Below are 72,089 nucleotides of genomic sequence, written 5' to 3'. Positions count from 1 at the left end.
TCCCTTCACCCCTCTCCAATCCACCTCCCTTCACCCCTCTCCATTCCACCTCCCTTCACCCCTGGGTTGATAATGAACAGGTGTCTTTATCACCCTGACTTTGTTTTCCTTCCCTGTTACATAAAAAGTGATCAACTCCATAAACCTGAACCCAACAGGTCTGCTCCACGCTACAAACATCTGCAATAAACAATCTCAGTAACGCCACACCACCCCCGGGCTATATATACTATATAATCTCTTGTGTCAGTGCCTCTGCTCCTATTAGTTTCCGACCTTTCACCTTCTGGATTTGCTGTGTGTGACACCAGGGAGACAAAGCACATGGAGTATCCCAATAATAACCTATAGTTAAAATTAACCCTTAGTAAATACCCATCATGCCTCGGCTCTGAATAGAGCACAGTCAATATTTACCAGACAGAACCCTGAAGCCTCTAAAATTATATATATCAGGATCTTATTCCTCCCTCTTGACATCTCTGCACCCTCCTGCCACTTTAACTTTTTTTCATTTGTAACTAGTTCTGTCTGTGTCATCCTGGAAGCTTGGGATTAGCCTGAAGATCCAATATAATAATGTACATAATACGCCAATCGCTACCTTGGAGTGTGAAATATGCCTGAGCTAAGCCACTGGGGTCACCTATTCACCCATAATAGGGTCTCTCTGGATCTGAGGGCTCTCACCGGCTGAAAAAAGGAAATCAATCCAATACTATCCAGTTAAGATAAACTGATTTAATTGAGCAGCAGATCAATTAAACATTCACATAGAAAACAAACATATGTATATATGGACCATATATAAAAAAGCCACATAACATAGGGCCTAATATAGACAAAGGTCATGATCAGAGATGGAAATCCACACTGGTACTAAGCAGTGAGGTTAAATAAAATAAATATTCAGCCATGAGAATTAGTATGAAACCTATGAAAAAAAAACCATAAAATTAAAAAAATAACAATGCCAGATGCCATATCACCACCGAAAATAATCAGGATGTCGTCAATGTAGCGTCCAAACCATCTAATGCACTACAAGAATGGGGTACTTTCTGAACATAAATGCAATGTTTCTCCCTTGAAAAGTCTTGGGGACAATCTCTGTCTGAAGATAGTAAGACCTTTAAAAAGTGGAAATCAAAGGTCTCAATGAGAAATGAAAGGTATAAATACACCTTCAATAACTGCCGACAGTTATCTCTCCTGTCCTCCTTGTACACATGAACCTTTAGCATGGTGGGTTCAGACGACTTTGGTATAAAGTATATGAGGGCCTTAACATGTCTCTAGGGCAGGGGTCTCAAACTCGCGGCCCGCGGGCCAACTGCGGCCCGCGGGACACAAGTTTGCGGCCCCCACCACTTTACTGCCCGGCGGCCCCCCTCCGCCGCCTGGCCCATTGATCGATCTTGTGACCGCAAGCAGTGTTTTGCTTGCGGTCACAAGAGTCTGTGTTGGACGGCCCCGGGCTGATGCTGCCTCCCTGGGGGTGTCCCCGGGATTCCCGGACAGCACGCGCACCAGGGAGCTGTGTGCGCAGCAGCTGTTGCTTCCGGGTCAGGGAGCGCTGACCCGGAAGTAACAGCCTGGCGCACATAGCTCCCTGGTGCGCGTGCTGTCCGGGAATCCCGGGGACACCCCCAGGGAGGCAGCATCAGCCGGGGGTCCGTCCATAAGAAGGGAGCTGCGACGGGGGATCGATGTGTTAGGTGAGTTGTTTTTTTTATTTTGTTCTTTATCTACTTTGCGAGGGACAAGATATGGGGACAACATCTACAAAGAGGGGGGGCATTTATTTGGGGGGAAAGATAAGGGAGGCATCTATATGGGGGAAAAGTTAAGAAGGGGGCAACATAAAAGAGACATCTATATGGGGGGGAGATAAGGGGGCAACATAAAGGAGGCATCAATGTGGGGGGGAGATAAGGGGGCAACATAAAGGAGGCATCTATATGGGGGGAGATAAGGGGGCAACATAAAAGAGGCATCTATATGGGGGGAGATAAGGGAGGCAACATAAAGGAGGCATCTATGTGGGGGGGAGATAAGGGGGGCAACATAAAGGAGGCATCTATATGGGGGGAGATAAGGGGGCAACATAAAAGAGGCATCTATGTGGGGGGAGATAAGGGGGCAACATAAAGGAGGCATCTATGTGGGGGGGGGAGATAAGGGGGCAACATAAAGGAGGCATCTATATGGGGGGAGATAAGGTGGGCAACATAAAGGAGGCATCTATATGGGGGGGAGATAAGGGGGCAACATAAAGGAGGCATCTATGTGGGGGGGAGATAAGGGGGCAACATAAAGGAGGCATCTATATGGGGGGAGATAAGGGAGGCAACATAAAGGAGGCATCTATATGGGGGGAGATAAGGGGGCAACATAAAGGAGGCATCTATGTGGGGGGGGGGGAGATAAGGGGGCAACATAAAGGAGGCATCTATATGGGGGGAGATAAGGGAGGCAACATAAAGGAGGCATCTATATGGGGGGAGATAAGGGGGCAACATAAAGGAGGCATCTATGTGGGGGGGGGGAGATAAGGGGGCAACATAAAGGAGGCATCTATATGGGGGGAGATAAGGTGGGCAACATAAAGGAGGCATCTATAAGGGGGGGAGATAAGGGGGGCAACATAAAGGAGGCATCTATGTGGGGGGGGGGGAGATAAGGGGGCAACATAAAGGAGGCATCTATATGGGGGGAGATAAGGTGGGCAACATAAAGGAGGCATCTATATGGGGGGGAGATAAGGGGGCAACATAAAGGAGGCATCTATATGGGGGGGAGATAAGGGGGGCAACATAAAGGAGGCATCTATATGGGGGGGAGATAAGGTGGGCAACATAAAGGAGGCATCTATATGGGGGGGAGATAAGGGGGGCAGCATAAAGGAGGCATCTATATGGGGGGGGAGATAAGGGGGGCAACATAAAGGAGGCATCTATATGGGGGGAGATAAGGGGGGCAACATAAAGGAGGCATCTATATGGGGGGGATAAGGGGGACAACATAAAGGAGGCATCTATATGGGGGGATAAGGGGGCAACATAAAGGAGGCTTCTATATGGGGGAGATAAGGGGGCAACATAAAAGAGGCATCTATATGGGGGGGAAGATAAGGAGGGGACTACATGGGGGGCATCTACTATAGGGGAACTACACAGAGAGGGGCTCCCAAGGAGATGCACATGGGGCCATCTATATGGAAGACTGAGCAAGGGGCCATCTTTACACAGAGGGAGGCATATACTATAAGGGGGGTCACATAGAGTCAGCCTACCCACTAAACGAGGGTGTAAATGGGACAATACAGATGTGCAGTTAGTAGAGAGATGAGGATGGTGCCAGTGTGAGGAGCCTAATATGTTTCTCTGGTAGATTCCGTGGATTCGCGGCTCAAAGAAGTTCTCACAATGGCCGAGGACAGAAGGAGAAGATGATAAAAAGGGAAGAACTCCGATCAATGAAGACGTCCCCTGTGAGTCACCTGATGTAACTTTCATGTTCAGAAAGTTAAATGTTAAGGAACTGTCAATACAGACATTTGAATATGAATAATAATTACATTTGATGACATTGGAATGTTTTTGTAAGAGCTTTTCTTGTGGAAACCCTGATGCGGCCCAGCCTCACCCAGACTCTACCTCCAGCGGCCCCCGGGTAAATTGAGTTTGAGACCCCTGCTCTAGGGAGTAACCACTATATCTTCATAAATGGGTAGTGACAGACTCTGAAGGTCCTCATACGCCTTAGACTACAGTTGGCGGAACCTGCTGCCTTTGGCCCATTTGGCCAACAGTATAAGGTGTGTGGTGGTCTTCTCACTCTCCACAACAGATAATGTGGCTCGAGAGAAAGTTTGGCATGTTGAATTTACACCATCCAACCTTATTGTTCTGGGAGGGATAAGCTGTCACCATGGCAGTCTGGCTGGAGCTTACCCCTCCCCATAGACGACACGTGAATGTTCAGCCTGGTAGATTCGAGACAACTGTTGGCCAACAGTTACTAAAAATGTATTGCCATGTATTGCTCTGTAATGGACATCAATATCGTGATGTCTAACGTCATCCTATGGAACAGTTTCTCCCATCTGACCTAATATAAGAGTTATAATACTTTCGTGCAAATAATAGGAATCCTCCTGACCAAAGGCTGGAGATGTGAAACAACCCTGGATCGGTGAGAGACCCAATGCCAGAGACGATTGGCCAGAGGGACGGTGGGGACACATTGCTGTGGGTATTAGGCAGTCCATGTAAAATTGGGGTAAGAGAATGATCAATAAAAAGATCATCTACTTCACTTTGCGGTAACACTCCAGGATAGAGGCCCATGAAGTGACCTCGGAGATGACTGCACTTGTGATGTAGGATCACACGGTAGCCTACAAGGCAAGTTGGTATTCTGTAGCATGACCGACACGTGAAGCATATAAGCCAGCATGTAAAACTACAGTTCAGCCCCCCCCCCCCTTTCTTGCCTGCTTGGCGCATAACTCTATTGGAATCAGCTGCACATTGTTTCGCAGCCACCTGTTACCGTTTAGTTATGGTGACAAGAAAAGGAAATGGTAATACCAGAAGTAGGTGCACGTGGCTTGTTACATAATTGTCTCAGGTCCTGTTCTGCTAGGAGCTGAATATGATCAAGACTGGGAGTTTAATAGACGGAAACATCTTGTTGTGGCATAAATTAAAGGGACTTTCTTGTCAAAATTGATTGATGACCAAAAGCTGGTTAGTGGGGTAATAACACATGGCCTCACATGGCTGTTTAGCCATCTCGGTGAAAAGTAGATGATCTTCCAATTGACCATCCTGTTGGATGTTACAGAGTGATCTTCACACATTTTCCATTCCAGAGCATTAGAGTTTTGTCACTACTAGAGATGAGCGAACCTGGAGCATGCTGGAGTCCATCTGAACCCGATCGTTCGGCATTTGATTAGCGGTGGCTGCTGAAGTTGGATAAAGCCCTAAGGCTATGTGGAAAACATGGATATAGTCATTGGCTGTATCCATGTTTTCCAGACAACCTTAGAGCTTTATCCAACTTCAGCAGCCCCAGCTAATCAAATACCGAACGATTGGGTTCGGATGGACTTGAGCATGCTCGAGGTTCGCTCATCTCTAGTCACTTCCCTACATGGGGTTCAGTTGTTATGACCATTTGTTATTTTCAAGTTGAAGGTGCCCCATGGGGTCCAGGTTCCCAACATTCCATTAAATTTTCTCATGTTTACCAAAAAGAACTTTTTAAGCTCCATTGGGTGGCATGGACGATACATTGACGACATCCTGATTATTTAGGATGGTGCGGTGGCATCTATAACACTTTTCTTTTGAGCACATCAATAGCAATGATTGTAATTTGTTGCTTCTTATTCTGATAGTGATGCATATTTCCATTACCTTACTCTCGGGGGAGATAATGATTCTGCTTTTGTGGTGATATCTTTATCTCAGAAACCTCTTTCTAGAAAAAAACAACTTAATCCCACCATTAAACCAATACCTGTTTGGTGATATGTGAGAGCAACGTCTGTAATTTCTGGTCCTGCAGATCTGGCCCAAGGCTTATATAAGGTTTTATGGTAGACTTTCATTACTGAGGTCACCTACCTTGGATGGTGGACAGGGCTGTTACAAAACTAACAGAAGGGAATCCTTGAGTTTTCATGTTCCCCAGAAGGTTGGGTTTTCGATGTGGAATATAGCTGCATAGTATGTCAGCCAAGTGGGTGTTTTTGTAAGCACCTCCCAGTCTTTAATTGAGTAATTACACTTGGTAATATTCTTTCGCTGGCTTTTCCCAATGGGTTCTTCTCCATCTGGCGGTAGTCCATGCCCAGCTTATAAATATACAACTATGAAGAACAATTTTGGTTCATTTTTCCATAATGTCATCATTCAAGTGATCCCACAGGTTTTTGTTTATTTTTTTGTAGACCAAAGCATGGTGGTGATGAGCACCACAAGAGTTATGGATTCTAGAAGGATTTATCATATGTTTATTAGCTACAGTTGAGATTTTACCTTCTTATTTTAGACACCTTGTTTTAATTGAAATTTTGAGATCACATATTTTAGTCGGGAATGTTGATTTTTCAAATTTTTTCAGAATATTTTATATGTTCTTATTCATAGATGCATAGCTGGATGTAGAGTGATTGTGGGCCTATAGGGAAAACCTTGCAGGATGTCAGGTACTCTTCCCGTACAATTATATGTCCTCCCTCAATATCAACAGTCTAATAGGTGGAACAGTAAGTGATGAAGATGAGCAAAGGCCGTGGATGAAAGCAGTAGCCCCCTTACCTATGTCAGGCAAAGTCTATCCATGTCGCAAGAGCCCCACTCATGTCACTGCAACGTCTGCTTTGCTCCGTAAACTGGGAAGGGCTTCTGCTTAGCTCTATAACCTGGGAGGGGCTTCTGCTTTGCTTTATGATGTGGGAGGGGCCTCTGCTTTGCTCTATTATGTGGGAGGGGCTTCTGCTTTGCTCTATGACATGGGAGGGGCTTCTTCTTTGCTCTATGACCCGAATCAGGCTTCTATGCTTTGCTCTATGACCCGGATGAAGCTTCTTCTTTACTGTATGACCTGGATCAGGCTTCTGCTTTACTCTATGACCTGGGCAGGGTTTTGCTTTGCTTTATGACCTGTGTGCTGCATTTGCTTTGCACTATACACAGAGTGGGGCTTCGCTTTGCTCCATGATCTGGACAAGGCTTTTCTTCTGCTCTATGACTTTGATTGGACGTCTACCTTGTTCTGTGACCTGGGCTGCCAATCAACGGGTCAGTCAGACTTCACCCCATAAGTGAAACTATAATGGTGACAATAATGGTACTGAACATGTTAATGTAACTAATAGGTGTACTAATCTGCAGGAACAAATGATGTTGTTAGATCTGCACAATATAGAGTCTGAATCTGCACCTATATCAGATGATGTAGGTACACCGTACAGAACGACTAATCCTGATTTCTATCCAGTGTCGTCTCGTCCTGCAGCACTGGATTTCAGGATTTATTTGAGAAGAAATTTACAGAAATTTACAGAAATTTACATAACAAACAGTCTGTCAAGCCACATGGTTGGGACAACTTATCCAAGAGTAAAAGGATGGCAGTAGAACAGCTTAGAACTAATTCAGACCTTGTAATCCGTAATGCGCATAAAGGGTAGTTAGTTGAATGCTGGTCTTTATGAAAAAATGAACAAGGATTTGCTCAATGACACCACCAGCTATAAAAAAAACTCGCTAACAATCCAACTAAATTATGCCAAAAAGCATTAGACAAAGTTCTGATTGAAGGTCTACATAGTGGTGTTTTGAACCAAAGGGTTTTGACTATTTGAGAGTTTGGGAAACAGTCACCCCCATATTCCATTCCCTACCCAAGGTACATTAGGGTGTTTTTCCGCCTCCCCCCTCCTTGGGTGAGAGGTTGGGAGAGTGGCTAGACCATTTTCTACAGCCCCTTACACATACCCGACGTACATACGTGACACCAAACATGTACTAGAAATATTAGATCATATGACAGTAGATACGGAATACACCATTGCGACGTGATGTCATGGCGCTGTATTCGTCCATTCCTATTTATTTAGGCATTAACACTTTGAAGGACTTCCTTAAAACACACAGCACCTACAGTACGGATCTACAGGACTATCCGATACAGGCCACAGACTACCTTTTGAAAAACAACTTTTTCATGTTTGATGGAGAGTACTACCTGGAGACACAGGGAGCGTCCATGGGGGCAAAGTTCCCCCCATCTTCAGCTAATATATACATGTCTGCATGGGAAATGAAATAAATTTTTTCTCCCCAAAATCCATTTTTACAGGAGATCGCCTGGATAGGCAGATTTATTGATGATCTGCTGATCATCCGGAAGGGAACAATCAATTCATAGAATACATCAACTTAAAGGGAACCTGTCACCCCCCGTGCCGAAGTGACAGGCTCCCGACCCCCCGTTAGAGCCCCCTATACTCACGTGATCCCGCCTGGTCCCGCTTCTGGAGATGGTCGGGTCACAGAGATATCAGCCGCTGCAGCCCGGCGCGCGTGTTCCTCAGATGAGTCCAACGCTCTTAGAGAATGACGGAGCGCTGGACTCTCCTGTCATTCTCTATGAGTGTTGGACTCATCTGAGGAGCGCGCGCACCGGGCTTCGGGCGCCGATATCTCCGTGACCCGACCATCTCCAAAAGCTCCTGTTCTCCTGTTCTCAGACAAGATCCTGTTCTTTATAGAATTATGGGTGGTGGGATCAGGGTGGTTTCACGGCGAGGTCAGACTCTGGCCTCCAAACTGTCCCCAAGCCTTTTCAGCAGTAAACGCACACACGAATGTGAGGGGGCTTGGCTACGATGTAAAGGATGCTATAAATGTGGACACAACAAATGTATCACCTGTAAACATCTCAGAACAGGCTCCAAGTTCCATTCTACTGTAACTGGCAAAGAATATTATATAAATTGGTATATCAATTGCAATACCTCACATGTGGTCTATTTGGCCACATGTGAAACATGCCAGATACAGTACGTGGGCTGTACGATACGGCCCCCTCAAGGAACGTATCAGAGGACAAATATCAGAGGTACATAATTCGGCTGTTAATGTTTCCATGCTGACACGACACTTTCGTAACATCCATACAGGGTCAACAGAATCCTTGCGAATCACAGGCATTGAAAGGGTTACTCACCCGGAGAGAGGAGGTGATCATAGGCGCAGGCTCATGAACAGAGAATCATACTGGATGTTCATCCTTGCCAGCAGGATACCAAATGGATTAAGGGTACTATTACACGGAACGATAATTGTCCCAATTCGGCCGATTATCGCTCCGCGTAATAAAGACAACAATCAGCCGATGATCGTTGTCATTGGCTGATCGTTGATATAGGTTAGAACCTATAATTGTCGGGCGTCGACCGCACACGGCTACGTGTAATAGAGGTGCGTGCCCGGCGACTGGCGATCTACATTACCTATCCATGCTCCAGGGCTGCTGCTGCGCTCTGCTTCTCCCCAGGCCCCCGCGCGCTCTGACAGCTGACAGGTCGCTCAGCCAATAACACACTCGCAGCCAATCCACGCTCGCAGGAGGAGCCCTGGAGCGAGGATAAGTAAAGTATATAGTTAAAGCAAGGGCTGCAAGGACATCGGTAACGATGTCCTTGCAGCCCTTGTTAAACGATTATCGGGCCGTGTAATAGGCCCAGTAAACGAGCGCCAATCTAACAGATCGGCGCTCGTTTACAGGTATTATCGGGCCCCCATCGGCCTGTGTAATACCACCCTAAATCTGCGCCAGGATCTCATATTAACATACTAGGCACCACTGACTATAATATGGTTAGCAATATAACATTGTTGTGTATTATAATTTAGTAATTCAGTATAGCCTAGAAGTCATCATGTACGAGTTATACTCGAATGAATTAACTATGTATATAAACATCTATGTTCCAATTGATGTATGTATTTTCTGGGTTTTAAATGCCATTCTGGGTTTTATGTGTCGCCCCAGGAGGGAGAGTTAGACACCATGTGACCTGATGGGTGAAACTTTTGAAATGAATTTTGTATTTGTCTTGTATACTACGTATAAGGCCTAACGCCCGAAACATGTCGGTCTTTGGACTATGAAGTGTTGGTTTTAACCTCAATAAAGCATTATAAAGACATGGATTTTGGAGCTGGACACTCTTCTTTTCCTAGGTGACACTACACCTCTATGGCACCTATAGCCACATAAACCTGGTCACCATTGTATTTTGGGTCACGTCCTACGCAGGTGATGAGGATGAAGCCGCAGGTGGAGCAGTGATAGAGATGCCAGATGTCTGCAACGCTCCACAAACCTCTCGAGTTTCAGAATGTCTGAGAATCTGCTGCGACATTTCCCTATCCGGCCATGTTCTTGGGTCTCCCATTATAGAGAAATCAATAATATCTCCTGTGCGAAGGCCAGGAGGTTCTCAGTACATGACTTGTGCTGAAATAAGAAAGTGAAAATGTCCTGTCATTACACCCCCACCCTCCGCCCTAAATGTACTGCGAACCTCAAACCGTCCTCATCTCTATGACTGGCCACTATGTGCCTCCTGCGCAGTTCATAGAGGTTGTGATACTGAGACCTTCTCACCCCCCGGAGGGCTCCTCAGTGCTGGTGGCAGCTGCCAGGATATAATGGATTACAGGAGACCTGGGGACACGACAGTCCAGGGGAGGAGGGGGAGGACGGGGCTGGCAAGACTGACAGCCGCTACATCTGTGTGACAGTATAAAATATGCGCACACAAGTGCTGTGGGTGTCAGCATTACACTACTGCGGCCTTAACCCTGTGCTGTCTGGGCTGGAGAGGAAGAGGACGTTCAGAGGGCAACAAGGGCACTACCCTCAGTGTCAGCTTTTATGGTCAGCTCGGTCCTCTCTCCTGTAGAGTGTCAGCCCTTATGGTCAGCTCGGTCCTCTCTCCAGTAGAGTGTAAGCTCTTATGGTCAGCTCGGTCCTCTCTCCTGTAGAGTGTAAGCTCTTATGGTCAGCTCGGTCCTCTCTCCAGTAGAGTGTAAGCTCTTATGGTCAGCTCGGTCCTCTCTCCTGTAGAGTGTAAGCTCTTATGGTCATCTCGGTCCTCTCTCCAGTAGAGTGTAAGCTCTTATGGTCAGCTCGGTCCTCTCTCCAGTAGAGTGTAAGCTCTTATGGTCAGCTCGGTCCTCTTTCCTGTAGAGTGTGGGCTCTTATGGTCAGCTCGGTCCTCTCTCCAGTAGAGTGTAAGCTCTTATGGTCAGCTCGGTCCTCTCTCCTGTAGAGTGTCAGCTCTTATGGTCATCTCGGTCCTCTCTCCAGTAGAGTGTAAGCTCTTATGGTCAGCTCGGTCCTCTCTCCTGTAGAGTGCCAGCTCTTATGGTCATCTCGGTCCTCTCTCCAGTAGAGTGTAAGCTCTTATGGTCAGCTCGGTCCTCTCTCCTGTAGAGTGTAAGCTCTTATGGTCAGCTCGGTCCTCTCTTCTGTAGAGTATAAGCTCTTATGGCCAGCAGGATACAGGATAATCTCTCCTGTAGAGTGTCAGCTCTTATGGTTAGCAGGGTCCTCTCTCCTGTAAAGTGTCAGCCTATCACACCAAACGATTATCAGATGAAATGAGCAGCAGTCGGCCAATATGGCGGATAATAGTTTGGTGTAATAGGGCCTTTAGTCCCCTTCATCTATGTCCCCCCCCCCCCAAATTCCTGATCTCTCCTCCCCTTCCCAATAAACCTTCCCCTCATTTATCCCTCATCTCCTTGATTTAGGCCCTTCCTTCCTGCCATCTCTTCTTTCTTTCATTCCTGATTGCTCTTCCCTCTACATTTATGCCCCTCCTCCTCCTTCATCCCCGCTGTCTCCTCCCCTAATCTATCTCCCCTCCTCTTCCTGCACCTCCCCTACATCCCTTCCCTTATTGCTGCTCACTCCACCTCCCTTACCCATGCCTCTTCCTCCTTGCTTTATTTCTCTCCTTCCTCTTCATCAAGCACTTTCCCTAATTTATCTCTAACTTTTCATCCATGGCCCCTCCCCTTTCCTCCATTTCTGTCTCCTCCCTTCTGTCATTCTTGCTGTCCACCCCTATTAATCTTTCTCCCTCCATCCCCTTAACCCACACCTCCTCCTCCTTTATTTATCTCCTTCCTTTCAGTCTCCTCACTTTTATCCATGGCCCTCTCCTTTCCTTCCTATCTCCTCTTTTTTTTATCCATGGCCCCTCCCCTTTACTTCCTGTTTCCTCCCTTCCTTTCATGGCCCCTCCCCCACCCTTCATTCCTACTTGCCCCCTCCCCTTTCATTTATGCCCCTCCTTCTTTCATTTCAGCTGCCCCCTCCCTCTTAATCTATCTCTGCTCCTCCCCCTTTATTACTGTATACATTTTTCCTTCAGTTCAGGTCCTGTTCCTGCAGAAGCCGAAGAATAAATAAATATGGTGACCCAAGGCTTCCCACACCTCCTTATGTCCCCCAGTGACTAGGTGGGGTATATTGAGGGTATACATCTCCCAAGGACTAAGTGGGTATATATGGGGTATACATTTTCCAGTGACTAGGTAGGGTATATGTCTCCCAGTAACTAGGTGGAGTATATGGGGGGGGGGGGGTATACATCTCCCAGTGACTAGGTGGGATATATGATGGGGGATATACACCTTCCAGTGACTAGGTAAGATATATGGGGCAGGGGGGGGTATACATCTCCCAGTGACTAAGTGGGGTATATGGGGGGTATACATCTCTCAGAGACTAGGTAGGGTATATGTCTCCCAGTAACTAGGTGGGGTATATATGGGGTACACATCTCCCAGTGACTAGGTGGAATATATGAGGGGGGGGGATATATGTTTCCCAGTGACTAGGTGGGATATATGAGGGGGGGGATATACATCTCCCAGTGACTAGGTGGGGTATTTGGGGGGGTACACATCTCCCAGTGACTAGGTGGGGTATATTGGGGGTATACATCTCCCAGTGACTAGGTAGGGTATGTGGGGGGGGGGGGGGGTTACATCTCCCAGTGACTAGGTGGGGTATAAGGGGGGTATATGTCTCCCAGTGACTAGGTGGGTTTATTGGGGGGGGGGGGGATTAAATTTCCCAGTGACTAGGTGGGGTATATGGAGGATATATGTCTCCCAGTAACTAGGTGGGGTATTTTGGGGGGGGGGGGGGTATATGTCTCCCAGTAACTAGGTTGGGTATATGGAGGATATATGTCTCCCAGTAACTAGGTTGGGTATATGGAGGATATATGTCTCCCAGTAACTAGGTGGGGTATTTTGGGGGGGGGGGGGGGGGGGGGGGGGGGGGGGGGGTATATGTCTCCCAGTAACTAGGTGGGGTATTTTGGGGGGGGGGGTATATGTCTCCCAGTAACTAGGTTGGGTATATGGAGGATGTATGTCTCCCAGTGACTAGGTGGGGTATATGGAAGATATATGTCTCCCAGTGACTAGGTGGGGTATTTGGGGGGGGGGGGTATATGTCTCCCAGTAACTAGGTTGGGTATATGGAGGATGTATGTCTCCCAGTGACTAGGTGGGGTATATGGAGGATATGTGTCTCCCAGTAACTAGGTGGGGTATTTGGGGGGGGGGGGGGGGGGGTATATGTCTCCCAGTAACTAGGTTAGGTATATGGAGGATATGTCTCCCAGTAACTAGGTTGGGTATATGGAGGATATGTCTCCCAGTAACTAGGTTGGGTATATGGAGGATATATGTCTCCCAGTATCTAGGTGGGGTATTTGGGGGGGGGGGGGGTATATGTCTCCCAGTAACTAGGTTGGGTATATGGAGGATATATGTCTCCCAGTAACTAGGTGGGGTATATATAAGGTACACATCTCCCAGTGACTAGGTGGAATATATGAGGGGGGGGGGGGGGGGTATATGTCTCCCAGTGATTAGGTGGGGTATATGGCGGGGTATACATCTCCCAGTGACTAGTTGGGGTATATGGGGGGTATACATCTCCCAGTGACTAGGTGTGACTAGGTGGGGTATATGGGGGGTACACATTTCCCAGTAACCAGGTGGGGTATATGGGGGGGGTATACATCTCCCATTCGTTCTAATAGGTGGAGTATATGGGAGTATATGTCCCTCATGAAGGACAGAACAGCGCAGTAAGAATATTATACAGATATAGAGGAGGCAAATAGTAAGCAGGTTTCCCCAGTAAAGCCTATGGACATCCAGCGCTGTGGTTCTATATGCTGTGAAGGTGACGCCCTAAGACTCTGTTCACATTAGGTTTTCCCATTACATTCAGCAGAAAGTTCACACCAGCTCAGGGGCGTATTGCCTGGCTCTGCTCCAGGGGCCAATGGGCGACAGATGTCACTGTGTACCGACGGCTCAAACCTGATCTCATCTCCTCACAATGTCACCAAAGATTTCCAGATCTGCCCCCGAATGTGCAGCGCCATATGTCAGAGAAGACCACAGGAATTGTGAGCAACAAAGACAACAAATATCACAGCAATAGTCTTTTACTCCAGTCACCTCCAGAGCTGAACTCACTATTATGCTGTTACATTATGTCTTATACTCTAGTCAGCTCCAGAGCTGCACCCATTATTCTGCTGTTACATCATTATACTCTAGTAAGTGCAGCTCTGCAGGTGACTGTTCTGCTGTAATATCATATCTATGCTCCAGTCACCTCCAGAGCTGCACTCACTATTCTGCTGTTACATCATGTCTTATACTCCAGAGCTGCACTCACTATTCTGCTGTTACATCATGTCTTATACTCCAGAGCTGCACTCACTATTCTGCTGTTACATCATGTTTTATAATCCAGAGCTGCACTCACTATTCTGCTGTTACATCATGTCTTATACTCCAGAGCTGCACTCACTATTCTGCTGTAATATCATGTCTTATACTCCAGAGCTGCACTCACTATTCTGCTGTTACATCATATTTTCTACTTAGATAGCCCTGTAATCCCTAACACAAATGTTTGTGGCAGCAGAGGTGGCAGTGTCATACCTTGCTGCTGCCACTCAATGGAAGTTGAATGATAGATTAAAAAAGATACATTAAAGCAATTTATTAAAATAACGAAAAAAAAAAACTAATAAAACTCAAAAGGATCCCTTTAACCCCAAAGAAATAAATCCACGGCACCCACAGCCACCACTAGAGGGAGCTCCCTACATTTAGGTTAATACTGCCACCACTAGGGGGAGCTCTCTATAAAGGGGATTATTACAGCTCCCATTGAACTACTGTATATTCTTATGCAGTGAGCTCCCCTAGTGGTGGCTGCATGCTATGACAACGTGGGGAAGCAGTCATGTGACCTGCCTCTATGATAGAAACATCACTCCACTAAGTTTACATTAATGAAGCAGAGGGGCCACACAGAGTCATCGCATGTGCTGCAGGGGGGGCACACAGAATCATTGCATGTGCTGCAGGGGGGCCACACAGAGTCATCGCATGTGCTGCAGGGGGGCCACACAGAATCATCGCATGTGCTGCAGGGGGCCACACAGAATCATTGCATGTGCTGCAGGGGGGCCCACAGAGTCATTGCATGTGTTGCAGGGGGCCCCCCACAGAGTCTTTGCATGTGTTGCAGGGGGGCCCCACAGAGTCATTGCATGTGTTGCAGGGTGGCCCCCACAGAGTCATTGCATGTGTTGCAGGGGGCCCCCCACAGAGTCTTTGCATGTGCTGCAGGGGGGCCCACAAAGTCTTTGCATGTGTTGCAGGGGCCCCCACAGAATCATTGCATGTGTTGCAGGGGGCCCCCACAGAGTCATTGCATGTGTTGCAGAGGGCCCCACAGTCATTGCATGTACTGCAGGGGGGCCCCACAGAGTCATTGCATGTGTTGCAGGGGGGCCCCACAGAGTCATTGCATGTGTTGCAGGGTGGCCCCCACAGAGTGATTGCATGTGCTGCAGGGGGGGGGGGGGGGGGTGTCGGCCCACAGAGTCATTGCATGTGCTGCAGGGGGGGGCACACACAGAGTCATTGCATGTGCTGCAGGGGGGCCACCAGAGTGATTGCATGTAGATTGTCAGCTCTTCAGGTCAGCACCATGGCAGCTGGCTATACTGGAAGCTGTGGCTGCAAATTCTGCCCTCATGTATCAGCCACCTGCTCCTATGTCACTCTGCAGGTACCCCCCCACATACACATATATCTGCCCCCCATATGCGGACCCCTGCAAGGTGACATGGAACGGGGACCCTGCGGCCATCACCCAGCTGGGGGGTCTCCCTCCTCCTCTGTCCCCTCTAATTATAACTCCCTGTAAGCTGAGCTCTTCTCCTCCAGATAAAGGCATCTTCACAGAGGAGCAGCAGCCAATCAGCGCGCCGTCTGCCTGATGACATCACTGTGACATATATCACACCTCTCAGCTGCAGCCAATAGGGAGAGTCCTGCTGGTATATAATGAGACATTTGGGGAGAGAAAGTTGGGTCACCCTGAAGTTTGCTCCGTCTCTACAGCAGGTAATGCATGTACTCATCCTCCTCCCTGCCAGGGAACCCCAACTCCTTCCCCATCCTCCCTGCCAGGGACCCCCAACTCCTTCCCCATCCTCCCTGCCAGGGAGCCCCAACTCCTTCCCCATCCTCCCTGCCAGGGACCCCCAACTCCTTCCCCATCCTCCCTGCCAGGGACCCCCAACTCCTTCCCCATCCTCCCTGCCAGGGAGCCCCAACTCCTTCCCCATCCAGGAGAGCACAGGGCAGGGGGGGTTACTGCACAGACCCTGGGAACTGTCTAACCCTGCACTGACAATAACCCCAACACTGCAGAGCTGACTGAGCTCTAACCCCCCAACACTGCAGAGCTGACTGAGCTCTAACCCCCCAACACTGCAGAGCTGACTGAGCTCTAACCCCCCAACACTGCAGAGCTGACTGAGCTCTAACCCCCCAACACTGCAGAGCTGACTGAGCTCTAACCCCCCAACACTACAGAGCTGACTGAGCTCTAACCCCCCAACACTGCAGAGCTGACTGAGCTCTAACCCCCCAACACTGCAGAGCTGACTGAGCTCTAACCCCCCAACACTGCAGAGCTGACTGAGCTCTAACCCCCCAACACTGCAGAGCTGACTGAGCTCTAACTCCCCAACACTGCAGAGCTGACTGAGCTCTAACCCCCCAACACTGCAGAGCTCTAACCCTGACAGTGCAGAGCTGACTGGGCTGTAACCCCAATTCTGCAGAGCTCCCTGAGTTATAACCCCTGCACCAACACTAACCCCAATACTGCAAAACTAATTTATAACCCCAACACCGCAGAGCTGACTGAGCTCTAACCCCCCCCCAACACAGCAGAGCTCTAACCCTGACACTGCAGAGCTCACTGAGTTATAACCCCTGCACCAACACTAACCCCAATACTGCAAAACTAATATATAACCCCAACACTGCCAAACTAGCTCAGCTATAACTCCTGAACCTACACTAACCTGAACATCGCTAACTCAGCTCTAACCCCTACACCACCACTAACCCCAATACTCCGCTCTACTGACCTGCACTGACCCCACCACTAACTCCACATTAACCCCTGCACATCCATTGCCCTGACTCGGTGCACTTACACCCAGCAGCCACAGGGCAGGGGTAGGGGATTGCCTCACCCTAGTATTAGCAGGAGGATGGGTTTCCCAGCTGTGTTATATAAGATATGACAGCCCCCATGCAGAGCAAGGATCACATCAGAAGATTAACATGAGATTATAGTAGTGCAGAGCATTAACCCCCTGCTGCAGAACCAACTCCTTGTTGCAGAGCATTCACCCCTATTATGCATTCAACCCCCCCCCCCCCTCCAGCTGCAATGCATAAACTTCCTATTGCAGGGTATTCACCTACTGCAGAGAATGCACCCCCTGTTGCAGAACATTGCCCCCCTATTGCAGAGCATGCACCCCCTGCTGCAGAACATTGACCCCCTAATGTGGAGTGTGCACCCCCTGTTGCAGAGCACTCACCTTCTATTGCGGAGCATGCACCCCCTGCTGCAGAGCATTCACCCCTTGTTGCAGAGCCTGTTCTGCACAGGGTAGGAGATGTCTCCTCCATGTCAAGTTTAACGATTGGGGTACTGACTATAGCACCCCCTCCCCTTGCTGTTTACTATCATCTTACTACCCCACCCCCCTCCACTCACAGCCCACCCTGGCACCATCACCCCCTGCCCATCTCATGTCAGCAGCTGCCACCACCTGTCAGCCGCCTGCAGGATCTATATATACTCAGAATGTGCTGTCACTGCACTGACAGACTGTCACTTGTGGGGTCACTCACGCACCAGGTGACATTCTACACCCGGCTGCTACATCATATGACTCTCCGGCTACTACAAAGAGTCCAGGCTCTGGTGTCCACCACTTGTGCAGCTGCCAGGAGGGGGGCACTGGGGTCCCAAGTTGCATCAGGTCTCTTCACTAATAGGGACAGTTTAGAATTGTTAGAATTCAGGGGACCCCCATAGATCTTCCAACCAGTCCTTGGGTCCTCCTCACACTGACTGTTTCCTTCCGCAGGTCCAGCCCGATCTTTCATCATGCCTTTCGGAAACACCCACAACAACTTCAAGCTGAACTTCTCCCCTGAGGAGGAGTTCCCCGACCTCACCAAGCACAACAACCACATGGCCAAGGTCCTGACTCTGGACATCTACAAGAAGCTCCGTGACAAGCAGACACCCAGCGGCTTCACCGTGGACGATGTCATCCAGACTGGTGTGGACAACCCAGGTAAGTGCACCAGACTGGTGGGCCCTCATAGATACTGTGCACCAAACCGAGGGCATCATATATCCTGTGCACCAGACTGGTGGGGCCTCATAGATCCTGTGCACCAGACTGGTGGGGCCTCGTAGATCCTGTGCACCAGACTGGTGGGGCCTCGTAGATCCTGTGCACCAGACTGGTGGGGCCTCGTAGATCCTGTGCACCAGACTGGTGGGGCCTCGTAGATCCTGTAAAACAGACAATGGGGCACCCCCGCTTTCCGCTGACTTGGGGTGGGAGCTTTGTTTTATTGCATTCACTGGAGTCTAAAGAATGTTTCTGTAGAAACCTCCTGTTGAAATTCAGAACCCTGTGGAGCAGGGACTACCTGAACCCCCAGACTGACCTATTGGGTCTTCTACTACTGTCAGACTTGATGGTTTGCTCTCAGGCTAAGGTCCATTATAGGACATTCATACATATGCAGCGCAGTGTGAACCTTAGCCACTAGGGGAGCTATAGAGGGCTATCACCAGGTGCATTGTTGACTGTCAGTGAAGTATTAGGTAACGGCTGTATCCATGATGTCCTTGTACACGTTCCAGTGATATCCCCTTCTAGTATTTACAAGGCTGGAGAGGCATGGGTTGAAGAACACTACTTTATAGAATAAGGGTTTGTTCCAGACAAGCCCTCAATATACTAGCGCACCCCCATGCTGGTCCCTGTCTTCAGGCTCTTCACCCTGACAGCTCACCCATCTGACTCTTCCCTCTTTAGGTCACCCCTTCATCATGACCGTCGGCTGTGTTGCTGGAGACGAGGAATCCTACGAGGTGTTCAAGGATCTGTTTGACCCCGTCATTGAGGATCGTCACAACGGCTACAAGCCCACAGACAAGCACAAGACCGACCTCAACTTCCAGAACCTGAAGGTAAAAATGGGGAATAAAATGTGATGGAGACCCCATATAATGTGTCCTCTGGTCATTATTATCTTAGTCATAAAATGACACATCGGCTTGTTCTCGTAGGGAGGTGATGATCTGGACCCAAACTACGTCCTCAGTAGCCGTGTGAGAACTGGACGCAGCATCAAGGGATACACTCTGCCCCCCCACTGCAGCCGTGGAGAGCGTCGTGCCATTGAGAAGCTGTCCATCCAGGGTAAGTGGTGGGAATAAGTGTCCGTGCACATGCCCACAGGTAGTGCATGATGTCCCTTATGCTAAATCACACCTGTCTCTTTGCAGCTCTCAGCAGCTTGACAGGAGAATTCAAGGGCAAGTACTACCCCCTGAAGGACATGACTGACGCCGAGCAGGAGCAGCTCATCGCTGACCACTTCCTGTTTGACAAGCCCGTGTCTCCCCTGCTGCTGGCTGCTGGCATGGCTCGTGACTGGCCCGATGCCCGTGGTATCTGGTACGTGACTGCACACTCTGGCTGGGATACAATCCAGGTCCTTTAATAGGCACCATGAGACATTCAGGGGCCGCTCATGGTCACACCGGCCCATAAACTTTCCAGGAATATCATAGAGGCGGCACAAGGACACTGTCACCTTGTTCTGGGCATCTGTGTCCAGGATAATGTGGACAGTTGTCTCCCATACATAATAAAGCATTGTCCTCATTGTTCTTCAGAAAATGTCAGACCCACCCCGCGGATCCAGACGGTGAGAGCTAAAAGTGTCTTTCTTCTCTTCCAGGCACAATGACAACAAGACTTTCTTGGTCTGGGTGAATGAGGAGGACCATCTGAGAGTCATTTCCATGCAGAAGGGCGGTAACATGAAGGAGGTCTTCCAGCGCTTCTGTGTCGGTCTGCAGAAGGTAAAGGCTGCCTGGACCACGACTTCCTTTCTCCTCCAAACGTATTGGCTTTGGCTTCTCATCTCATCCTTGTTCATTCCACACAGATTGAAGAGATCTTCAAGGCTGCTGGTCACCCCTTCTCCTGGAACGAGCATCTTGGTTACGTCCTGACCTGCCCATCCAACTTGGGCACAGGTCTGAGAGGCGGTGTCCACGTCAAACTCCCCAACCTCAGCAAGCACGCCAAATTTGAAGAGATCCTGACCAGACTTCGTCTACAGAAGAGAGGAACTGGTAAGTATGGTCCATGCATCTGCTCAATACAGGGCACCTCCGTGACGCATGTTCATACGGAGATGGGGCCCCATACGATCCTCAGACTGGTATATAACCTCAGTGCTCTCTCTTCCACAGGTGGTGTAGACACAGCTGCAGTTGGTGGCACCTTTGACATTTCCAACGCTGATAGACTGGGCTTCTCTGAAGTAGAGCAGGTCCAGATGGTGGTTGATGGTGTGAAGCTGATGGTTGAGATGGAGAAGAAACTGGAGAAGTCACAGGCCATTGATGACTTGATACCCGCCCAGAAGTAAATCGCACAAGAGACAGAGCCTTTCAGGTCCCCTCGGAGCCACCAATAGAGGGGAGCCCCGGAGACCCCATTAAGATCACTAGAGGTTGGAAGAGACGTCTTTGCGGGAAGTCATCGGAAATGGGGGAGAGAAGGGAACAAGAGGAGAATACAGCGGCGCAGCTCCTTGTGTACGGCTCACATCCTGATGGTTTCATTGTATATATTGTAAAACACCAGGTGCCCCCGTTTACTATGTGCCCCCCGATATCAGCTGAAGACAATAAAGGAGACTTTAACCTCTGATTCCTCTGTGTATGATGATGGAGTGTACGATAGAGGGGTACAATATACCAGTGTGATGGTGCATTATACAGGTGGGGAATACAATATACCAGTGTGATGGTGCATTATACAGGTGGGGGGTACAATATACCAGTGTGATGGTGCATTACACAGAGGGGTACAATATACCAGTGTGATGGTGCATTACACAGAGGGGTACAATATACCAGTGTGATGGTGCATTATACATGGTGAAGGGATACAATATACCAGTGTGATGGTGCCTTATACAGGTGGGGGGTACAATATACCAGTGTCATGGTGCATTATACATGGTGGAGGGATACAATACACCAGTGTGATGGTGCATTATACGTGAGGGGGGGGGTACAATATACCAGTGTGATGGTGCATTACACAGAGGGGTATAATATACCAGTGTGATGGTGCATTATACAAGTACAAGGCACAACATATTGGTGTGACGGGTGTGCTATATACCAGTGTTACAATCGTAAGCCAATATAATGGCTGTACATAACACATTCAGCCATTTAACCCTCTCCTGGCCTAACATCCTCACAGCTTCTGCTCCAGCCAGTAAAATAGAAAAGACACACACCACGATTTGGGTTTCTTAGGGTGATTTTAATAAATAGTCTTGGGGTACACTGTCGGGGAGGAGGGTTCACTGCTGACAGTCTACACTACTAGCGTGTGTGCTGGGTACATGACACCGCCTGCACTCTGGTTTCTAGACTCGGCGCTGTGGTTGTGTGAGGAGAACGGGCTGAATTCCAGAAACCCCATTCTGAACACCGTAATAATGTAAGACTGCGCCCCTCATCACTGGATGACATCTGGGGTGGGGGGGTCTATCCATTGTGAGGCACCTGCAGGGTACCATCACCCCACAGAGATGGAAGGAGCCAATACCAACCATACAGTGTAGATAAATACAGCGGCTCCGAGGGGGCACCATCGTGTCACAGCTGCTCAGATACACCAGCTGTGAGGTTTGGATGGTGCCGGGAATCGGGAGACGTGTTGTATTGATGATGTGGGGGTGGTACAGCAGTAATAGCTGTGGGGCTCAGATGGTGTTGGGGGATGGCTGCCGTGATGAGGATACAGAAATGGTTTTGAGGTTTAGATAGTGACTTCATGCAGTGGTGATAGTAGTATAGCAGTACTATTTATAAGGTCTAGATGGTGCAGCAGTACTAGTATGGGCCTTAGATGGTGCCAGGGGCTGGCTGAAGTGATGCAGTGCAGCAGTACTGGTATACTAAGAAAGCGGTGCAGTGGTATTGTTATGGGCTTAGATGGTGCCAGGGATTGGCTACAGCAATAAAAAGCAGTCCAGCAGTATTGGTGTAATAAAGAGGCAGTATTTGTATGGGACTTAGATGGTGCCAAGGTTTGGCTGTAGTGATGAAGAGGATGCAGTGAAGCACTAATTTTTATGGGGCTTAGATGGTGCCGGGGATGGTTGCTGTAGGGATGATGAGGATGTAGTGTAGCGCTGAAGTTTATGGGGTATAAATGATGCTAAGGACTGGCTGTAGCGAGGATCAGTATGCAGTTCAGAAGCAGAGGTTGTGGGTTGAATTGGTGCTGGAGGAGTTGAGACAGTGATGATCAAGATGCAGTGCTGCAGTATAAGGTGTGGTGTTTAGATGGTGCCGGAGGACTTGCTGCAGTAATGATGGGGGTACAGGGCTGCAGTATAAGGTGTGGTGTTTAGATGGTGCCGGAGGACTTGCTGCAGTAATGATGGGGGTACAGGGCTGCAGTATAAGGTGTGGTGTTTAGATGGTGCCGGAGGACTTGCTGCAGTAATGATGGGGGTACAGGGCTGCAGTACAAGGTGTGGGATTTAGATGGTGCCGGAGGACTTGCTGCAGTAATGATGGGGGTACAGGGCTGCAGTACAAGGTGTGGGATTTAGATGGTGCCGGAGGACTTGCTGCAGTAATGATGGGGGTACAGGGCTGCAGTATAAGGTGTGGTGTTTAGATGGTGCCGGAGGACTTGCTGCAGTAATGATGGGGGTACAGGGCTGCAGTACAAGGTGTGGGATTTAGATGGTGCCGGAGGACTGGCTGCCGTAATGATGGGGGTGCAGGGCTGCAGTATCAGGTGTGGGATTTAGATGGTGCCGGAGGACTGGCTGCCGTAATGATGGGGGTACAGGGCTGCAGTACAAGGTGTGGGATTTAGATGGTGCCGGAGGACTGGCTGCCGTAATGATAGGGGTGCAGGGCTGCAGTATTAAGTGTGGGATTTAGATGGTGCCGGAGGACTGGCTGCCGTAATGATGAAGGTGCAGGGCAGCATTATTAGGTGTGGAAGTTAGATGGTGCTGGAGGACTGGCTGCCGTAATGATAAAGGTGCAGGGCAGCATTATTAGGTGTGGAAGTTAGATGGTGCCGCAGGACTGGCTGCAGTGAAGATGACGATGACGGGCAGCAGTATCGAGTATTGGGCTTAGATGGTGCCGGAGAACTGGGTGCAGTGAAGATGATGGGCAGCAGTATCGAGTATTGGGCTTAGATGGTGCCAGAGGACTGGCTGCAGTAATGATGAGGATGACGGGCAGCAGTATCGAGTATTGGGCTTAGATGGTGCCAGAGGACTGGCTGCAGTAATGATGAGGATGACGGGCAGCAGTATCGAGTATTGGGCTTAGATGGTGCCAGAGGACTGGCTGCAGTAATGATGAGGATGATGGGCAGCAGTATCGAGTATTGGGCTTAGATGGTGCCATTTGCTTTACTGCAGTGATGATGAGGTTCCAGTGTTACAGTATCGGGTGTAGGGTTTGGGTGACTTCGGGGGTCTTGTTGCGGAGACAATGAGGCCGGCTTCTCTGTGCTCAATTTGTTAAGTGGGCGCACAACGCTGGGCGATACGTTCATTAATTGGTCTTAGTTGGGCAGCAACCATAGGACACCTCCCCCCCTCCCGTCTTTAAAAAGTACAGGAATCTGCGTGACCTGCACATATATATTATATATACAAAGACCTTCCTGGATGACGAGTGACCAATGAGTGAGAGCGGCAGCGCAGGGGGAGGGACCTCCCATCCATCAGGAGGCGGGGACACTTCATAAGATACACACCTGGAGGACGCAGACTGGTTAATACACGGTGTGTACGTCATGATAGGGGGTGGGGCCTGTGACAAGGCGGGGAAACTCATTAACATAGCACATATGTTGGGGAGGAGCTAATATATTGTCCATTATCAGAATGGGCGGAGCCAGAGATGGGGAAGAATTTCAGGACGTGACCCAGTCGGGAAGGAAAGAGTTAATATCGTAAGGTCTCGGATCCAGCATTGCATCTGTCCACACTGCGCAGAACCCCTAGTAAAAAATGACCGCCCCCCTCCCCCTGTGATGTCACAGCTCTCCGTCTCACAGTACACAAGTGGGCATGGCACATCCAAAAGGGGCGTGTCTTATGGGTGGAGTGGACGTGCTCCTCCCTCTTGTGCCACAGACAAATCCCTATAGGCGTGGCTATCCAGACAAGGAGGCGTCCACCTTAAAGGCACAGCATCCCCGCAGTAAAGGAGGGTGTGGCTGCCCAGGACTAGGCATGGTTGGCCCCCGATGGGGCTTGTCCCAGCTTTAAAAAGCTACAGCAGCATCCTAATGGATTTCCACAGAACGTATATATATATCCCCTTCTTAAAGTCCCAGCGTCCCAACAGTGACAAGTGGGCGGAGCTTGCCTGGTAAGGGCCGAGGTCTTCCCACTGGGTAAGATTCACTGGGAGCAGTCGAGGGGGCTGGCGAATTCGAGGGGGGGCGCCGGGTGGATTTCGTCACATCCCCGGAAGGTCCGAGCAGGCTGGAGTGGGTCGACGCTTTATACCAAGGTATATAGCTACTGCAGAAAGGAAAAAAAGAGAGAAATGTGAGAGGGTAAAGGGAGGAGAAACCCGCCCGACACAATGGAGGAGAGACCCCCGACACAATGGAGGAGACACATGCTGATGGAAGTTTTACACTGTGCATGAGATAGTAGGGTTAGATTGTGAGCTTCTGGGTCGGGGACGGTGGTGGTGATACATGGTATATACAGTATTATGTCATATAAAGGACGGGAATGAAGGACTGAAGTACTGACCTTGTGACCGCAGGTCTCCAGACTCTCTCAGATTCGTCTGTGACCCTAAAAATAATAGACAGCTGTTACCATGATGTATTAGACAGCATCCAGAATAATGTGACTCATCCAAGACAAAGAGATGGCACTCCCCCAGTCTTACACCAGTATGGATTTAAATAAGTGAGTGCCATCTCTTTGTGCCATCCAAATCTTTATTTCGGGATAGAGCATCGCCAAGTGTGTGACAAGGTGTCCCACTGTGATACGGTGGAAGTGTATCTGTGCAGTGCCTACTGCTTTTTCTTACTGAGACAGAATAATGTGACCGCTCACCTTCTTTGCATATACATATGGAGGTGTGCAGGGAGATGGTGAAGGCAGAAGTGTGATGGTGCAGGAATGTGGTGTGATGGTGCAGAGGCATGCAGAGAAGATGGTGGTATGATGGTGCAGGGATGTGGAGCAGGTGGTGAAGTGATGCTGCAGTCATTATGAGCAGGTGGTGGTATGATGGTGCAGGGATGTGGAGCAGTTGGTGGTGTGATGGTGCAGGGATGTGGAGCAGGTGGTGGTGTGATGGTGCAGGGATGTGGAGCAGGTGGTGGTGTGATGGTGCAGGGATGTGGAGCAGGTGGGGAAGTGATGCTGCAGTCATTATGAGCAGGTGGTGGTATGATGGTGCAGGGATGTGGAGCAGTTGGTGGTGTGATGGTGCAGGGATGTGGAGCAGGTGGTGGTGTGATGGTGCAGGGATGTGGAGCAGGTGGGGAAGTGATGCTGCAGTCATTATGAGCAGGTGGTGGTATGATGGTGCAGGGATGTGGAGCAGTTGGTGGTATGATGGTGCAGGGATGTGGAGCAGGTGGGGAAGTGATGCTGCAGTCATTATGAGCAGGTGGTGGTATGATGGTGCAGGGATGTGGAGCAGTTGGTGGTGTGATGGTGCAGATGTGGTGTGATGGTGCAGGGATGTGGTGCAGCTGGTGGTGTGATGGTGCAGGGATGTGGTGTGATGGTGCAGGGATGTGGTGCAGCTGGTGGTGTGATGGTGCAGGGATGTGGTGTGATGGTGCAGGGATGTGGAGCAGTTGGTGGTGTGATGGTGCAGGGATGTGGAGCAGTTGGTGGTGTGATGGTGCAGGGATGTGGAGCAGTTGGTGGTGTGATGGTGCAGGGATGTGGAGCAGGTGGTGGTGTGATGGTGCAGGGATGTGGAGCAGGTGGTGGTGTGATGGTGCAGATGTGGTGTGATGGTGCAGGGATGTGGAGCAGTTGGTGGTGTGATGGTGCAGGGATGTGGAGCAGTTGGTGGTTTGATGGTGCAGGGATGTGGTGTGATGGTGCAGGGATGTGGAGCAGTTGGCGGTGTGATGATGCAGATGTGGTGTGATGGTGCAGGGATGTGAAGCAGTTGGTGGTATGATGGTGCATGGATGTGGAGCAGGTAGTGAAGTTATGGTGCAGTCATGATGAGCAGGTTGTGGTGTGATGGTGCAGGGATGTGGAGCAGTTGGTGGTGTGATGGTGCAGGGATGTGGAGCAGTTGGTGGTGTGATGGTGCAGGGATGTGGAGCAGCTGGTGGTGTGATGGTGCAGGGATGTGGAGCAGCTGGTTGTGTGATGGTGCAGGGATGTGGAGCAGCTGGTGGTGTGATGGTGCAGGGATATGGAGCAGTTGGTGGTGTGATGGTGCAGGGATGTGGAGCAGCTGGTGGTGTGATGGTGCAGGGATGTGGAGCAGGTGGTGGTGTGATGGTGCAGGGATGTGGAGCAGGTGGTGGTGTGATGGTGCAGGGATGTGGAGCAGCTGGTGGTGTGATGGTGCAGGGATGTGGTGTGATGGTGCAGGGATGTGGTGTGATGGTGCAGGGATGTGGAGCAGTTGGTGGTGTGATGGTGCAGGGATGTGGAGCAGGTGGTGGTGTGATGGTGCAGGAATGTGGAGCAGGTGGTGGTGTGATGGTGCAGGGATGTGGAGCAGTTGGTGGTGTGATGGTGCAGGGATGTGGAGCAGGTGGTGGTGTGATGGTGCAGGGATGTGGAGCAGTTGGTGGTGTGATGGTGCAGGGATGTGGAGCAGTTGGTGGTGTGATGGTGCAGGGATGTGGAGCAGGTGGTGGTGTGATGGTGCAGGGATGTGGAGCAGGTGGTGGTGTGATGGTGCAGGGATGTGGAGCAGTTGGTGGTGTGATGGTGCAGGGATGTGGAGCAGTTGGTGGTGTGATGGTGCAGGGATGTGGAGCAGGTGGTGGTGTGATGGTGCAGGGATGTGGAGCAGGTGGTGGTGTGATGGTGCAGGGATGTGGAGCAGTTGGTGGTGTGATGGTGCAGGCAGGGATGTGGAGCAGTTGGTGGTGTGATGGTGCAGGGATGTGGAGCAGGTGGTGGTGTGATGGTGCAGGGATGTGGAGTAGCTGGTGGTGTGATGGTGCAGGGATGTGGAGCAGTTGGTGGTGTGATGGTGCAGGGATGTGGAGCAGGTGGTGGTGTGATGGTGCAGGGATGTGAAGCAGGTGGTGGTGTGATGGTGCAGGGATGTGGAGCAGTTGGTGGTGTGATGGTGCAGGGATGTGGAGCAGTTGGTGGTGTGATGGTGCAGGGATGTGGAGCAGCTGGTGGTGTGATGGTGCAGGGATGGGGAGCAGTTGGTGGTGTGATGGTGCAGGGATGTGGAGCAGCTGGTGGTGTGATGGTGCAGGGATGTGGAGCAGCTGGTGGTGTGATGGTGCAGGGATGTGGAGCAGCTGGTGGTGTGATGGTGCAGGGATGTGGAGCAGGTGGTGGTGTGATGGTGCAGGGATGGGGAGCAGCTGGTGGTGTGATGGTGCAGGGATGTGGAGCAGCTGGTGGTGTGATGGTACCAATATTTGGAGCAGGTGATGGTGTGATGGTGCAAAGAGGCAATGGTTGCTACCAGACCAGGATGGTTTCCCATAATCTGATCTCTACAGAGACTGACAATTTGCCTTTTCATCTTATGGGCCACACAGAGATATCAGAATACAGCACTAGAAAACATTCAATGGCTCAAAATAATCATAAAGAAATTTCTGGAGTCTGGTGAGAGTGGGGCGGAGAGTAGGGCGGACATTCAAGTCCAACAGTCTCCAGTGTGGTGAAAATGTTCAGAAAATATAAATATGAAAAAAAGGAAGATTTCAGACACCCTAAAGTGAGGACATCACTAATACCAAAGCGAAGCGCTGACCACAAGGCCAGACATCACTAATACCAGAGCGGAGCCCTGACCACAAGGCCGGACATCATTAATACCAGAGCGGAGCGCTGACCACAAGGCCAGAAAACAGTAATACCAGACCGGAGCACTGACCACAAGGCCAGACATCACTAATACCAGACCGGAGCACTGACCACAAGGCCAGACATTACTAATACCAGAGCGGAGCGCTGACCACAAGGCCAGACATCACTAATACCAGACCGGAGCGCTGACCACAAGGCCAGAAAACAGTAATACCAGAGCGGAGCGCTGACCACAAGGCCAGACATTACAAATACCAGAGCAGAGCGCTGACCATAAGGCCAGACATCACTAATACCAGAGCGGAGCGCTGACCACAAGGCCAGGCATCACTAATACCATAGCGGAGCTCTGACTATAAGGCCAGACATCACTAATACCAGACCGGAGCGCTGACCACAAGGCCAGGCATCACTAATACCAGACCGGAGCGCTGACCACAAGGCCAGGCATCACTAATACCAGACCGGAGCGCTGACCACAAGGCCAGACATCACTAATACCAGAGCGGAGCGCTGACCACAAGGCCAGACATCACTAATACCAGAGCGGAGCGCTGCCCACAAGGCCAGACATCACTAATACCAGAGCGGAGCGCTGACCATAAGGCCAGACATCACTAATACCAGACCGGAGCGCTGACCACAAGGCCAGACATCACTAATAGCAGACCGAAGCGCTGACCACAAGGCCAGACATCACTAATACCAGAGCGGAGCGCTGACCATAAGGCCAGACATCACTAATACCAGACCGGAGCGCTGACCACAAGGCCAGACATCACTAATACCAGACCGAAGCGCTGACCACAAGGCCAGACATCACTAATACCAGAGCGGAGCGTGACCACAAGGCCAGGCGTCACTAATACCAGACCGGAGCGCTGACCACAAGGCCAGGCATCACTAATACCAGACCGGAGCGCTGACCACAAGGCCAGACATCACTAATACCAGAGCGGAGCGCTGACCACAAGGCCAGAAAACAGTAATACCAGAGCGGAGCGCTGACCACAAGGCCAGACATCACTAATACCAGACCGGAGCGCTGACCACAAGGCCAGACATCACTAATACCAGAGCGGAGCGCTGACCACAAGGCCAGACATCACTAATACCAGAGCGGAGCACTGACCACAAGGCCAGACATCACTAATACCAGAGCGGAGCGCTGACCACAAGGCCAGACATCACTAATAGCAGAGCGGAGCGCTGACCACAAGGCCAGACATCACTAATACCAGACCGGAGCGCTGACCACAAGGCCAGACATCACTAATACCAGAGCGGAGCGCTGACCACAAGGCCAGAAAACAGTAATACCAGAGCGGAGCGCTGACCACAAGGCCAGACATTACTAATACCAGAGCGGAGCGCTGACCACAAGGCCAGACATCACTAATACCAGAGCGGAGCGTGACCACAAGGCCAGACATCACTAATACCAGAGCGGAGCGTGACCACAAGGCCAGACATCACTAATACCAGACCGGAGCGCTGACCACTAGGCCAGACATCACTAATACCAGAGCGGAGCGCTGACCACAAGGCCAGACATCACTAATACCAGAGCGGAGCGCTGACCACAAGGCCAGGCATCACTAATACCAGAGCGGAGCGTGACCACAAGGCCAGGCATCACTAATACCAGACCGGAGCGCTGACCACAAGGCCAGACATCACTAATACCAGACCGGAGCGCTGACCACAAGGCCAGGCATCACTAATACCAGACCGGAGCGCTGACCACAAGGCCAGACATTACTAATACCAGAGCGGAGCGCTGACCACAAGGCCAGACATTACTAATACCAGAGCGGAGCGCTGACCACAAGGCCAGACATCACTAATACCAGACCGGAGCGCTGACCACAAGGCCAGACATCACTAATACCAGACCGGAGCGCTGACCACAAGGCCAGACATCACTAATACCAGACCGGAGCGCTGACCACAAGGCCAGAAAACAGTAATACCAGACCGGAGCGCTGACCACTAGGCCAGACAACAGTAATATGAGAGCAGAGCGCTGACCACAAGGCCAGACAACAGTAATACCAGACCGGAGCGCTGACCACAAGGCCAGACATCACTAATACCAGACCGGAGCGCTGACCACAAGGCCAGACATCACTAATACCAGACAGGAGCGCTGACCACAAGGCCAGGCATCACTAATACCAGACCGGAGCGCTGACCACAAGGCCAGACATTACAAATACCAGAGCAGAGCGTGACCACAAGGCCAGGCATCACTAATACCAGACCGGAGCGCTGACCACAAGGCCAGACATTACAAATACCAGAGCAGAGCGCTGACCATAAGGCCAGACATCACTAATACCAGAGCGGAGCGCTGACCACAAGGCCAGACATCACTAATACCAGAGCGGAGCGCTGACCACAAGGCCAGAAAACAGTAATACCAGAGCAGACCGCTGACCACAAGGCCAGACATCACTAATACCAGACCGGAGCGCTGACCACAAGGCCAGACATCACTAATACCAGAGCAGACCGCTGACCACAAGGCCAGACATCACTAATACCAGAGCGGAGCGCTGACCACACGGCCAGACATCACTTATACCAGAGCGGAGCGCTGACCACAAGGCCAGGCATCACTAATACCAGACCTGAGCGCTGACCACAAGGCCAGAAAACAGTAATATGAGAGCAGAGCACTGACCACAAGGCCAGACATCACTAATACCAGACCGGAGCGCTGACCACAAGGCCAGACATCACTAATACCAGAGCGGAGCGCTGACCACAAGGCCAGACATCACTAATACCAGACCGGAGCGCTGACCACAAGGCCAGACATTACTAATACCAGAGCGGAGCGCTGACCACAAGGCCAGGCATCACTAATACCAGACCGGAGCGCTGACCACAAGGCCAGACATCACTAATACCAGAGCGGAGTGCTGACCACAAGGCCAGACATCACTAATACCAGGGCAGAGCGCTGACCACAAGGCCAGACATCACTAATACCAGAGCGGAGCGCTGACCACAAGGCCAGGCATCACTAATACCAGAGCGGAGCGCTGACCACAAGGCCAGACATCACTAATACCAGACCGGAGCGCTGACCACAAGGCCAGACATCACTAATACCAGGGCAGAGCGCTGACCACAAGGCCAGACATCACTAATACCAGAGCGGAGCGCTGACCACAAGGCCAGACATCACTAATACCAGACCGGAGCGCTGACCACAAGGCCAGACATCACTAATACCAGACCGGAGCGCTGACCACAAGGCCAGACATCACTAATACCAGAGCGGAGCGCTGACCACAAGGCCAGACATCACTAATACCAGGGCAGAGCGCTGACCACAAGGCCAGACATCACTAATACCAGAGCGGAGCGCTGACCACAAGGCCAGACATCACTAATACCAGAGCGGAGCGCTGACCATAAGGCCAGACATCACTAATACCAGACCGGAGCGCTGACCACTAGGCCAGACATCACTAATACCAGAGCGGAGCGCTGACCACAAGGCCAGACATCACTAATACCAGAGCGGAGCGCTGACCATAAGGCCAGACATCACTAATACCAGAGCGGAGCGCTGACCATAAGGCCAGACATCACTAATACCAGAGCGGAGCGCTGACCATAAGGCCAGACATCACTAATACCAGACCGGAGCGCTGACCACTAGGCCAGACATCACTAATACCAGACCGGAGCGCTGACCACAAGGCCAGACATCACTAATACCAGAGCGGAGCGCTGACCACAAGGCCAGACATCACTAATACCAGAGCGGAGCGCTGACCATAAGGCCAGACATCACTAATACCAGAGCGGAGCGCTGACCACAAGGCCAGACATCACTAATACCAGAGCGGACCATAAGGTAGGAGGTGGATGGGTGATGCTCTTGCAGTGTGACCTGGGAGAGGCTACATGTAGACCGAGTCCTACGTACCAGTCGTTTACCAGTCATGAAGCAAACATACTCATCCTCACCCCATCACCCACTGCGGCAAGACAATGGCACTCCCCACACAAGACTCGCCCCACTGGTTATTTAAAGGACACTTACTGATCTTGCTGTCCTGAGGGAGAGACACTCCAGACACACAGCGGTGAGACGCCTGTCTCTTAGAGGGGTCAAGAGCGACCCTGGAGAGGAAGCCAGAAAGAGAAAGAGGAGAAAGACAGAGGGGGAGGAAGGGGGAGAAAAAAAACATGAGAAGACAGGTGAAAGGAAAGGAAGAAGGCAGAAAGGGGAGCAATGACCATTACAGTCCAAAAATGGCCGCCTCCAACTGGGTCACCCTCCCATAGATACAGAGGACTGAACTTAAAGGCCCAACCAATGTAAGGGAGTGCCGACCTGTCAGATCTGTGCTCGCCTTCACAGCCTGTGAAGTCAGGACTTCACAGCCTAATTGTGCAGTCAGGACTGATTGTTCTCTAAATCACAATTAAATAAGACACACAATATAACTAAACTAATAACACACATAGTTGTATGCTGAGGTCTTTTATTGAGCACATGGGGTAAACATCCATGGGGCAGAGAGAAGAGCTAAGTGTAAAGCCTTTAATTTAATAACCTGTAGATCCTCCTTTAGCAGCGATCGCCTCCTCCAAATGTTTCTTGTAGCTGAACGTATGTTTAGACAACATGGAGGATTTCTGGACTGTTCCTTCCTGCAAATATGCATTCAGTCCATCAGTATTTTTGTGATGCCTTGTGTGTAGCGCCCTCCTTAGGTCAGGCCACAGTAAGTCCTTAGGGTTGAGGTCAGTACTTTGATTCCAAAACAAAAATCTATGTCTATAGTCTTTACAGAAGTCCTTAGCATAAAAGTTTAATTTCTTTTTCTACCTGCCCTGTGGATGTTTACTCAGACATAACCAATACAGCTATCTGAGTGTTATTAGTTACATTGTGTCCTGTATATAATGTGAGAACAATCACATCACATTTCTAGTTGTAATCAGTTTAGAAATCCAGGGACTTCCAAAGGGTTCACTTACTTTTTCTGGTAACTGACTGCAATGGATAAAAAGTACAGCTGTACTGTAATGGTGTCAGAATGTTATATAGATGTGTAATTTAATTCTATTTAAACATCTCCAGTCTTCCAGTACGTGTCAGCTGCTGTATGTCCTGTAGGAAGTGATGTATTTTCTCCAGTCTGACACAGTGCTCTCTGCTGCCACCTCTGTCCATGTCAGGAACTGTCCAGAGCAGCAGCAAATCCCCATAGAAAACCTCTCCTGCTCTGGACAGTTCCTGACATGGACAGAGGTGGTAGCAGAGAGCACTGTGTCAGCCTGGGAAGAATACACAACTGCCTGCAGGACATACAGCAGCTGATAAGTACTGGAAGACTGGAAATCTATATAACTTTCTGACATATGTTGATTTTAAAGAAAAAGCTACGGTCAAGTAGACTGCAATGAGTGAGGAGGTGTATGGTTATGAGCACGTCTGTAAAATCACTGTGGACAGACAGGCATTTTAGGGTCCCCATAAAGCTCATACTTTTGGCTCCAATTCCCGCCACTTGGTTCGTCCATGAATATATGGTATATGGGGCTCTCTAACCATCCACCGACAGATAATATTAGTGGAGATATTGGGTCGGGCGTGATGGAAAATCATCAACATGTGAGCACATCTATACCTGACTGCAGCAGGGGTGTAACTTATATCCACACCTATACCTGACTGCAGCAGGGGGTGTAACCTATATGCACACCTATACCTGACTGCAGCAGGGGGTGTAAGCTTATACGCACACCTATAACTGACTGCATCAGGGGTGTAACTTATATGCACACCTATACCTGACTGCATCAGGGGGTGTAACCTTTATGCACACCTAAACCTGACTGCATCAGGGGGTGTAACCTATATGCACACCTATACCTGACTGCAGCAGGGGGTGTAACTTATATGCACACCTAAACCTGACTGCAGCAGGGGGTGTAAGTTTATGAGCACACCTATGTCTGACTGCAGCAGGGGGTGTAACTTATATGCACACCTATGTCTGACTGCAGCAGCGGGTGTAACTTATATGCACACCTATGTCTGACTGCAGCAGGGGGTGTAAACTTATATGCAGACTTATACCTGACTGCAGCAGGGGTTTAACCTATACGCAAACCTATACCTGACTGCAGCAAGGTGTGTAAATTATATGCACACCTATACCTGACTGCAGCAGGGGGTGTAAGCTTATGAACACACCTATACCTGACTGCAGCAGGGGGTGTAAGCTTATGAACACACCTATACCTGACTGCAGCAGGGGGTGTAACCTATATGCACACCTATACCTGACTGCAGCAGGGGGTGTAACCTATATGCACACCTATACCTGACTGCAGCAGGGGATGTAACCTATATGTACATCTATACCTGACTGCAGCAGAGGGTGTAACTTATATGCACACCTATACCTGACTGCAACAGAGGGTGTAAGCTTATACGCACACCTATGTCTGACTGCAGCAGGGGGTGTAACTTATATGCACACCTATGTCTGACTGCAGAAGGGTGTAAGCTTATACGCACACCTATACCTGACTGCAGCAGGGGGTGTAACTTATATGCACACCTATGTCTGACTGCAGCAGGGGGTGTAAACTTATATGCACACCTATACCTGAATGCAGCAGGGGGTGTTAGCTTATATGCACACCTATACCTGACTGCAGCAGGGGGTGTAACTTATATGCACACCTATACCTGACTGCAGCAGGGGGTGTAACTTATATGCACACCTATATCTGACTGCAGCAGGGGGTGTAACTTATATGTACACCTATACCTGACTGCAGCAGGGGGTGCAACTTATATGCACACCTATACCTGACTGCAGCAGGGGGTGTAACTTATATGCACACCTATATCTGACTGCAGCAGGGGGTGTAACTTATATGCACACCTATGTCTGACTGCAGCAGGGGGTGTAAACCTAAGCAGACTCCAGTACCCGACCACTCGTGACTGATCAAATGCTGTGCTGATGCATGCTGCAGTGACATCACTACTATTCTTACTCCCTTATTATGGTGAGATCACTGTGGGGTCCCGCCTGGACTGGTCTCTGGTAATACTCCCATCATGCACTGCTCTCCCAGCCGTATGGGTGTCATACCCCCATCTACTCTCACAGGTCCCCTATGTTTGGCTGGCAGTCGGTCCCTGTATTTCGGTCTCCCGGACCCCTCCATATTCTCCCTTACCTGCGGGTCAGTTTGGAGGTCAGCTTGCTGAACAGGTTGGAGGTGGCTCGGGATCGGCTCTGGTTTAACCCCTCGTGAGGGTGCGTGGGAGAACTAGGGGGTGGATTCTGACCCCTCCGATCTCTGACATGGCCGCCATGAAAAGTGCTGCGGACATTGGATCCTCGAGAGAGGCAGCTGCGCTCTGCGATACTCTGTGTGGAGGGCGATGGTGCAGGCGGGCGAGAGGGGGTGGAGCTGAGAGAGAAGAGAGAGAGAGGACAATGAGTAAGGGCCCTATTCCACCGGACGATTATCGTTCGCATAATTGTTAACGAATAACGATCTTAAACGACCGCTATTGCGAAAGACCTGAAAACGTTCACTCATTTCCATGGAACGATAATCGTTACTTATGATCGTATTTGCAAACGTTTTTTCTTCGCTATTGCGTTCGTATCTACTGCAAATGACTGAACGACATCTTATTCAATGCAAACGATTTGCTAACGTTTTGCGAACGAACAACGATAAAAATAGGTCCAGGTCTTGTAAAGCGATCAACGATTTCTCGTTCGGTCGTTAATCGTTAACTGCATTTCAACCGAACGATTATCGTTTAGATTCGAACGATTTAACAATAATCTGAACGATAATTGTCCGGTGGAATAGGGCCCTAAGAAGAGACATGTTACCTGCACAGCACCCGGCAGCCCCCCCACCTAGTAGGAGACTTCTCACATGCTCAGTCCCGGCAGCCCCACCACCTAGTAAGAGGCGTGTCACCTGCTCAGTTCCCAGCAGCCCCCCACCTAGTAGGACACGTCTGACACACTCAGTCCCGGCAGCCCCCCCACCTAGTAGGAGATGTCTCACCCGCCCAGTCCCGGCAGCTCCCACACCTAGTAGGAGATGTGTCACCCGCTCAGCTCCCAGTAGCCCCCTCACCTAGTAGGAGATGTCTCACCCGCCCAGTCCCGGCAGCTCCCACACCTAGTAGGAGACGTGTCACCCGCTCAGCTTCCTGCAGCCCTCCCACCTAGTAGGAGACGTGTCACCCGCTCAGCTTCTTGCAGCCCTCCCACCTAGTAGGAGACGTGTCACCCGCTCAGCTCCCAGCAGCCCCCCACCTAGTGGCAGACATGTCACCCGCTCAGTTCCCGTTAGAGCCCCCACCTAGTAGGAGACGGGTCACCCACTCAGTTCCCAGAAGAGCCCCCACCTAGTAGGAGACCTATCACCTGCTCAGCTCCTGGCAGCCCCACCCAGTAGGCGACGTGTCACCCGCTCAGCTCCTGGCAGCCCCCCCCCCACCCAGTAGGCGACGTGTCACCCGCTCAGCTCCTGGCAGCCCCCCCCCACCTAGTAGGGGATGTGTCACCCGCTCAGTTCCCAGCAGCCTCTCCTCCAACTGGTAGGGGATGTGTCACCCCCTCAGTTCCTGTCAGCCCCCCCAACCTGGTAGTAGACGTGTCACCCGCTCAGTTTCCAGCAGCCCTCTCACCTACCTGTTCTCCTTTCCGTTATGGAGCAGGGAATGACGCTCTGAGGCGTGGCGATCTGTGCACACATACGTGTTTCTGCGTCCCATCACACCGGGGGGCGTGTTCATCTGCAGGACATACAGGGAAACATTACAAACGTTTAAACCCCACTCGGACCTGCTTACAGCTGAAGGCTGGACAATACTGAGGTGCAGATTCCCCCCGTCATAGCAAAAAGGAACCGGTCATGTGCTTACAGTTGTGGGTGGGGCTTCTTTGCGTGGTTCTGGAATTTCCGCCTTGTTCGGGTTGTGGGCATGGCTAACCATAGGGCTGGAGGGAGGGGGAGGCCGGCTACCCCCGCCCACAGATCCACTGCCCCTCCTGGGGGCAAGACGCTCCCCAACTGTCCCATCATCAACCGCCCCAGGAGGACTGCGCTTGGCTTGAGAGGGAGTGGGTGCAGGACCACCTGTGGGGGAAAAATGACATCATCACATGGGAAGCTCCTCCCACCAAACATGGCAGCGTGTCATTATCCTGTACCCCAAGTGTCACTATCCTGTACCCCAAGTGTCAGCATGTCATTATCCTGTACCCCAAGTGTCAGCATGTCACTAACCTGTACCCCAATTGTCACTATCCTGTACCCCAAGTGTCAGCATGTCATTATCCTGTACCCCAAGTGTCATTATCCTGTACCCCAAGTGTCATTATCCTGTACCCCAAGTGTCAGCATGTCACTAACCTGTACCCCAAGTGTCACTATCCTGTACCCCAAGTGTCAGCATGTCATTATCCTGTACCCCAAGTGTCATTATCCTGTACCCCAAGTGTCAGTGTGTCATTATCCTGTACCCCAAATGTCAGCTTATCATTATCCTGTACCCCAAGTGTCAGTGTGTCATTATCCTGTACCCCAAGTGTCATTATCCTGACCCCAAGTGTCAGCGTGTCATTATCCTGTACCCCAAGTGTCAGTGTGTCACTATCCTGTACCCAAAGTGTCAGTGTGTTATCCTGTACCCCAAGTGTCAGCGTGTCACTATCCTGTACCCCAAGTGTCACTATCCTGTACCCCAAGTGTCAGCGTGTCACTATCCTGTACCCCAAGTGACAGTGTGTAATTATCCTGTACCCCAAGTATCAGCGTGTCATTATCCTGTACCCCAAGTGTCAGTGTGTCACTATCCTGTACCCCAAGTGTCATTATCCTGTACCCCAAGTGTCATTATCCTGTACCCCAAGTGTCAGCATGTCACTAACCTGTACCCCAAGTGTCACTATCCTGTACCCCAAGTGTCAGCATGTCATTATCCTGTACCCCAAGTGTCATTATCCTGTACCCCAAGTGTCATTATCCTGACCCCAAGTGTCAGTGTGTCATTATCCTGTACCCCAAGTGTCAGCTTATCATTATCCAGTACCCCAAGTGTCAGCGTGTCACTATCCTGTACCCCAAGTGTCACTATCCTGTACCCCAAGTGTCAGCGTGTCACTATCCTGTACCCCAAGTGACAGTGTGTAATTATCCTGTACCCCAAGTATCAGCGTGTCATTATCCTGTACCCCCAAGTGTCAGTGTGTCACTATCCTGTACCCCAAGTGTCATTATCCTGTACCCAAGTGTCATTATCCTGTACCCCAAGTGTCAGCATGTCACTAACCTGTACCCCAAGTGTCACTATCCTGTACCCCAAGTGTCAGCATGTCATTATCCTGTACCCCAAGTGTCATTATCCTGTACCCCAAGTGTCATTATCCTGACCCCAAGTGTCAGTGTGTCATTATCCTGTACCCCAAGTGTCAGCTTATCATTATCCAGTACCCCAAGTGTCAGTGTGTCATTATCCTGTACCCCAAGTGTCAGTGTGTCACTATCCTGTACCCAAAGTGTCAGTGTGTTATCCTGTACCCCAAGTGTCACTATCCTGTACCCCAAGTGTCACTATCCTGTACCCCAAGTGTCAGCGTGTCACTATCCTGTACCCCAAGTGTCACTATCCTGTACCCCAAGTGACAGTGTGTAATTATCCTGTACCCCAAGTATCAGCGTGTCATTATCCTGTACCCCAAGTATCAGCGTTTCATTATCCTGTACCCCAAGTGTCAGCATGTCACTAACCTGTACCCCAAGTGTCAGCGTGTCACTATCCTGTACCCCAAGTGTCACTATCCTGTACCCCTAGTGTCAGCGTGCCACTATCCTGTACCCCAAGTGTCTCTGTCCCGCGGCATGGCTCGGCCCTGTGGGTACTCACAGAAGTCGCTGTGCCTCCTCTGCCTCTGGTACCCTCGCTGGTTCTTGCTGTGGGTTGATGATGACTTGGTGGCACCATTGGTGACATCTGAGGTGACTCGGCTCCGGGATAGGGATAGTGTGCTGTCTGAGCGAGACTCCCCGCCTTCATTCTGCGGACACAGCAGAGGAGATGTCAGTGCTCTCTCTCTGACCTGGAATCAGTAAGTATCGCTCTGTGTCTGGACTTACCTCAGGTTTCCGTCCCAGCAGCAGGTAGGTCGCCATAACTTCATTGTACTTATTAGAGTTCAATGCGTCTTTAATCTCCTCCCTGGAGTATCCCATCTCCAGCATTATCTCTGTGGAAGACACAGAGATACCTTTAAAGGGGTTATCCACGATTAGGTAAAGATATCTGCTTGCTACTAGAAATAGCGCCACCCTGCTCCTCAGTTTTTGTGTGGTATTGCAACTCAGTTCCATTAAAGGAGTACTCTTTTTCTTTCAAATCAACTGGTTTTAGAAAGTTATATAGATTTGTTATATATTTCTATTTAAAAATCTCCAGTCTTCCAGTACTTATCAGCTGCTGTATGTCCTACAAGAAGTGGTGTATTCTCTCCAGTCTGACACACTGCTCTCTGCTGCCACCTCTGTCCATGTCAGGAACTGTCCAGAGCAGCAGAGGTTTTCTATGGGGATTTGCTGCTGCTCTGGACAGTTCCTGACATGGACAGAGGTGGCAGCAGAGAGCACTTTGTCAGACTGGAGAGAATACACCACATCCTGCAGGGCATACAGCAGCTGATAAATATGGGAAGACTGGAGATGTTCAAACAGAAGTAAATTACAAATCTATATAACCATTTGATCTGAAAGAAAAAGATTTTCACCAGAGTACCCCTTTTAAGTGAATAGATCCATGTTATAATACCACACAACCTAGGGACCCCCTTAAGACTTTAACACCCTTTCCCAAAAAAATTCTAGAAGGTCTCCCCATCATGTATCTGAAGCAATGATGGGAGCAGTAGTGGTGGCCATACTTCTGGGTGGGATGTTATGGATGGTGGTGTACTTACCAATTCGCTTGGGATCAGCGTGGTCCTCCTCCGGCTCCTTGTATGGCTTCAGATCGTCACTTTCATACCCAATATTCATCCACTTATCATTCATTATTTGCTGAAAAAGGTTAGGGAAAAAAAAGTCAGGACCTTGAAGGCCGAAGAAGGAAAGAGGTGAGAAGTGGTGAATGTGGGTGTCACCTCCAGAGTGCAGCGTTTGGTGGGGTTCAGCACCAGGAACCGGCGCAGGACGCTCTCACAGTCTGTACTCATGTAGAACGGGACTCTGTATTTACCACGAAGGACGCGTTCCCGCAGCTCCTGCCCAAGTGAAGAAGAAACAAATTACAAACGTGTCAGCTCCTTATCCATCATGATGAACATCCCAGGAGACCGCCAAGAAGAAAACTGCCCCCTCAACCCTGGACAGATGTGGGGTGCCTCAGAAACTAACCCCCCCCCCCCCCAGGACCGATGCATGACACCACAGAAACTAACCCCCCCTCCCAGGGACCGATGCGTGGTACCCTATAAACTAACCCCCCCCCCCCCCCCCAAAGACCGATGCATAAAGCCTCAGGAACAATGTATAACACCCCAAGAACTGACCTCAGATCTGATGTGTAGCACTCCAGGAGACCAACATGAAGGAACTGCCCCCCAGGACCAATACATGGCGCCCTGGAAACTGCCACCCCCAGGGCCGCTGCCAGGAGCCCCAGGAACTGCCCCCCAGGACCAATACATGGCGCCCTAGAAACTGCCACCCCCAGGGCCGCTGCCAGGAGCCCCAGGAACTGTCCCCCAGGACTGATGCATGGCACCCCAGAAACTAACCCCCCACCCAGGAACAATGCGTGAAGCCCCAGAAACTGCCCCCCAGGACTGATGCATAGCACCCCAGGGAAATAACAAGGAGGAAATGCCCCCAGGACCAATGGGTAGCCCCCAAGAAACCTCCCCCTCCAGGACAAATGCGTGGCACCCCAGAAACTGCCCCCAGGACTGATGTGTGTCACCCCAGGAACTGACCCCAGGACCAATGTTTAACACTCCAAAAACTGACCCCAAGACTGATGTGTAGCACCCCAGAAGATCAACAAGGAGAAAATGTCCCCAGGACCAATGCGTGTTATCCCAGGAAAAAATCCCCGGGGCTGATGTGTGGAGCCCCAGAAACTGCCCTCCCAGGACGATGTGTGGCACCCCAGAAACTGACCCCCAAGACTGGTGTGTGTGGCGCCCCAGGAGACCAATAAGGAGGAACTGCCCCCACGGGACCAATGGGTAACATCCAAGGAGCCATCGCCTTGGAGATACCTGAGGATTAGTACACAGCATGTCAGGTACTAGAGGGTCCCGAGGTGACATCCTACGCTAACAGCGCCTTCCTTGGTCTCCACCCACAAAAGACATCATGATCCCATCACACAGCCTTACCTTGAGGTTCTGTCCATCAAATGGCAGGGAGCCACTGACCAGAGTGTAGAGGATGACCCCCAGACTCCACACATCCACCTCGGGACCGTTGTATCTCTTGCCTTGGAACAGTTCGGGTGCAGCATACGGAGGGCTCCCACAGAACGTGTCCAATTTTCCCCCAGGAGTAAATTCATTACTGAACCCAAAGTCTGCGATCTTTATATTGGCCTCAGAGTCGAGCAGCAGGTTCTCAGCCTTAAAGAACAAGTGGGATTAGACCACAGGGGGGTAATACAACAGTGAGGAGACAGTCAGCAGTGAAGCCGACTCAGAGGAGGCCTCACCTTGAGATCTCGGTGGACAATATTCTTCTGGTGACAATAATGGACGGCGGACACAATCTGAAGTAAGAAGAGACACATGGTCACCATTACTAAGCAGGCCGGGGATCGGTATATCCATCAACTCTATCAGGACTCTCAGCTTAAGACCCACTCTGAGGACGAGGGTGGGACTGGGTCTAACTGGGAGGGAAGGAGGAGGTTACAAGGCCTGACTGGGAGGCAAGGATGAGTGGGACTGGGTCTGACTGGGAGAGAAGGAGAGTGGAACTGGGTCTGACTGAGTGGGAAGGAGGGTGGAACTGGGTCTTACTGGGAAGAAGGGTGGAACTGGGTCTGACTGAAAGGGAAGGTGCACGGAACTGTGTTTAACTGGAAGGGAAGGAGGGTGGGACTGGGTCTGATTGGGAGAGGTGTATGGAACTAAGTCTGAATGGTATGGAAGGTGCATGGAACTGGGTCTGAGTGGGATGGATGGACAGGGGGTGGGTCTGACTGGGACGGGAGGACAGAGGTGGGTCTGACTGGGGCCTGAGGAGGGCTGGACATATAAACATGGGGGATGGACAGGAGATATTACAATCACTTACCTGTCGAAATTTGGCACGTGCTTCCTTCTCCTTCATCCGGCCGTGAGACACCAGGTAATCAAACACTTCACCTAACGGAGGAGGAAGTAGATAATTACACAACGTGTAGAAGGTCTGATCTATGGGAGAGGAAGGGAAAAGACTCCTTACCTCCACTGGCGTACTCCATGATCAGGTAGAGCGTCTTCTCTGTCTCAATCACCTCAAACAGCTTCACTGTAAGAAAGAGACAAGAGAGTGAGCGGAGGTAACAGATGGAGGACGGAGGTCGAGCCTCATCTCCTTCTTCACTTACCAATATTCGGGTGGTTCAGTCCCTTCATGATTCGAACTTCACGGAAAAGCTGCAGAGACACAATATGAAGGAAACTTTGATTTCACAGCGATCACCACACACACAATCTCATAACAGACCAGAGTCTACACCAGCAGTTCCCAACCGCAGGATTTTGTTCTATAGTATATCTAGGCACTGCGGCCAAACAGCTTCTAGGGATGCCGCACTTACCTTAATGTTCAGCCCACTCACTGTAACACCAATGCAGTGAGGGTGATGGGGCCAAACATTAAAGTACAGAGTATGAAGGTCACCTCCTCCTGATACTCATTTTCTCATCATAGGCTACATATGAGACGCCTGGGACAAGGTCTCTCCCACCTGCTCAAGGATAAATCCTCATGACCCACAGGCTTGAGACCAGAAAATGGAGAGACCTGACCCATATCCAGTTTAGGTAGTATGATGTTTATTTATTTTCTTGGTAGGGCATTATTACTATATGGGTCACAGCAGGGGACATTATTACTATATGTGGGCACAGCAGGGGACATTATTACTATATGAGGACACAGCAGGAGATATTACTAAATGGGGGCAAAGCAGGGACATTATTATTATTATATGGGGGCACAGCAGGGGACATTATTACTATATGGAGGCACAGCCGGAGAAATTATTACTATATGGAGCACAGCAGGAGGCATTATTGCTATATGGGGGCACAATAGGGGGCATTATTACTATATGAGGAGCACACAGGGGCATTATTACTATATGGGGGCACAGCAGGGTACATTATTACTATATTGGGGCAAAGCAGAAGGCAATATTACTATATGGGGCACAGCAGGAGACATTATTACTATATGGGGGCACAGCAGGAGACATTATTACTATATGGGGGCACAGCAGGGGACATTATTACTATATGGGGCACAGCAGAGGGCAATATTACTACATGGAGGCACAGCAGGGGATATTATTACTATATGGGGCAGAGCAGGAGGCATTATTACTATATGGCGCACAGCAGGAGGCATTATTACTATATTGGGGGCACAGCAGGCAACATTATTGCTATATAGGGACACAGCAGGAGACATTATTACTATATGGGGGCACAGCAGGGGACATTATTACTATATAGGGGCACAGCAGGGGACATTATTACTATATGGGGCACAGCACAGGGCAATATTACTACATTATTACTATATGGGGCACAGCAGGAGGCATTATTACTATATTGGGGACACAGCAGGCAACATTATTGCTATATAGGGACACAGCAGGGGGCATTATTACTATATAGGGGCACAGCAGGTGGTATTATTACTATATGGGGGCACAGCAGGAGGCATTATTACTATATGGAGGGCACAGCACAGGGCATTATTACTACATGGAGGGCACAGGCATTATTACTATATGGGTACACAGCAGGGGCATTATTACCATATGGGGAACACAGCAGGGGGCATTATTATTATATGGGGCACAGCAGGGGGCATTATTACTATATGGGGGCAAAGCAGGGGAGGCATAATTACTATATGGGCACACAGCAGAGGATTCTACATACAGGGGGCTACCCATATATCTGCTCACTTTACTGCACATAAAACCAAACAGCAGAATTATTACTGTATGGAACCCTATATGTGGAAAAGGGGAAGGGAGTTGCTGGAAAAGTGCGGAGCCTAAAGATGCTTGTCTGGCAGGTCCTGTGAGTCACTGAATGACGTTTTTTGTAGAACATTATTTGGTTGGGGTGCCCCGAGGTTGAAAAGGTTGGGAAACACTGATCTACACACATGATCTTATAAAACATTGGGTTCCCCAAACATGATCTCAGAAAACATAGTTCTATAGTTGTTGATGGGAGCCATTACTAAGTGACGGCCCAGACAATGATGATGATACTAAATTACTTAGAAACCTAGAAGAGCAGCAAATGACATCAGACCTCTAAGAAGGTCACATAATGTCACATCATACAAGACCCGACAGTGACATCACACATTGTCCATGAGCCAGCAGAGTTATCAGACATCATACATGAGCCAGCAGCGTTAACAGACATCATACATGAGCCAGCAGAGTAAGAAGATATCATACATAAACCAGCAGAGTTAACAGACATCATACATGAGCCAGCAGAGTTAGAAGATATCATACATGAGCCAGCAGAGTTAACAGACATCATACATGAGCCAGCAGAGTTAACAGACATCATACATGAGCCAGCAGTTAGAAGACATCATACATGAGCCAGCAGAGTTAACAGACATCATACATGAGCTAGCAGAGTTATAAGACATCATACATGAGCCAGCAGAGTTAGAAGACATCATACATGAGCCAACAGATTTAGCAGACATCAAACATGAGCCAGCATCACACCTCTAAGAAGAAGAAGCAGTGATGTCACACATCATACAAGAGCCAGCATGAATTCACATCATATACAGCGCGGCAGTGAGGGACATCAAACATCACACAAGGCATCATACATGAGCTGGAAGAGACATACATGAGCTACCAGTGAAATAATGAATGATACATAGGAGGCCAGACATGACAGAAGAGAGGGCAGCGACGTCAGACATCACGACAAAGCCAGCAATGACATCCGACATGTTAAAGGAACTATCAGTGACATCACACTTCATACAAGAGTCAGCAGTGGCATCACATATCATGCAAGATTTGGCAGTGACCTCAAATATCACAGAAAAGCTGGCAGTGACATCACTTATCACACATGAGCTGACAGTGACATTATCTAAAAGTAAATATATTTGACGTCATAAATCAAATTGTTAAAAACTGAACGATCAACATGGTCGTCTGACATTTTGCGACCAATAACATGATAACATGTGGTGTCTGGATCACAAGTGGCTCTCAGATAATGTGTTGGCCTCTCCTATGGATGGCAGAAGAAGATGATATGAATATAAGATGGTGGGCAGATTGTTGGGGCCAAGGGCCATGAGGCTAGTGTTTCTGAAACAGTGGCACAGCTGGATGTTTCCGAACCATGGTGTGAAGAGTGGACCAAGACTGAATGATCCATCCAGATATCTCACAGAAGATCACACATTTGGTACAACAGTGGACCAATAGACCCAGCAGTAAGACAAATGTCCACAATAACCATGAACTAGGGTTCTATAGCCGAAGACTGATATAGATTCCCCTAAAGACCCAGCATCATTGCAAACAACATCTCACATGACCCAAGGAAAGACGTCAATGGATTTTGGACACATAGCAGAGGGTAGTCTAGAGTGAAGGCCCTATTCCACGGGTCGTTTAGAGGAGCAATATCGTTCGTATTCGGCCGATATCGGCCGCTACGAACGATATTCGTCCCGTGGAATAGAGTGCAATGATCAGCCGACATCGTTCATGTCGGCTGATCGTTGCAGTCGCTTGTTTTTCAACATGTTGAAAAACAAGCGACTGATATAGCAGCGATCTGCTGCCGTCGCTCCGTTGAATAGGAGCATCGGCAGCAGACGCTGCTATATCCTATGGGCTGCCCGGACGATCAGCGACCCCCCGGGCAGCCCCCCCAGCAGCTCCCCGCCGCCCCTCCCGCACTCACCCGCTCGCTGACGCCACGTGGAATAGCGGCGGCAGCGAGCGGGGAACGAGGAGCAAACGAGCGCTAATAGCGCTCGTTTGCTCCTCCAAACGACTCGTGTAATAGGGGCATAACGGCCCTATTCCACCGGACGATTATCGTTTGCATAATCGTTAACGATTAACAATCTCAAACGACTGCTATTACGAAAGACCTGAAAACGTTCACTCATTTCCATGGAACGATAATCGTTACTTATGATCGTAATTGTGATAGTTTTTTCTTCGCTATTTATTCGCTATTGCGTTCGTATCTATTGCGAACGGCCGAACGATGTCTTATTCAATGCGAACGATTTGCGAACGTTTTGCGAATGAGCAACAATAAAAATAGGTCCAGGTGTTATAAAGTGATCAACAATTTCTCGTTCGGTTGTTAATCGTTAACTGCATTTCAACCGAACGATTACCGTTTAGATTCGAACAATTTAACGATAATCTGAACGATAATCGTCCGGTGGAATAGGGCCCTAAACCATATGGATGGATGGCTCCACATCTGGCATCAGCAGCTTTAAGCAGTTTCCCATAGTGGCACCATTCATGTTCAACAGACCACTGGCGGAGGTGTGATGGTTTGGGGAGCAGAACTTCATGGCAGGTCCTAGGACCGTTGGTCACCACATCACAATCCTTGAATGGTGAATGCTAATGGGACCACTATCCGACCATCTTTACCCACATCTTCTGGAAGACTTCCCCAACCACAGGGCCATCAACTTGACAATGCTTCTCATTGGGCTCAGATCACTAGAGAGCGGCTGGAGTAACATGACAATAAATTCTCCCCCCCAGCCTTGGCCTCCAAACTCACCGGAGTGTATGCTGAAATCGGTTGTGAGACCTGATCCCACCAAATGGCACGAGGGGAGAAACATACACCATTACTTCCACAGGCCGCCAACACTGAATTGTCCAAAATACGCATCATCAGGACATATAACTCCTTTGCGGGTGAAATACAACACATTCTGACCCACTACTGGCTGATCCTTATGTCTGACCACCTAGTAGCTACCATAGTTGAGGAGAGACCTATGATCACCTATAGAAGAAGCAGGAACTTGGGGATCATTTGGTACATAGCCACTTTGTACCACAACAAGTGATGATCGAAACGTTATGTTCGTATGAACATGACGCTAGTTGTTTGTGTTCGATTTGTTCAATGATAGGAATGGTTATAACGATCATTTTCAAACATATTAGAACTTGCGAATGTACACCACTGCGTAATTTACGCTTTGTGCCTGATAATCTGTACACATCTGTACAAATGTACGCAATCTGTACACAAATGAATGTAAATGAAATGTGAAAGCAACTGCGTAATTTACGCTTTGCACCTGATCATCTGTACGCATAAGCGTAGACCAAAACATACGCTTGTACCCTATGTTCGTTACTTGTTTGTGAATGTTCGCGAATACGAACAGATTACGATAATTTTTTATATGTTCGTGTTCGGGATCCGAAACGAACATCGGGGTACCTTTAAGTGTGGATGATGCAAAGCGTTTCAATATTTTTAAACAACTAAAATGTTTGGCACGTGCAATGTGGACAAGAAGTTCTCCAACAGTGAGTTTACTATTGTCCAAAGCCAAATATCACGGCGACATGCCCATGTTAGCTATCCTATGTGGGCAAACCAAAGAGGGAATTTCGCCCTAGAGTTTTGGAACATGTTGGCGACATCAATAACAACTGGGATGAACCTACATCATCTTGAGCCACCATTTGCACTATTGGAAGTAGTATGCCCCTTATCCCGACAGGGCGACCTGGATAGGGCCTTACTACATAAAAGAGGCCTGCTGGAGTTACCATCTATGGACGGTATCTGCACTGGGTCTAAAGAAGGCTTTGTTCATTTAATAACCAGATTGGACACTTAGATATTTATATATATAAAAAATATTGAGTACCCTGCTATACACTCCTGTCACACATGCAATTTTAATATCTGACATCTTATTTGATTATATTTAGTCCTCCTCTGGCAAGAATAGTGGTGGACGACCAGTGCACTGTACCTTCATTATGGTCACATATAATTGCTGTTTTTTACAATGTACATGACAAATATCCACTAAATATATCTTTATACCCCAGTCTCCTGAAATATACTCTTTATGCACACATTAAAACTAATTTGTTACTTACTATCATTATGTTCACTTGCTGTCTCCACCCGCGCATTTGCTCTTCACCACCCAGACTATCCATCATGCGAGGCCAGCTATCGGCAACTCCCACTAGAAGTCCGATACTATCACTTATTTAGCTTTTAGTGACATGCATTTGAGTGTCTCTGACTGGAAGTTTACCTGTCCATACAGGCCAAGAGACCCAGAACTCGTTGCGGACCAGAAATATCGTTCTCCGGCTAAGACCTGTGGGTCTATCGGCAAATACCACAGGATAAATGCTATCTGTAAACTGGTGATTAGCATGAATTCACTTTTTGTGACTACTTTTGTTTGCATTTTTTCTCTCCTGAGTATGTATGTATGTTTCCTGACGAACCTGTAGAAAATAGACAATGAAAACATGGCGGAACGCTTGCTCTTTTTGTTTGGAAGGACTCCCCTGAAATATCCGCCTAATAGGAGGTTTCGTATCTCTATTATTTATAATTGTTCTAGTTTGTCACACCTATTTGTATGTATTTTGCTTTTTTATTCTGTGCACTCAGTGGAGAATAGAGACTGTCATCATGGTTGGGGCCACTCTGTTAAAGGGGTTAAAAAAACATGGCCAATTTCTTCCAGAGATAACACAACCTGTCTCCAGTTCAGGTGTGGTTTGCAATTAAGCTTCAATCTCTTCAATGGAACGGAGTTGCAAAACCTGCACCCAAACTGGAGACAAGAGCAATGCTGTCTCTGGAAGAAAGTGGCCATGGGTTTCTAACGCTGGATTATATTGTGTTGCTATCTTTTCATCCAACAATGGTCAAAGAGATCATTCTTATTTACCCATACTAGTGAGACCACTAGGACCCCCATCTCTCTACAGGTACGGACACCAGCATCTAGTCCATTTGGTTTTATATGGCTATCAATATGGCACAAAGATTGAAGTATGGAAACTCAACTACCTTATGAGCACCTGTCTCTCTATTTATATGACATGCTATTGTGTTCTTGTAGAGACTGTCTCTCTCTCCTGCTTGAAGGTCAATGCACTGTCTGGTGCCCTGGATGAACAGTCGTGTTGCTGATGCTTAGTGTCGTCAGTGATAACAACAACCCAACGTATTTCAGCTCCCGCAGGTCCTGGCTTCTTCTCAAAGCCTCCTTGTACATAGCTGTAATTTAGGGTCTAAACACAGACAACATCTGACCCATTCTACTCTATGGTCCAATGAACTTGCCCAGAACCCCGGCCACAGTAAAAAAAGGACCTACACAGACTGTAATGCAGTTCGGGGTCCATAGACTTTTGCCTCCTTCAGTGCAAGGTCCGTGATAGCAGGTGGCCCACGAATGACACTCTGTGGGCCATAAGTGCCCTACGAAGTCAAATATGGATGCATGCAGTCTATTCGGTTAAAGGGTTGTATTATAGATGCTACCTGTTAGTTATGGGTAAAGCTGATGACCACTAGCTATATAGAGGGGGGAGCACATACTGGTGGCACGAAAATGTGTTACTTTTTTAATCCCGGAAGTCAGATGTACTGGCTTCATGCATTCCCTCAATGATGTGAAGGGAATGAGGAACATGCATCACCAATGCTGTCAGGATTAGTCATTGATAGTGATGAACCTTGCCTACCTTCAGTTGAGGCCAGTGCCCCATAATATAGAGCCAAAAGTATAAGGGAAACAAAAATAGTTATGGTGGCTTGGCGCAGGACTGGTCATGGTAATATGGGACCATTGATGACCACCAACTAGTGGGGCAGGAATCTTAGGCCGTATCTGCTTGGGATGGATCATAGACTTTACCGCTGATAGATTAGAAGACGCAGAAGCAGTTACTGTCTCATTTCACACAGACGCCAGTATCACATGACCTGAAGCCATCACTGCGGTCACAACAAAACATTCATTCATGCAAAGTGCAGTGGGGGGCACCTACGACTGGTGGTGGTGCCTCCGATGAGCCTGGCTCAAAGGGAATAAGCTGCATATATGATTTATTCATTGTGGAGCGCTCTCCATCCGTGCGGCTGCAGGGGCCCCATAAATAACTGATAAAGCAGTGATGATGTAAAAAGAGCGGCGACACTGGGGCAGACATCAACCTCAATAACCTAAACCATAGCCCCTTCACCTGGGGCACAAGTCAGACTCCACGTCCTAATCCATGTCATCTGCCCCTAAAGTCAACTTTCACGTCCTAATGCCTTGCACCTGCAAACGACGCAGATGTCAGCTTTCGCCAATCTCATGGCACGTGCAACCGGGGAAGACATCAAACTCCTAACGCATTACACCTGCATCTGGGGCAGACGTCAGCCTCCATGTCATAACCCATGACACCTGCATCTGGGGCAGACGTCAGCCTCCATGTCGTAACCAATGGCACCTGCATCTGGGGCAGACGTCAGCCTCCATGTCGTAACCCATGACACCTGCATCTGGGGCAGACGTCAGCCTCTATGTTGTAACCTATTACAACTGCATCCGAGGCAGATGTCAGCCTCAACATCCTAAATCATTACACCAGCATCTGAGGCAGACACCAGCCTCCACGTTGTAACCCATGGCACCCGCATCTGGGGGAGACATCAGCCTCCATGTTCTAATCCCTTGGCACTTGCAACCGGGGGAGACATCAGCCTCCATGTCCTAACCCATAGCACCTGCATCTGGGGCAGACATCAGCCTCCATGTCCTAACCCATGGCACCTGCAACCAGGACAGATGTAAGCCTCCATGTCCTAATCCATGGCACCTGTAGCCTACATGTTCTAACCCATGGCACCTGTACCCGAGAAAGGCATCAGCCTCAACGTCCTAACCCATGGCACCAGCAACATGGTGGTGCTGTCAAAATCTACAGCTGGAGCTGATACTCTTAATACAGGATACTATGAGAAAGCCTATAATGTATATACTGACCCTCCACCCACTTAGCTTTGTATTGTCTGATTTTGCCAGTACATTTACCCTCAGTATTGTGTAGTGCTGGAGAATGCTATCTTAATAAGAATTAATATTATTATTATTATTTTTCATAATTAAAGACTATGTTTTATTTCAGGGGGTATTGTGGCTTAGAGGTCCCCCCTACTATGTACGCCCCACATAGCAACAAGTGCCGTCAGACTCATTTGATCACTAGGACGGAGCACAAGACCTTGACCTAGTTATCCTGTTGGAGTAAAGATCCCGGATCACGTCCCAGATAGCTACAATTGATGTTCAATAAAGCACATGGTGACCGGGCCGGAAACAAGCCGCACGGAGAAAAGAGTTTATGAATTACAGTCCCAAGCACAGAGACGGGACAGACTTCTATGCCTCACATATACCAGAAACCATCCCCCATCATCTATCTACGATGTCTCCAGTTTCATATCCAACCATACACCATCATCTATCTATCCCCAGCTACACATCCAACCATCCTCCAACATCTATCCCCAGCTTCAGATCCAACCATTCTTCATCCTCTACTTATCCCCAGCTACACATCCAACCATCCTCAATCATCTTCTTATCCCCAGCTACACATCCAACCATCCTCCATCATCTACCCCCAGCTTCAGATCCAACCATTCTTCATCATCTACTTATCCCCAGCTCCACATCCAACCATCCTCCATCATCTAGCTGTCCCCAGCTACACATCACACCATCCTCCATAATGTACCTGAGCCCAGCTACACATCCAACCATCCTCCATTATGTATCCCCAGCTCCACATCCAACCATCCTCCATAATGTACCTGACCTCAGCTACACATCCAACCATCCTTCATCATCTATACCCAGCTACACATCCAACCATCCTCCATAATGTACCCGACCCCAGCTACACATCCAACCATCCTCCATCATCTATGCCCGGCTACACATCCAACCATCCTCCATAATGTACCCGACCCCAGCTACACATCCAACCATCCTCCATAATGTACCCGACCCCAGCTACACATCCAACCATCCTCCATAATGTACCTGACCCCAGCTACACATCCAACCATCCTCCATGATCTACTTATCCCCAAGTACACATCCAACCATCCTCCATCATCTACCTGTCCCCAGCTACATATCCAACCATCCTCCATAATCTACCTGTCCCCAGCTACACATTCCACCATCCACAATCATCTAGCTGTCCCCAGCTACACATCCCACCATCCTCAATCATCTAGCTGTCCCCAGCTACACATCCAACCATTCTCCACCATCTATCCGCAGCTACACATCCAACCATCCTCCATCATCTACCTGTCCCTAGCTACACATCCAACCATCTATCATCATCTACTTGTCCCCAGCTACACATACAACCATCCTCTGTCATCTACCTATCACCAACTACATATCCAACCATCCTCCATCATCTACCTGTCCCCAGCTACACATACAACCATCCTACATCATCTATCCCCAGCTACACATCCAACCATCCTTCATCCTCTACCTGTCCCCAGCTACACATACAACCATCCTATCATCAACTTATCCCCAGCTACTTTATATATTACCTGCCACCACCTGCACCAGCCACTTTAAACCAATGCACCAATACTTTAAACATGAGGTGTTGCCCACGCTCAGGGCCCCACTATACTCTGCTACACCATAATTAAAATAGTCACAAAGTGGAAATTACCAATTAATAAACCAAAGCTGGACAGAAGGAAAACGTTACTCACTGCAGTATCCCTTAGCTTATCATAGTTTCTTTATTGATCCTATTCCATCTGCACAGCATAATCCCCACAGAGTATGGCAAGATGTTTCCACGCCACTCACTCCAAGGAAGCCGTCCTAACACGTAACGTTTCAGGAGCCAACGCTTCCTTCCTTATGCGTCATGCTCCTGAAACTTCACATGTCAAGACAGCTTCCTTGGAGTGAGTAGCGTGGAAACATATTGCCATATACAACCAGCACACCTGCTTTATCTACCTGCCGCCAGCTACACATCCAACTAAGCGGCATCATATACCTACCACCAGCTGCACAACCAGCATCTCCATCATCTATCTGAAACCAGATATATATATATATATATATATATATATGTATATATACCAGTCATATAACCGGCTTCTCCAATGTCTACCTGCCACTAGTTATATAACCAGCTCCTCCATCATCTACATGCCACCAGTAATAAAACCAGCTTGACCATCATCTACAGGAGCTACAACTAATATAACAAGGGGATTCTCCAAACCTGAAGAAAAATGTCATTGTTTTCCTGCCAAATCTTTTCAATGTTCAATGGGCCAAACCCAGTCCAATTGTGACTATGTTCGGTTCATTGAACAAATGCATGCTCTTTCTTAGCTGGACTCAAAAATGCGGTTGACAATTTGCACTATAACAGTACACTTGAAATTGTTAAAAAAACAAACAAAAAAAAACATGTTGCTGGGATGGAGTAAAAATAGAATAAAAACCTATACTTACCTAGCCCTGGTACCCACAGCTTCCCAGATATTTCAGCTTCTTCTGGCTCTGAAGACAAGGCCCAGTGAAGGACCTTCCTGGCTGCAGCAGAGTTCAATTTCGCTCAGTGATTGGCTAATTAGTAAGGTCCTACACCAAGTGCTCATCTTCAAAGTCGTAAGCATCAAGGGGAACTGTGGCCACCAGGGTTAGGTGAGTATAAGTTCTTATTCTATTTTATTCCTCCACCCCAGTAGCATTTCTTTTTTACCATAGGTTGGAATATCCCTTTAACACCAACAAAATGCAACCACTATTTCTTCAGTACAATTAGACAAAACATCCTATTCTTATCTTCCTATTTTTTCCATTCTTAAAAGCCAAAAATTTTACACAAAAAATGTGACAAGACTTACCCTCAGCAGAATGGGACATTTCATACAACCTTAAAATTACAGATGAGCTCTAAGGTCCATATCTCTACATTCTATCATAATTTAGACCCCTCCGTGGGCTACAGAACTCAAATCAATGGGACCCAAAAATGACCTGGACACTGCAGACCTTTTTACCATGCTGGAATACTCTCTATATACAGCTCTCCAAATGATATATCTACTCTACACTGGGATTTAGAACACATTTTAACAACATTTACAGATCCTCGTGGACCATGGGCAACGACAGACAGGACCTGTCCCATTGAGATGAATGACAAAGGCTTCTAGGTCTAGCTAATCCTCCCATATCCCACTTAACAAATTATTTCTAGAGAAAGTGTGGATCCTGTACAATATCTATAGGCTTCTATGGGACGGAGAAGTTCTGTACTATCACTTATAAATGACAGTATCTATATCCTTCAACAGAACAGACAGACCCTGGACATGGTGTGAACTGACAGGGTTTTCTGCAGCCGCTATTCAGTGAATAGCAGCTGCAGATAACTGACATCCCGAGTATACTATATACTATGTGTACACTCTGTCCGGAATTAGTTCGGAACTTACTTTGTGTGAACATGGCCTTATACTAGGCAGACATATGCTACACAGTATTTATAGGTTTCTATGGGGCAGATAGAATCCTTACAAAATGTATAGTATTTTTTTATGGCAAACATACCCTAAGTGGCCCTGTTATCAGAGCCCCCATCTACAGCTACTATGAAGGGATGAACTTGGTCTCCACAATGCTTAGATAAGTCACACTGGCTCCACAGGTATCAGGGGAGCCAGGGTACACCAAAAAAACAGAGGCATGGATCCATCTAACTAGCCATGTTTCTCCACAGAGATCTGGATCCATCTGACCGGCCATGCTTTTCCACAGGGATCTGGAGCCATCTGACCGGCCATGTTTCTCCACAGAGATCTGGAGCCATCTGACCGGCCATGCTTTTCCACAGAGATCTGGAACCATCTGACCGGCCATTTTTCTCCAAAGAGATCTGGAGCCATCTTACTCGCCATGTTTCTCCACAGAGATCTGGAGATATCTGACCGGCCATGCTTCTCCACAGAGATTTGGAGCCATCTGACTGGCCATGTTTCTCCACAAAGATCTGGATCCATCTGACCGGCCATGTTTCTCCACAGAGATCTGGATCTATCTGACCATCCTTGTTTCTTCACAGAAATCTAGATCCATCTGACCGTCCGTGTTTCTTCAAATAAATCTGGATCCATCTTACCTGACCATTTTTCTCCACAGAGATCTGGATCCATTTGACCGAGCTTTGTTACTTCCCAGAGATCTGTATCTACCTGACTGCTAATGTTTTTCACAGAAATCTGGATCCACCTGGCCAGGCCATATTTTTTCACAGAGATCTGGATTCATGTGACATGTTTCTCTGAAGACATCTGGATGCATTTGACCAGGTCATGAGTTTCCACAGAGATTTGAATCCACCTGCCAGGACATGTTTCTCCAAGGAAATTCTGGTTCCATCTGACCAGGCCAAGTTTTTCCATACATATTTGGATCCATCTGACCATCCATGTTACTCCACAGAGATTTGAATCCATCTAAGCAGCTATGTTTCTTCCCAGAGATCTGTATCCACCTGATGGTCATGTTTCTTCACAAAGATCTGGATCCACCTGGCCAGGCCATGGTTTTCCACAGAGATCTGGATCCACCTGGCCAGGCCATGGTTTTCCACAGAGATGTGGAGCCAACTTAATAGGCCATGTTTCTCAAAATAAATCTGGTTCCATCTGACAAGGCCAAGTTTTTCCAGATATCTGGATCCATCTGACCGGCCATTTTCTCCACAGAGATTTGTATCCATCTGACAAGCCATGTTTCTCCAAGAGATCTGGTGCATCTGACAGGACATGATGTTTTTCCACAGAGATCTGGATCCACCTGCCAGGCCATGTTTTACCAAGAAAAATCTGTTTCAATCTGACCAGGCCAAGTTTCTCCACAGAGATTTGAATCCATCTGACCAGGTCTTGCTTCTCCACAGAGATCTATATCCATGTGACTGACCATGTTTCTTCACTGCTCAGAGGTACAATTTTTTTTGCTCTTTTGCCCCCTCGAGTCTTTCCTTCCTGTTTCCCTTAGACACAATGGCGCTGGAGCTGGTCCTGCTATTATAGTCCATCTGTGCTCAGGCTCGGTGGGTTGTGGTCCAGACATGTTAGTCAGACACCAGTGTTGTATTCGGCTGCAGTTTCCTGACTGTGCTCCAAAAGAATAATTCCTGACATCCTCCTCTGATCCCTTTCGGCGACAAGTTGCTTCTGTCTGAAGGATCCCCTTTCTCTAGATGTTTTTTCCTCCATATACTGCTTCAGGAGAAACTTCACAAGGTTGGCAGTGAGACCCCGGCCCCAGCTAGTCTACCAGCAATGACCAGGCCTCATATCATGTCTCTCTGATCACTGGATTCACACTGAAACCGATCCTCAGAAAAGAGATCACTGGAATTTTAGCTACTCTCCTGTCACCAGGTCTAATGTCCACCTAAAGGCTGCAGCCTCTAATAAAGGGGGCCATTCGGTGTACGCTATACAGTATCTTTAGACGCCTACAATGTATGATGTTCCCATACAAAAGTGGTGTACTGGACTTTTCTCCACTTAAGATTGTGCATTTTAGACACCTTTTCACCACTTTTACACACCGATACGGGAAAGCGGAGTGATTTATAAAAAAAAATGGGGCGTGGCCTACTTTGCACCAAAAAGCAACTGAATCTGGATGAAAATTTTGTTGGCCTTCAACCCAAGTAATAGCTGTTGTAAACTTTGGATACAAAAAACTAGACAGTCTTTAAAGAGGATGTACCTTAAGGTACATCCTCTTTAATCTGACCCACGAATAGAATGGCGCCGTCACGAGGAAGCCGGTGTCGTGGCCCGTTTTTTTAAACGCGACCTGGTTCCCGTGTACGGCGCCGTTATATGCACGGGTACCGGGCCAGGGCTGAAGCACAGGAGGCGGGCCTGCCCGCCCCCAGTGGGCGGAATCCCCTGCCCCTCTATGACGCGGTTCCATTAATTCTAATGGAGCCGCATCATAGAGGGGAGGGAATTCCCTCCCACTGGGGGCAGGACTGTGCTTCAGCCCCGGCCTGCTACCTGTGCATGGAACGGCGCCGTACACGGGAAACGGGTCGCGTTTAAAAAGAACGGACCTTGGCACCCACTTCCCCATGACAGCGCCGTTCTATCCGTGGGTCAGATTAAAGAGGATGTACCTGATGGTACACTCTCTTTCAGTTTGACAGATTTATCAAACATCCTGATTACTTTGGCACGTTTAAAGATTGTCTAGTCTAAGTTTGCACTTAATTGTGGGCTTATGTCTATATGCTTCTGGGAGAAAACATATCCTGAATATATACAGGCTTCTATGGGTTAGATGTATCCTGTATAGTATCTATAGGCTCCTATGGGTAAGATGTATCTTGTACAGGCTCCGATGCGATGGGGCAGATGTATCATGTATAGTATCTTTAGGCTACTATGGGTACTCTAGAGGTGCATCCATAACAGTATGTATCTTGTACAGTATCTATAATCTACAGGCTTCTATGAGTAAGACGTATCCTATACAGTATCTATAGGCTTCAATGAGTAAGATGAATCCTGTACAGTATCTATAGGCTTCTATGGATGAGATGAATCCTGTACAGTATCTATAGGCTTCTATGAGTATGATGTATCCTGTACTGTATGCATATTATTATTTATTTTTGAACAGCACTTGGTTACATATAGGCTCCTACGGGGCAGTTGTATCCTGTACAGTATCTATACGCTTCTATGAGGCAGGTGTATCCTTTATAGTATCTATAAGCTCCTAAGGGGCAGATGGATCCAGTATAATATATAGAATAAATGTGGCAGACATAATATGTACAGTCTATAGACATTTTTGTGTCTCCTCTTCTTTTATCCTGCGTTTTGAAGGTTTAGATCTTGACGGCAATTTTTGGAACCGAAAGTCACACAGATATGACCATACGGATGACTGTCTCCTAGCTATAAGTTTTATACAGGAGTACATCTCCAGGTCTGGTAAAGTGGCGTGAACTTAGTCTGATAACAAGGACCTCACCTGCCTGGTCACTGCCAAACAGGTCCCGAAAGAGGTGAAAACTATACTGTCTACTGTGGTCCCACCGCCATATACTGCACCTTCCAGGGCGTGTGGGGATGTATACAATAATGTATAGCAGGCTTCCTGCACGGAATCTCATTGAACAACACTTCCTGCCAGCTACATGGAGAGAATTTGCCGCCCGCTGTTGTCGGATCCTGTGGCGAGTAATAACCATGGCGCCATGCAGAAATACATCACTGTGTACCTGCTACATCGTGCTTAGTTGTGGTACTACAACTCTAAGTATGCTCTGCCAGATACAATTTTCTGCATCGTCGTGATGCCTTAAATGAAATGTCTGGTCAAAATGAAAAATCATCTAAGGGAGGGGGTGCGGCAACTTAATAAGGAATGTGTCTAATTTATACCATTCCCTGTGCCCCAGCATCGCTGCATCACCAAGGACCCCTGCCGGCCTTCTGCTCCTACAATGTCAGGACCTGGCTCAGGACAGTCGGTCAGTGACTTGGGCGGGACACTGCTGCAGTCACTGACTGGACACCGGAACAAGTGAGCTTGTGACGTGGCGCTGCAGGGGCCCTGGGACAGGTAAGTATAGATTCTTTTTTATGTTCTTACATCCACCTGGAGTTCTCTTATAATGGATGTCTGCATCAACATCATTATGCACATCATGGGGCCCAAGCCTAGTGTAGTCAGTGCTCTCCATGCTCTCTGGTGTCAACAGATGACTTTTCCATAATCCTTCACTCCGTGTACCTGCCATTTGCCCATATATACCCAAATAAAAAGAGGTTGAAGCCCCCCCATGATCCCCAGGACACAAACATCTCACCTTTTGGAGGCTGCTAGGGTTCAGCTGAGTTTTATCAATGATTTTAATAGCAACCTGAAAGTAAAAGAACCAAAAATGAAAACCGGTGATCAAGTGACACGCTAAACACACATATAGACACCAATACACTTCAGGACTCTCACCTCTCTCCCGGTCAGGACATGTCTCGCCAACTTCACTTTAGCAAAGTTGCCCTTGCCGATGGTCCTCAGGAGCCTGTAATTGCCTACATGAGGCTCATCGGGGGCGGAGCTCCGTGATCGAGCTCCTGGGGGGCGGGACGGCCAAGAGGAGGAGGAAGAGGAGGTTGTCGAGCCTTTCTCAGAACGGGTAGAACCAGTCTGAAAGAGTAAGAAGAAAGCAGACGGTGTTACGTATCAGCTGTGAATGGAGATTCTATAAATAAGACGCTGAATTAAAACTTCCGTTCACAAATTATCCTCCCCCGACCGCTCTGACAATGGCGCCAGCCCAAGCGAGATCCTCCTCCGCCGCTTATCAATTAACAACGTGGCCTCCCCCTCACAAAATGTTCATTGAATTACAAACTTCTGATAAACAAGACCCCCGTACAATGGAGGCATAACAATAACACAGCCCCCAACCCTACCGTACTGATAGGAGGGACCCCGACTAGGTAACAGGAAGGCCTCGATCTTTTTGTCAGGTCCAAGGAGAATTGCTACGGCCTGCACCTCATATAACATGGTACAATATATATATAACCCCATGTGGAATAAGCCCCCCCCCGCTCTAATTAAAGAGACAGCAAAACACAGATTCACATTCAGGGGCGCAGAACGCCAGACAGACCGGCCGGCAATATATATGGATCACACCCACCGCACCGGCGCAAATGTGTCGCCCAGACGGAAAGGTGCAGAGAAAAGGAACGCACCCACAAATGTAACACCCCCCCCCATAACCCGAGACATCACGCTAACATGAATGAGGGGCGAGACCACTCACCGTGTCATTTATCCTCTCGCTGCCGGTGGAAGCACGAGACATGTTCAGGCCAGAAGAGACGGCTCCAGCCCAGTGTCAATCAGACATCCTTCCTGCTCCCCTATGGTGGTCTGCCCAGCGCTCTCACAGCATTCCTCTGCACTCTAGAGGGGGCTGCCAGGAGGATGATGGGGGTAAAATGAAGAAGGATGAGGAGGATGGGGATACAGGGAGGTAGGACGGGGGTGAAGATGAGGAGTATGGGGTGAGCGGGTTAATGAAGGAGGATGATGGGGGTGAAGATGAGAAGGATGGGGAGGATGGAGGTGAGGGTATAGAGAAGGAGGATAAGGGTGAGGATATAATGAAGAAGGATGTGAATAAGGGTATAATGAAGGAGGATGGGGGTGAGGGTAGAGAGAAGGAGGATGAGGAGGATGGGGGTGGCTTTTTCTCAGCAGTAGGGAGCTGGCCCCATCATCCGCCCTCTTGTTGGCTCAGGCCCTGCGGTCTTTTCCTGCCTCTGTCAGTGGATGTCTTCGAGGCCTGAGCTCTCCCACCTGGACGTTCAGTCCCTGGCTGTCTCAAGCTGTCTCTCCATGGTGCCCTGGCAGCTGTCTCTCTGGGCGGGTCAGCTCTCTGACTGCTCCCTCCCCCCTCCTGCCTCTTAAACAGACAGTCCTCCTCATCACTGACAATGAATGGGAGGCGGTGACAGCGCAGGGAGGGTGGGGGAGCAGGACGGTAAAGAAAGGGTCAATTCCTAGGGATAACATAAAGGTGAGGCAAAGTGGAGCTACTCACAGGGATCCTGGCACAAGAGGGGTTAATCTGGGAACACAGCCTGGCACAGAAGAGGTTAATATGAGGACACAGAGAGCCTGGCACAGGGGGTGGATAATATGAGGACACAGAGAGCCTGGCACAGAAGAGGTTAATCTGGGGACACATAAAGCTTGGCACAAGAGGGGTTAATCTGGAGACACATAGGGCCTGGCAAAGGATGGGTTAATCTGGGGACACATAGATTCTGGCATGGGGGGAAGGGGGGTCAGTCTGGGGAAAAATAGAACCTGGTACACAAGTGGTTTATTTTGGAAAAAAGAGACGGGCACAAGGGGGTAATCTTGGGACACATACAGTATGGCACATGATGGGTTAAATTGGGACATACAGAACTTGGCACAGGAGGGGGTTAATCTGGGGACACATACACCTGGCACAGGAGGGGTTAATCTGGGGACATATACACCTGGCACAGGAGGGGTTAATCTGGGGACATATACACCTGGCGCAGGAGGGGTTAATCTGGGGAAATATAAACCTGGCACAGGAAGGGTTAATCTGGGGACATATACACCTGGCACAGGAGGGGTTAATATTAGGACACACAGAGCTTGGCACAGAAGGGTTTAATATGAAGACACATAGAGCCCTGTAATCGGTAATCTGGGGGACATATGCACCCGGAACGGGGGTGGGGGGTTGGGGGGGTGGTAGGGGTTAGTGTTAATCTGGGGACATATACACCTGGAACCAGGGGGGGGGGGGTAATCTGGGGACATATACACTTGGAACAGGGGGGTAATCTGGGGACAAATACAGCCTGGCACAGGAGGGGTTAATATTAGGACACAGAGCTTGGCACAGAAGGGGTTAATATGAGGATACATACAGCCTGGCACGGGGGTTAATCTGGAGAAAAATAGAACCTGGCACACATGAGGTTCATTTGTTTTTGGAATAAAGCAACTATGTTTTTCTAATCCTGGATAACCCCTTAAATCTGCCTATACATAGAGCCTGGTACAGAAGGGGTTAATATGTGGAGACATAAAGCCTGGCACAGGAGGGGTTAAGGTGAGGACACATAGAGCCTGGCACAGAAGGGGTTAATGTGAGAGCACACAAAGCCTGGCACATGAGGGGTTAAGGTGAGGGCACATAGAGCCTGGCACAGGAGGGGTTAACGTGTGGACACATAGAAACCTGGCACCTGAGGGGTTAATGTGAGGAGACATAGAGCCTGGCACGGGAGGGGGGGGGGGGGGTGATCTGGGGACATATACACCTGGCACAGGAGGGGTTAATCTGGAGACATATACACCTGGCACAGGAGGGGTTAATCTGGGGGCATATACACCTGGCGCAGGAGGGGTTAATCTGGGGAAATACACACCTGGCACATGAAGGGTTAATCTGGTGACATATACACCTGACACAGGAGGGGTTAATATTAGGACGCAGAGCTTGGCACAGGAGGTTACGGGGGGGGGGGGGGGGGGGGGGGGTTAATCTGGGGACATATGCACCTGGAACGGGGGGGGTTAATCTGGGGACATATACACCTGGAACAAGGGGGATTAATGTGGGGACACATACAGTCTAGAGAAAAATAGAACCTGGCACATGAGGTTCATTTTGGACACAGAGTGTGTGTTTTGGGAATAAAGTATCTATGTTTTTCTAATCCTGGATAACCCCTTTAATCTGCCTATACATAGAGCCTGGTACAGAAGGGGTTAATATGTGGAGACATAAAGCCTGGCACAGGAGGGGTTAAGGTGAGGACACATAGAGCCTGGCACGGAAGGGGTTAATGTGAGAGCACACAAAGCCTGGCACAGGAGGGGTTAATGTGTGGACACATAGACAGTGGCACCTGAGGGGTTAATGTGAGGAGACATAGAGGCTGGAACATGAGGGGTTAATATTAGGACACATAGAGCCTGGGAAAGAAGGGGTTAATGTGAGGGCACACGGACACTGGCACCTCTGGGGTTAATGTAAGAAGACATAGAGCCTGGTACATGAGGGGTTAATGTGAAGGCACACAGCGCCTGGCACATGAGGGGTTAATGTGAGGAGACATGGACACTGGCACAGGAGTGGGTTAATGTGAGAGGACACACACACACACACACACAGGTACAGGAGGGGTTAATGTGAGGGGACACACACAGGCACAGGAGGGGTTAATGTGAGCGGGGACACACACACACACACACAGGCACAGGAGGGGTTAATGTGAGGGGACACACACAAACAGGCACAAGAGGGGTTAATGTGAGGGACACACACACACACACACACACACACACACACACACACACACACACACACACACACACACACACACACACACACACACACACACACACACACACACACACACACACACACACACACACACGGTTCTCAGTCATCTGACAGTAAAAGGGTTACCTCAGATTCGAAAAAAAAAGTCATCATGGGGTAGGCGGGGCCATATACAGCCGTGGATTATGATTGGTTACTGGATGGTCCTAGCGACAGCCCTTGACCCAATCATAAACCGCAAGAGGGGAGAGACCGTCCGGAACCGTCAGTGAGTGAGGCCTGGCAATCACGCCCACAGGGGGAGGAGTAATAGTTGCGCATACGTAAAAGCGATGGGTAATTTATGCATATAGGACAGTGCCGCCCCCCTCCTTTATTTCTATTGGAGTGGTCCTACAAAAAGTCGGCATTAGGAAAGTGCAGCTAAGTGGGAAGTACCATGACAGAAGGAGGGGTGTGGAAGGAAGGAGAGCTTCAGTGTGCAAGCATCATCATTTATACGTAACAATTACTGAATGAATCTAATGATTTCTAAACGATAAGCATTGGAATGGAAGTCATTGATGCTGTGATGCTGCTGTCCGAGCTTATGTATCTAATCCTACCGTGTGATACAATGTGCTGAGCCTGAGTTTATCACGTTTTAAACTGTGTAGAGCTGTGTATCTAATTCTCTTTTGTGATACTGTCTGCTGAGCTGCAGTATCCAAACCTATTATGTGTGATACATTACCTCAGTCGTGTATCTAATGATACATAATTCTGTTTGCAGAACTGTTTCTAAGCCTGTCTTGTGTGGTACCTGTATCTAAGCCTGTCTTGTGTGGTTCCTGTATCTAAACCTGTCTTGTGTGGTACCTGTATCTAAGCCTGTCTTGTGTGGTACCTGTAAGACTGTCATGTGCCATACAAACTTCATTACCTTTGTATCTAAGCTTTCAGTATGTGGTACTCTATACTGTGCTATTGGATCTAATCCTGTCAGGCATGATACTAGCCTATAATGTGTGATACTGACAGCTCAGCCTCTGTAGCTAAGCCTAAGCTATTGTCAACTGGGCCACTGTATCTAAATCAATCATGTGATACTGTCTGATGAGCCGATGTATCTAATCCTATATGTGACATAAGTGTTTGTACATTCTAGTTAGATGGAGGAGATGAGGGACGTAGATAAGGGGCATACGTGATAGTAATATGGAGGAGATGAGGAGCATACGTGATAGTAACATGGAGGAGATAAGGGATGTAGATGAGCATACGTGATAGTAACATGGAGGAGATGAGGGATGTAGATGAGGAGCATACGTGATAGTAACATGGAGGAGATGAGGAGCATACGTGATAGTAACATGGAGGAGATGAGGATGTAGATGAGGAGCATACGTGATAGTAACATGGAGGAGATGAGGATGTAGATGAGGACCTTACGTGATAGTAACATGGAGGAGATGAGGGATGTAGATGAGCATACGTGATAGTAACATGGAGGAGATGAGGGATCTAGATGAGCATACGTGATAGTAACATGGAGGAGATGAGGGATGTAGATGAGGACCCTACATGATAGTAACATGGAGGAGATGAGGGATGTAGATGAGGAGCATACGTGATAGTAACATGGAGGAGATGAGGGATGTAGATGAGGAGCATACGTGATAGTAACATGGAGGAGATGAGGGATGTAGATGAGGACCTTAAGTGATAGTAACATGGAGGAGATGAGGGATGTAGATGAGCATACGTGATAGTAACATGGAGCAGATGAGGGATGTAGATGAGGAGCATACGTGATAGTAACATGGAGGAGATGAGGGATGTAGATGAGGAGCATACGTGATAGTAACATGGAGGAGATGAGGGATGTAGATGAGGACCTTACGTGATAGTAACATGGAGGAGATGAGGGATGTAGATGAGGACCTTACGTGATAGTAACATGGAGGAGATGAGGGATGTAGATGAGCATACGTGATAGTAACATGGAGGAGATGAGGGATGTAGATGAGGACCCTACGTGATAGTAACATGGAGGAGATGAGGAGCATACGTGATAGTAACATGGAGGAGATGAGGATGTAGATGAGGAGCATACGTGATAGTAACATGGAGGAGATGAGGGATGTAGATGAGGAGTATGCGTGATAGTAACATGGAGGAGATGAGGGATGTAGATGAGGAGCATACGTGATAGTAACATGGAGGAGATGAGGGATGTAGATGAGCATACGTGATAGTAACATGGAGGAGATGAGGGATGTAGATGAGGAGCATACGTGATAGTAACATGGAGGAGATGAGGGATGTAGATGAGGACCCTACATGATAGTAACATGGAGGAGATGAGGGATGTAGATGAGGACCCTACATGATAGTAACATGGAGGAGATGAGGGATGTAGATGAGGACCCTACATGATAGTAACATGGAGGAGATGAGGGATGTAGATGAGGAGCATACGTGATAGTAACATGGAGGAGATGAGGGATGTAGATGAGGACCCTACATGATAGTAACATGGAGGAGATGAGGGATGTAGATGAGGAGCATATATAATAGTAATTTGGAGGAGATGTTTACCAACAGTGATCGTTGCAGGTCCCTTATATCTCCTCCTCACCTGTCTGCCGAGATCTGCAGCTTAGTACCTGGTACATAACAGATATTCTTTAAAAGAGTAAAGAGTAAAAGAGTAAAAACTATATAAAGAGCAATATTCTCTCTAAGCTGTGACCATATAGAGGTAGATTAGGCTGTATACAGGTTCTGCAAACCTTATAAGTGATTATATTGCAGTTACATTCTTCTCTTGTTCACAAAGTTTTTCTTTGCCATCTGGCCCGGCCATGGCAGAATCTGTGAGACAAACATTTTAGGCTCCTTGTTCCAGCATCATCCTCATCTCTATAGAAACTCTCCATCCGCTTCCCACAGTAACAGCTCCAATTTGTGCCTCTAAATAGTAGTCAGGCCACTCTGTGCCCCCATATAGTATTAGGTTCCCTCTGTGCTGTGTCCCCATGTAGAATTAGGCCACTCTTCAGTGCCCCACTATAGTAATTAAGTCCCTCTGTGCCCCATATAGTAGTTAGGCCCATCTCTGTGCCCCATATAGTAGTTAGGCCCATCTCTGTGCTCCCCTGTAGTAGAGCGCTAGCCTAGAGGGATGAGTAGAATGCTAACCTAGAGGGATAAGTAGTTTAGCTGCTTTGATGAATCGGGTGTGTAGTTCATGTTTGATAGTCTGAAGTGTGAGGATGGCAGCCAGAAGAGAATTAAAGTTAACCAGCTACTGATTTACCGTTTAACGCTACAAGCAGCGCACTGGAAGACAAGCTAAAATGATACCCCATCATGTGTTACTTGTCTTCTATAGTAATGTTAGTTGCTGAAACTAAGAGTTTCATTCCGGCGCGTGAGACAGACAGGGAGCCGGGAACTAGTCATCTGGGCCGTGGCTAGTTACCGCTCTCTGCCTGTCAGCGTGCTGTGCAGGATTATTGACAGGAAAAGAGGCTTCTAACTGGCTTCTTTTCCTATCAATCATTCTGCAGAGCATCTTGACAGACTGAGAGCCGCGATTAGTCAAGGCCCAGATTACTCCCTGCCTGTTTCGCATGCCGGAATAAAAGTCTTAATTTCAGCAGCTAACATTAATACAGAAGACACGGAACACATGAAAAGGCACCATTTTAGCTCTTCTTCCAGGCTTTGCTTGTAGCGTTAGGCTATGTTCACACGTAGTAAGACACCGGCCGTTCCGTGACCCGGCCGGTGTCAGAGAAGATCGGTCGGATTATCTTCACAGCCCGTGAATTTGGATGCGGGCGCATCATTGTGCATCCGCATCCGAATTTTCCGCAGCACACAATGGAGCGTGCGGCCGGAGCTGACAGGTTTTCTGCATATATACTATATGTATACTCTTCGGCTGGGATTCCTTAGAAGGCAGCACTATGAAAGTTCCGTAGTAATCATAGGCGTTGTTACAACTGCTGTCATTATTTCGAAACTTACGTAGTGTGAACATGGCCTTAAACTGTAAATCGGCGTAATTGGTTCACTTTAAGTCCAGGGTAAAAGAAATGTCAACTGAGCATATGTCTCTAATTTTGCGACTTAAAGGGAACCTGTCACCCGGGATGCCGTGGCCTTTTACACAGACTGATTATCTTGCAATAAATCGTTTGAATTTAAGCGATAATCTGGTGTAAATGCAGCAACGATCAAATGACTTTCGCTGTGATCAGTATATATTATGATTGTATTAACAACTTTTTGTATCAATTTATCTTTTTGTCTAAACGCCTGTCATTTAAGAGAAAAAAAATCACTGCATGACCTTTGTTAAACTAATGCTTAAAGGGAACCAATCACGCCGAAAATCCATCGTAAGATAAGGAAACATGCTGGCACATCACCCAGCACGTTTCCTAAACATCCCCCTGTAACCTCCGTGCCCCCCGCCATCAGTCAGTAATCTTACTTTGAAGAAGTCCCACGCTGTATATAAATTTCTGGCAAGTAGTCACGGTGGGCGGATTTAGTCAAGGTGGGCAGAATCAGTCACAGGTCCTGGGTGTCTGTAATGGCTGTAATCACGCCCAGAGGGGCGTGCTTAAGGTCTGCCTTCCATCCACGTGACCCGGCGGCTTGCGTTTCACGTCGGCGGCGCGCTGACATCATCCGCACGCAGCGCAGACATCTTCTGTAGTTCGCGCATGCGCAGTACGGCGGGAGACGACGTCGACGTACTGCGCATGCGTGGACTCTGGAAGATGACTCGCTGCGTGCGGATGACATCAGCACGCCGCCGACGTGAAACGCAAGCCTCCGGGTCACGTGGATGGAAGGCAGACCTCAAGCACGCCCCTCTGGGCGTGATTACAGCCATTACAGACGCCCAGGACCTGTGACTGATTCTGCCCACCTTGACTAAATCCGCCCACCGTGACTACTTGCCAGAAATTTACATACAGCGCGGGACTTCTTCAAAGTAAGATTACTGACTGATGGCGGGGGGCACGGAGGTTACAGGGGGATGTTTAGGAAACGTGCTGGGTGATGTGCCAGCACGTTTCCTTATCTTAAGATGGATTTTCGGCGTGATTGGTTCCCTTTAAGCGATTTACCTCTGCATGTAAAAGGACCCTTACTTGAGTTCAAGACTCAACTAGCTTAGGGAAAAAAACTACATGTGGGACCTAACAGACCCCATACTTGAGGTTCCTTAATAGTTTTTTCATTAAGAAAGAAGGGACCAATGAGTGGGACCAAAAGACATGTCGGGCTGACATGTTTTTGTGCTTTTCTATGTCAATATAGCGTGCGCTCTTCTAGACTAATTAAAGCCAATGTTATAGATGGCTTTCTCTATTATAAGCAGAAATGTCAGGTAAAAGGAATCCACCGCTCGCTATGAGCTACGTCAAGAGGGAGTAGGCTCCACAAGGGTGCATATTATTCCATAGGAATTTTAAAAATAGGCTGCGAATTGTTGCTAGGCTGCATTTTAACATTGTGTCAGGTATCTAATTTAAAGAAATATATAGGTGTAGAGTTTTATTGTGATCTTGTAATTTAGGTTTAATTTGTACATGTAGGTGTGAAAATTGTCCTGGAATTGTCAGGGAAAGGGTTAACAAGATCACACAAATATTTCTAGTTTTGAGCAGCCTGTGAAACATCTTCATAAATTTGGATGATGTTTTATTATTATACCCCTGCACAGGCCACAGAGCATGGGCAAAAAACTTTTCCATAGTATGGGTACCTTCATACGTAGCGGACTTCACACTGCAAGTTCCACAGCGAAATCCACTGTGATTCCAGGCACTGTCATTTTGAATAGGAGAACATACTCGCAGCAAATTCCGGCCCCGTGAACCCGCCGCAGCCCGGTGCATACATTACCGGGTCTGCGCTTCGGCTCCCAGCACCCTGACGTCTTGCTGTTTCAATCAGTGGCTGCGGCGGGGCAGCGGATTTCGCTGCGGAACTCGCAGCCTGAAATCCGCTGTGATTCGATACGTCTGAAGACACCCTAAATGAGTGTCCCCCAGTCTATAGTTTCTTTATAAATGAGAACATTAGCCTAGGCAATATGGCTGCCTCCATAATAATGTACTAAAACAAAATTGTCATAAAAAACATGTTCCCTTTAAGGGGAGAAACACTGGTAGAGTCACTTGTAGAGGAGGATCTGTTCTTGTAAATCATGGACTGTAGAGCAACATGGAACATAATTGACGGCTTTAAAGGGCAATAGAAGATTGTCATGTAGCAAAAGAGGCATGGAGTCTTGGAACAGGGACATATTATTGTCGCTTATGCATTTCTGACCATGAGCTGTAAATCTGTGGAAATGACCACTCGAGGAGCTGGTCTCAGCAGTATCAGATAAGGGCTTCAAAAAGACTGGGACCATTTCTTAGAACAAGTAATATTAACACTTATGTGGATGTATAGAATTCTTGTTTTAACGTCAATCCAGTTGAATAACCACTTGCAATCAGGAGGACTTTTTTTCCTTTTGGAGCTGATGGGGATGGGGCGATTACCATTGTAACAGCGAAAATAAGATAAGGAAAAGAAGAAAAAGGAAGAGAAGCAAATGAATGGAAGGGTCAAAAGTGAAAAAAGCATGGAGAACGTGATGGAACGATAACAAAAGGACAGAAAAGGAGACCAAAGAGAGGGAAGAAAGAGGGAAGAGGAAAGAATAAGGGAAGAGGATAGAATAAGGGAAGAAGGAAAGGAAGGGAAGGACAATTAAAAAAGATGGACGAACTGAAAACGAGGAAAAGGAAGAAAACATAGAAAAATGAAAGGCAGAGACCAAGGTAAGGGGAAAGGAAATCTGGGGGTTTGGCTAATAGTATAAGGTATATGGCGATCTCCTGACTTTACCAACTGCTGATATCATTAGAGATAGGTCCGCGATGATGGATTCTCAAAAATGTGTGCCTTTCCTCGTTGCTGAGATCCTCCATGCATCTTATTAGCGTTTTTGTTTTCCAGCTCCAGGACATGCATTCTATGAGGCGGTGAGCAAAGTACATTCCAGATAAGGCCACACCAATGTTTTATAAAGTGGTAATATTGCATCCCTGTCCCATGAGTTTATGACTACTTTAATACGTGACAATAGGCTACTGGTTGACATTGCATGCTGTTTTGTAGCTTATGATTTACAAGTACACCTATATTCTTCACTACAAGTGACTTTTTCAGTTTTTATTAACCTAGGAGTCATTGTAACCCACATGCAGAATTTCACAAGTATTCACATTGAACCTCAATGACTCAAAGATCTCAAAGACTCTTTGGAGGACTCTGGTCTTAAATTAGGTCCCGCCCCCAGTTGTCCCGCCAGATTCACTAAGAGGCGCATGCAGGTGCAGATTTGTACCATGATTTACTCCTGATTTAAATCATTGTAAATCAGGTGCGGGAGAAGGCCACGCCTTCTCCCTGCTTTTTTATATATGTTGTATAACCCGATTAAAAAAATATATATATACATACTCGCCTATCTAGGTCCCCATTACATCTCTTGACTACCCACTTAATGCTTTTCTTCCCACTTCCAAGATAAACTGATCTTATGACTATGTTCACACAATGTCAAAGAAAGAGAAAAGGCGTCCTCCTTTTCTATTTAAAAAGACGTCCGTTATTGCCGCAATTTAGTTGACTTCAATGCAATGCATTTAAGTCAGTATACAAAAATGACGGACGTCTGCGCAGATGTCAGAATAATGATCATTACAGTTATTCACGTGTTTTTAGAAAGTGGACGTTGTTTTTTAGTTGTCCACACACAGTTTCTCTTTTTTATTGTCCTTTCACCATTTTTTACTATTAAATTCAATAGACTTTTCAATTAAAGACCCACTCAGAGGTAAATTAATCCACCTAAACTAGAATAATATACCAACAGCCGCCATTGCACTGATGGGCGGCCAAATGGCGAAATGACGGACGTCATTTTAAACTCAAAATGCTGGACGTAATTTTTTCTTTTAAAAACAGATAGGAAAAAACATTGTGTAAACATAGCCCAACAGTAACAGTCTTCCCGGCCAATCACTAACTGTGACCGACACCGTTGCAGATGGAAAGTAAAAAAAAAGAGGGGGGGGGCAGGGAAATAAGAAATAGCAACAAAGCAAAATAAATCGCAAGAAAATAACGAAGAAAGAGAGAAATAAAGAAATAAATGAAAATTGGAACAGAGAAAGAGTTTAAATAGAAAGAAGTAATGTAAATTTAAAACAAAGGAAAAGAAAGAAAAAGAAGAATAAAAAATAAGGAAGGGTATTTAAATAACAAGAAAGCAAAGGGAGCAAAACAGAAATAAGAAAGTGAGACAAAGGATTGGCAAATAG

At 48.4% G+C, this 72,089-nt stretch overlaps 2 protein-coding genes across 6 annotated transcripts; one reads left to right on the top strand and one right to left on the bottom strand.

Moving 5' to 3' along the window:
- Positions 1-15,956: 15,956 nt before the first annotated feature.
- On the top strand, positions 15,957-20,998 carry CKM (creatine kinase, M-type). Its single transcript, XM_069985555.1, has 8 exons — positions 15,957-16,061; positions 18,116-18,328; positions 19,085-19,239; positions 19,339-19,471; positions 19,558-19,729; positions 20,016-20,139; positions 20,226-20,415; positions 20,536-20,998. The coding sequence occupies exons 2-8, from the start codon at positions 18,136-18,138 to the stop codon at positions 20,712-20,714; spliced, it is 1,146 nt and encodes a 381-aa protein (XP_069841656.1). The 5' UTR covers positions 15,957-16,061; positions 18,116-18,135; the 3' UTR covers positions 20,715-20,998.
- A 606-nt stretch (positions 20,999-21,604) lies between these two features.
- MARK4 (microtubule affinity regulating kinase 4) lies at positions 21,605-63,914 on the bottom strand. Of its 5 annotated transcripts, none has more exons than XM_069985549.1 (18): positions 63,826-63,914; positions 60,622-60,774; positions 59,796-59,993; positions 59,653-59,706; positions 43,012-43,060; positions 42,867-42,932; positions 42,717-42,787; positions 42,130-42,186; positions 41,804-42,040; positions 40,565-40,684; positions 40,382-40,481; positions 39,549-39,679; positions 39,319-39,469; positions 37,315-37,529; positions 37,082-37,185; positions 35,595-35,831; positions 25,119-25,163; positions 21,605-24,878 (listed from the first exon to the last, which is right to left on the bottom strand). In XM_069985549.1, exons 2-18 carry the CDS (start codon positions 60,661-60,663, stop codon positions 24,677-24,679), a joined length of 2,079 nt encoding a protein of 692 aa, XP_069841650.1. In that variant the 5' UTR covers positions 60,664-60,774; positions 63,826-63,914; the 3' UTR covers positions 21,605-24,676. The 5 variants fall into 5 exon arrangements, with proteins under 5 accessions (XP_069841650.1, XP_069841652.1, XP_069841653.1 ...); XM_069985551.1 differs by lacking the exon at positions 63,826-63,914 and adding an exon at positions 61,405-62,648; XM_069985552.1 differs by lacking the exon at positions 63,826-63,914 and adding an exon at positions 61,161-61,386.
- Between the last annotated feature and the right edge of the window lie 8,175 nt (positions 63,915-72,089).

The sequence above is a fragment of the Dendropsophus ebraccatus genome, chromosome 10, assembly GCF_027789765.1.
Source record: "Dendropsophus ebraccatus isolate aDenEbr1 chromosome 10, aDenEbr1.pat, whole genome shotgun sequence".
Classification (NCBI taxonomy): domain Eukaryota; kingdom Metazoa; phylum Chordata; class Amphibia; order Anura; family Hylidae; genus Dendropsophus; species Dendropsophus ebraccatus.
This window is presented reverse-complemented; position numbering and strand designations above follow the sequence as displayed.

Coding starts and splice junctions, on each gene's coding strand:
- CKM (XM_069985555.1), top strand. CDS start 18,136: ATGCCTTTCGGAAACACCCACAACAACTTCAAGCTGAACTTCTCCCCT. Junction 19,472..19,557: donor TGAGAAGCTGTCCATCCAGG/GTAAGTGGTGGG, acceptor GTCTCTTTGCAG/CTCTCAGCAGCTTGACAGGA. Junction 20,416..20,535: donor TCTACAGAAGAGAGGAACTG/GTAAGTATGGTC, acceptor TCTCTTCCACAG/GTGGTGTAGACACAGCTGCA.
- MARK4 (XM_069985549.1), bottom strand. CDS start 60,663: ATGTCTCGTGCTTCCACCGGCAGCGAGAGGATAAATGACACG. Junction 37,186..37,314: donor AAGAAGCCCCACCCACAACT/GTAAGCACATGA, acceptor TATGTCCTGCAG/ATGAACACGCCCCCCGGTGT. Junction 25,164..35,594: donor ACCTCCAAACTGACCCGCAG/GTAAGGGAGAAT, acceptor TATTATTTTTAG/GGTCACAGACGAATCTGAGA.